This window comes from Dermacentor variabilis, chromosome 3 (genome assembly GCF_050947875.1).
Source record: "Dermacentor variabilis isolate Ectoservices chromosome 3, ASM5094787v1, whole genome shotgun sequence".
Classification (NCBI taxonomy): domain Eukaryota; kingdom Metazoa; phylum Arthropoda; class Arachnida; order Ixodida; family Ixodidae; genus Dermacentor; species Dermacentor variabilis.
Window position 1 is genome coordinate 85,370,385 of NC_134570.1, and position 60,948 is coordinate 85,431,332.

At 45.6% G+C, this 60,948-nt stretch overlaps 1 long non-coding RNA gene across 1 annotated transcript; it reads right to left on the reverse strand.

The window, feature by feature from the left end:
- Window positions 1-39,733: 39,733 nt before the first annotated feature.
- LOC142574031 (uncharacterized) lies at window positions 39,734-59,734 on the reverse strand. Its single transcript, XR_012826396.1, has 3 exons — window positions 59,621-59,734; window positions 59,179-59,308; window positions 39,734-40,340 (listed from the first exon to the last, which is right to left on the reverse strand). It is a non-coding gene; the product is annotated as an uncharacterized LOC142574031 (long non-coding RNA).
- Window positions 59,735-60,948: the final 1,214 nt, after the last annotated feature.

Consider the following 60,948-nt stretch of genomic DNA (forward strand, 5'->3'; position numbering starts at 1 on the left):
CCGCCTACATTGACACCGATCTTGAGCATGATGAAGGTATTCCGGTTCGTGGAAGCTTTCGCGTTTAGCCTTTTCACGTGCTAGCTCCCCTAGGTGACCTCTGTCACCCTACACACTCCGTCGATGCCGTGCGGCAGCAAATTATTCCGCAGTCTCATCTACTTTCCCTGAGGTTCGTTGCAGAACGAGCGTCGTCCCATAGCCAACATTTCCTTCAAGTGAGCCACCAGCCTCTTCGAATCTGGGCTGTTTAAGTAAAGGCTCACCGATGATTAATCTGGTAGTTGCCTAGATTCAAAACTTCACAACAAAGTAGTTTATTCTCAAAAGCGTCCTTGAAATAAATCCTGAACCATCGTACTTGAATATCTCCGTGCATGCAGAATCAGGAGGGATTCTACAGCAAATCTGTGTATGGCCAGGCTTCCCTGCATGTTTTGTGTACGTGTGCTAAAACCTTTGTCTGGTCCCGAACATAGTCCAGAAGGGGCCCACGCGCAATGACGAATTCCCGTTTTGATCCTGTGGACTCTGAGTGATGGGACCCGGGACCTGTACCGTGCCCTTGAACTACCCCTGTCACACCTGGCACCCAAAGAAGTTCCAGAGACAAAGATAAGGACTGATGTTACTGAAATCTTGGTATTATAGGAAGCAGGAATGGGAAGTTGAGAACGTACCAAGAGTAATGGTGAAAGAAAACATAGACAGAGAAGTACATGTGTAGAGGCTGAAGCTCCAGCAGTGGGGCTCTAACGGAGGGCGACATGGAGCTGGTGTATCTCTCGTGATGCTCCAATCAATTCGCTGATAGACAACCTCATGGACTACTTTTGTTACTAACGGCGGCAGATCTGCTGCATCACGACGTCATTGGCCGCGTGCCAAGAATCGAATGGGCCAACGATAAGTCCGTTACTGCCACGGTACTGATATCGCTGGCCAGATTGTGACGTATGGGCTCGTGATTAGTGGCTTTGGTGTGGCGTGTTTTGGTGATATCCTGCGGGCGTTTGTCGAAAGAACAACAGACATCAATCGTGACTGCTTTCTTGCCATCCGTCAGGACAATGTGAGGGCGAAGGTATGTGCCTCAGATTGGCCGGTTGTCGTGGATGACGGTAAACCTACTACGGCACGCAGTACGCAGACGCTCCACGATGCGGCGGCCTACAGTGACATAGGATATGCGCCATCTCCTTGGCATGACCACACAGCCTGCATCGCTTATCGCGTTCTGCCGTTACACATATGCAGGCTCCGTTGAATAGAAGGAGATTGAGCCTGGCCTTGTGGCAGAGCCGGTAATCCGCAAATCGGGTGAAAGAACCGGAGATTATGAAGTGTGCACTGTCGGGGTTGGTGGCCACACACTGCAGCACCTTATCCTGGTTGGGTTTGTCACCGAGGGCTGTAAACCTGGAGGCCGATTGTAAGGCTCGGAGTGTTATATGAGCAGCCTGTGATGTTTAGGCGTGAGACTGCGATCCCGGTAATTGATACGCACTCAGTCCGAGAGCAGCTCCCAGAGCACATCCAGGTGGCGTGAAGCCTTTCGTGCCTCGTGTCCATATCGAGCGTACATGCGACGCAGTTGCGATCGGATCATAGCCCAAAAGGCCGACCCATGTCGGCCGTGTCTACGTTCGCTCTTTATGTCGGCGTTTCAAGCGCTTGCGTTTATTGTTTTCTTCCGCTCTGCTGAGCTGGCAGTGCTATCAAAACGTCACATGTGTCTAGTTTCCTCCGGTTGCTCGGGGCAGCAGTCTCGTCGTCGACGCGAACGACAATGAATGTGTGTGCGTACTTTTCATCACGATGACCACCGACCAAGGCAATAAATGAGTTTGCACGTTTGCTCAAATCTCTGTGCCACTTCTGTGTCGTTTGTTAAACAGCTTCGCTGGTCATCCGCCTGGACAGAGCGGGATGGCTCTTGATTTTCTTTCCTCAAGTGCGAAGCTTTCTTTCTGATAATCTCGTAGAGGTTTCCTTTGTGGCCTCGTGGACCTTTCAGGTGGACGACAATATTCCTTTTCGTTATTAAACAATGGTGAGTATGAATGGGCGTCGCTGTGACCGCGAACGTGCGTGTTGCTTCAGTGCAGAACTGAATAGTGTACATATGACTGCGTGGTACTTCAGGATTGTGGACCTGAGCGTGAACGTGACACTGAAGCAAGTTCTGATCTTGGTCGCTGTCAGTGGCCCTTTAAGTGAGCGGGTAACTAACCTGAGCTATAAGCCCACTAATTCAAATGAAATAGGAAAATGAACAATTTCATAACAAAGAACACAGTATGATTCCATGATTCCGCTAACACGAGTGTATCCTTAATTACGTGAATCCGATAGAGCTCAAGTTAGTGTTAGTCTCTCAGCCAAACTGAGGCTGTCTGATTCTGTTGCTAGTTAGTCTATAGTAAGCGTGAACCTGGTTTTGTCGGGTCTTTATGAGTCTGAGTGCCAATGAGCACTGCTTAGAAGATATTTGTCAAATCTGAGCGCGAGTTAGCCCAGCTGAGTAGAACTCGAGTGAGTTTCAGCTTGAGTGAGACCCGGTAAATTAAATTTTTGTGTGTCTGACTCCTATTGAGCCCGGAGGAGTAGAATTTAGCTGGGTCTGAGTGCGAGTGAGCTCAAACGAAAACAAATGTTTTGTGATAGAGTATCAGTAAGTTCTGTGTGTTTTGCTGACTCATGATCAGCAGATATGAGGACGTTGTGGCATACCAGTACTGTGCAACACGTTTATCGTTAATAATTCAATGCGAGGCCGCAGTAAACCAAAGCGCTCTACTCGCCAAGGCTACCTATCGAGCCTTTTTTGTTCAGTATACGTATAGAGTCCGCCTGTATTGCGGTCATTGCAAACAGCAGTTGTCATGGCTTCAGGTTACGGCTATTGAAAGCTAAAATTTTGACGTACATGGGTGGGGTCGCCCGTTTCTGTACAGGCGAAGAAAGCGCTGCTGCTTCCATCGCTGTATGAGGTAGCTTCTACAACGTTACTGGGAGCCTGCTGAACTAGCGAAAGTGTCGGGTCTTTTGGCATAGAAAGGGGCCATCAGCCCCAGTTACGTTCGCCAAACCAGGCAAAGGAAACATAACTGAAAGCGCATAGGTGGCAATATGGTCATCTCTGAATGTTTGTTAGAGCTATGGTCTGCAATTTATTTTTTTTATCTCAGAACTGCAGCATGTAATGGTAAGTATTGCGTTTATCAAGGGTAAATATGCATCCAGATGCTTCGCGAAGACGTCATGGTATTTGAGTAGGCGTTAAACCGAGATCGTTGCTGTTGTACGAATTTCTGCAGACGAGTAAAAGAGAGAGGCTTCTGAATGGCGCACCCCTTTATTGCACAAGTCATGCACATGTTCGTTTTCCGCGACTTAGGAGGTCGTTTCTTGTGGATGGTGTGCAAACTGAGGCTGATGAGTGTGCACCTGGCTATATTTCTGGTACCGATCACATATCCGCTCCTGCTTGGCGTTTTCTTATGGATGTTATTTTAAGCTTCCTGTTCACATCTGTTAGATTTACTAATGAATGCATTTTTGACGAACGTACTAACAGTAAAATACATATTTGATTAAGTTGACTTTGTTCCAATGTATACGGCCACATATACTGCAGACGAAATTCATGAGGGGCCTAAGAGGTTGAATAGAAGGCAAAATATATAAACACCCAAGTCTCGCACTGGTATATTGCGCATCAGGCCGTTTCTGGACAATCGTGATTTTGAGACGAATGCCTAAAACGCCTAATCGGACGGTAGCCTTGAAAATGCGGCGTGCGCTACGGAAAGTTATCTGAGCTCGTCTCGCGCACATACGCCCTAGTGCCATTACTCTCACTTTCGTCGTCTTCTTCCACAGCTTGCTCTGATTTCGCCCATAAGGCCAAAAGGCAAAGATAATTGCAAAGATCTCCCCTGCGTCTGCCAGCGTGGTGCGCTGGCAGACGCAGGGGAGACGCCGGGAGAATCCTAGGAAGCGACGCCAAGAGGAGGTCAAACACCGGACTGGGAGTTGAAGACAGGCCGTCGGGTTCCGGACCCGAGCCACCAGGACTTCACCGGACCGGGGCCTCCTGCCTACCCTTTCCTGTGCGTCGCCCGTCTACCCGAGCGTGCCGCCAGCTGCTCAAGGCCGGTGAGCTTCTGCGCCCTTGGGCAGGACGAGACCAGTCGGGCTACGGGCCCGAGCTCTACACCCAGCTGCCCGGCCAGAACGCCGCCGCCGTCTGCTCGTGCCGCCAAGCCACCTGCTCTACCTCTCCAAGCCAGAGCTGGCGCGCTCAGGTCGCCCGGTCAACCAACTTACACGACGACCTTTGGTGAGAATGGCAACTCCTTTCGTCAGCTTGTCGCCGCGTCGCCGCGTCGAGACTGTTATGTGTCCCTGCCATCGTGGCAAGCCCGGACTCGCGCACTAGTCAGCTTCATACTAGCCCCAAGTGTGTGTCTTACTGCCGTGATGTCTATTTGAGTGTTTATTCTATTATTTATTTTACGCTTTTCCTTTGAATAAAAGTCTTTGTGCGTGTGTTTTTCAAACCAACGGCTTTTTCCTTAATTGGATTCTCCGAGGCTCCGCCTAAAAGAACCGTTAAAACCTTTGAGCACACGAACCTCCGTCCCAAATTTGGGCATCACAGTGGATCAACTTTATGTTCGAATTGGGCAAAGACTTTGGGTATGGGCCACCAAATTTTGCGGGTGCGCCAAGTGAATTTCGGGAGTGCGCCAGGTCGGTTTTCAAAGCAGGTGAACTCAATTGTTTAAGTGGGAAGAGTCATTTGTTTTGTGTGTGGGCCATGGCGTTTGTTTGACGCCGCAACTGTTCACCATGGCATTTTGACGCGATAGCATTGAAGCACCAGGGCAGGCAAAAATTCTGCGTCGAAGTCGGCCATGGACGGCGTTTTCGTTCAGAAAAAAAAACCCGAACTACAATGACGCAGGCTCTCCGCATAGCACAGATGCATTAATGAACTAATTGACTTTCAAAGAGAAAAATGTGCAGAAAATTGATAAAGTCCAACTTACACAACCTATAGACATGAAAGCGTGGTATTGTAATTTGAATATGCGAGAAAACATAAATATTCCCTGCCCGTTCCACTCCGTGAAGATGGTCGAACAGCGAATCTCTGTTAGTTACACCGAGTGTTAAACTACACAAGCCAAAGTTCGCCAGCAGTCAATATTGTAAATCCTTTGTTTCGCCATTCTTTCACCACATTTTCGCTTTTGTGTGCCTCACGTGGTAAGCGTGCTTTAGGAGTGCTTTTTTTACACTTCTCCCAGTGCTTTCTTTTTTCGCCTGAGCTAGGCCCTACGATAATGAGCCCGTTCACGAGCTACATCCCTTTGAGTACACACTACATACTCATCGTCTTCCCATAATTGTCGCTGGGATGGAATGTATGGAACCACTAATTCAATGCTCCGTACATTGGGCGCAAGCCCCACCAATGCAGATGCTGGCGCTACAAATGTTTCGACGATTGGTTGGTTTTGTTGGACGATTGACGTTTTTATGCTTATCGATGAGGTTAGAAACGAGAAAAAAGGGGTGTTAACCGAGGGGCCCGATTTTATTTGTCATATCATAAGAAGGCCAACAAACTCTGCCACCAGGGACAACATAGGGGAAATTACTTGGACTTAATAAATGAAATAAAGAAACGATAAATTAATGGAAATGAAAGGTGATGAAAAATCAACTTACCGCAGGTGGGGAACGGTCCCACAACCTTCGCGTTGAGCAAAACGAGAACACGGTCATAGCTGGAGCCAATGTTTTAACAAGTGGACTTTTCTACAAGGCGACGTCAAGTCAGACACACGTGTGGCTGCGACGGAGATAACGACATCAGTGATGGTATGCGTGCAGTGCGCCGAATTGCCCCTTGCGCTTGATGGCTCGAGTATGCACAGTGGCTTGGTTAGCAGCATCCGCCTGGCATAGCCGATTGCGATTCTTCAAAATTATATTGGTTCAGAATAATCTGTCCGTCAGGTAAGACAATGAATGGCCGATACCCCTTTAAGCAATGGCTCATACACCCGTTATTGTGGCCTCCCCATTGCGATGACAGAAGTTGAATTCTACGTTGGAATGACGATCGGCAACGAGCCAGCGAAGTCAAACAGCTACGGCACAGGGTCCGCATATACAGATTTGCTGCAACTTTGTTACTCGAAAAGTCATGCACAAAGCCTGTTTTCATTGATTAGGTGGCTGTGAGCCACTGATTAGGTTCTGCTTGTAGTATCCTAATTACGGGGGTATGAGCCATTGCTCTGCCTTCCATGCTGCTGCGATCTACCCACTACTGTTTCTTATCGTACCGCGTCTCGCAGAATATCCGGTGTAGGTTCCGGAAGTGAACGGGACCGGCTAACGCTTTCGTTTTGCATTCCTAAAGGCGAAGCTTAAGCGTCCTCCAAGTTTTTATGTAGTGCGATCCACAGCAGGTCCAGCGAAGGGAACTTCACTTGGTCACATGGGTTTTGCTACCATCGGATGATAACACCTGGCGCCGCACTTTCTGCTTCGTGGCGCATATAATGCTATCGAATTGATAAAACTCCCCTGCCAATTGCCATCGTCCAAGCGAGCTCTTCAGACACTTGGCGCTCTAGGCGCGTCGCATGGGAGTGAGCGTGCGTCGCGCGTGGGAGCGTCGCGTAAAAATTGGCTGGGGCTTAGCTAATGTTAAGCCTGGATATCTCGAAGCGAAAAGGTTCGGTAATGCTTATGGTTTAGCTTATGCTTGTGCTTTATGATTTAGCCTATGGTTATGCTTATGGTTTAGCTTATGGTTATGCTTTATGATTTAGCCTATGGATATGCTTACGGCTTAACTTACGGATATGCTTATGGTTTAAGTTATGGATATGCTTGCGCTTTAGCTTATGGTTATGCTTTTTGATTTAGCCTATGGTTACGCCTATGGTTTAACTTATGGATATGCTCTGGTTAGCTTATGGTTACACTATACGTGGGCCTTGTGTAGTTATGCCAATTGCTTATCAATAATATATACCATAAGTTATGCAGGATTATTAAACTTCTTTATTCATCATTCTTGGGCACATTGTCTTGCGATTTCTGTACAGCCATAAACACAGCTCTCTGTATCGGTATTATCACTCTCTTCTCCTTCCATGTTGAATGCGCACGCCTATTCTCTGGCAAGCGGTTATAGAGTCGGCCTCCGCGATAAACACGCGCTTGCGGCGAACGTCAAACGATGACGCGTAGCGCGCGGCAGTTGCCACCGGCGCCGCGCGTGACGTCACGCGCGGCAGCGGCGAAAGGTCAGACGACGGAGCCGGCGGCCGCCATCTGCGCCGACTCCGAACTAAAACCCCTTGATAATTTGAAAGTAGCGACACTCTCGTCCTCACGGCGCTTTCCTCCTCGATTCTCCTCACCCGCCGGCTGCGCACGGTACGCTATTCCTCCTGGGCTCCCGCGGAGGGGCCGCAGGATTCTATGGAGGCGTGTTATTTTGGGCCAGTTGCGCGCCCCACTGGGGTTCAAAATTTTGAGAAATGCTAATAACAGCATCGATAATGCTGAAGGTAACGTTTATGAGGAGGTTGGTTTTTTTCTTAAAGCCGTATGAACGGGGTATACCGATGGAAAGGGACCTTTGGGGCGAGTTCTATGCTCCAGACAATTTTTCTGCCACATGATCAGATGCTTTACTTCGTGCGTCTGATCTAGTATTGCTTGTGACACATCCCTTTGTGCGTGGTTTATTAAGCGAAAGCCTTAGACCTCTGTTTCAAGGTCCCGTTGTGAGCTGCAGAAAATATCACGTGACCGAAGAAAGGCGGGAAGCGAACCAAAGCATGTGCAGCCGCGCATAGGAGATGATTAATGATTATCAATTTAATGATGATTAGTGTTTGGATTAAGATGAATTCGGGTGTATTAAGGAGCGTTAAGGAGGATTAAAGTTGATGGAAGTGGATTAAGGCGCATAAAGGAGGACAAGGTTGGATTAAGGTCGATGAAGGTTGATTAGGGTGGATGAAGGTGCGTTGAGGTGCATTAAGGACGATTATAGTGGATTAGGGTGGGTTAAAGTGCATGAAGGAGGATGAGGCTGGATTAAGAAGGATTAAGGTGCATTAAGGATTGTGGTGGGCTAAAGTGAATTAAAGTGAGTGAAGGAGGATAAGGGTAGATTAAGGAGGATTAGGGTGGACTAAGGTAAATGAATGTGGATTAAGGTGAATTAAGGACGATTGTAGTGTATTAGGGTGGATTAAAGTGAATGAGGAAGCAGTAGGGTTGATTAAGGAGGATTAAAGTGCATTAAAGAGGGTTAGAGTAGATTAATGTCGATGAAGGTGGATTAGGGTGCATTAAGGAGGACTGTCGTGGATTAAAGTGAATAAAGGAGGATTAAGGTCGATGAATGTGGATTCAGTGGATTAATGTGCATTGGGAGGATTGTGGTAGTCTAATCGGTTTAATACTCAATGAAACCTAATTCACCTTAGTCCATCCTAATCCACCTTAATGCTCCTTCATCCACCATAATCCAGCTTAGTACTCCCAATCCACCTTAGTACAACCTAATCAACGTACATCGCCCCTAATGCACCTTAGCCTACCATATACGGTCTTAATTCTCTTTATCAATCCGCATCCATCTTGATCCGCCTTAATCCTCCATTCACCTTAATCCTTATTCATACACCTTAATCCAACATTATCTTGCCTAACAGTCCTAATCTACCTTAATACACCCTAATCCACCTCTATCAAGTCTAATCCAGCTCCATGGCCCCTAATCCACCTTAATCTACACTAATCCAGCCTAATGGGTATTAATCCCCCTTTATCAACCCTCATTCACCTTAATCCACATTAATGGACCTTAATCTTACTTTATCCACCTTAATCCTCCCTAATCGTAGTTCATGCACCCTATTCCACCCTAATCGGTCCTAATACCCTTTCACCAACCCTTCACCGTAATCCACCATAATCTGCCTTATTCCTCCTCCACCCACCTTAATCTTTATTCATGCAACTTAATCCTTCTTAACGCACTCTAATCCACCTTAATCTTCTTTAATACATTCGAATCACATTAATCCTGCCTAATCCACATTATGTCAATCACTAATGATTCATTAATTGGGTAATCATTCTCTTATACAGGGGTGGACATGATTTGGGTCACCTCTGGCCTTCCTTGGGCCACGTGATACTTCCAGTTTACAACGCGACCTTGAAATATAGAGATCTAAAGGCTTTCGGCTTAAAAGTAAAAAAAACAACTCAATGTTGACTAGCTAACGCTTATCACCTGCAATATACGGGTATATTTGCCACTAATTTTTTCAGGGCGCAAAGCAGAATCTATAATGCTGGGCTTCCGACTGAATAACAACAGTTAGCGACGTGCGAGGGGAACATTAAGCATACTGAGGACAACCGCAACAAAAGCGCTGGTGAGCAGGCTGGAAGAACGAAAAAAACAATGCAGCATTACGGGATGCTGTGCTACGAGCTCTAAGAAAGACGCTGTTCTTTGTCGGAATAAAGTTCTTTCTGCCAATGTCACGCAGCCACTGCTTCCTGCGCAAGCGGTCACGCTTTCCTTGTGGTATCATAAAAATGGCATAGCCATCTTGAGGCTTCTTGCTGCAGTTATATGCGCAACAGCCCGGCATAGCGCTAGCACAGAGAGCAGGAAACACGGCGTACAACGTACGCTACGCCGAGCTAAAGCGCCGAGCCAGCCGTGCTCAGGACGAAAATGGCGCGAACTAAAAAGAAAAACACAAGCAAAACCCAAGATACGCGCGTTTCCAAGGGCAACGGCAGGGAGACCAATCGGCGTGCAGAAGAAACGGGGGCGAAACTGGTTACCGCGGGGGGAACGCACAAGGGGCGAGGACGAGGCGAGGAGGTCGCGCGGCGGCGGCAGAGTTCAAAGAGTGTCGTTACTTTCAATTTATCAAGGGATTTTACTCCGAACAAGGCTCGCGCGACGCGCGGTGTTGACTAGCGTAGTGAAGCTTTTCGCTTCATAAAGTGAGCGCGCGCTCTCTCTATGGCGGCGGAGGCCGCAAATATTACGTGAAACATTCGTTCTTAAATTCGCAGCAGTCTTCATCGTACTGTCGTGCTCTGACACTTTTCTACAAGGTCAAACAAATCGTGACTTACGATCAAACAGGCTCGAATATAGGATATAGGATAGGAATAAACTTTATTCGTCCAACGGTTATTGATGTAGGTGCCCGGGGCTAGGCTGCCAGGGGTCCATCGCCCGAGCAAAACCGTTCGAGATCCTCGGCAACGGCCCACTCCCGGTCTTCGGGTGCCTTGCTCAGGAGGGCTTCAACGCTGAAGAAAAGTGCCGATTTCTCCGCAAGGTCCACTCAGTGGACCACCTTGTAAGCTCTGTAACACGTTCTTCAATCTGTGCGTCTCTTGAAATGCACTAGAGATTGCTTAGAGACGTATCCAAGAAAGGTTGGTTTTGCCGTGAATCATAATGTAAGCACGTTTTTCCCTTCCCTTCTTCGTTTTGCGAGGCTATAGCTGCTGAGCTGGCGAATATCGCGGCACACGTATTTGTGGCTATATGTGCAAAGCTTAAATATACCTGAGAAACAAATAATATTTTCATGAATCACGCATCTTATCGAGATTGCCACAAAGAAGACGAATGCAACGAAACACACAAGAAGGTAATGCTCCCCTGTCTCCTGTCACGTCTTGTTACCTTCCAATTTCTAACATAATATTATATACCATAAGTTATGCAGGATTATTATACTTCTTTATTCATCATTCTTGGGCACATTGTCTTGCGACTTCTGTACAGCCATAAACACAGCTCTCTGTATCGGTAGTATCACCCTCTTCTCCTTCCATGTTAAATGCGCACGCCTATTCTCTGGCAAGCGGTCATACCAGTCGGCTTCCGCGATAAACACACGCTTGCGGCGAACGTCAAACGATGACGCGTAGCGCGCGGCAGTTGCCACCGGCGCCGCGCGTGACGTCACGCGCGTAGCAGCGAAAGGTCAGACGACGGAGCCGGCGGCCGCCATCTGCGCCGACTCCGAACTAAAACCCCTTGATAATTTGAAAGTAGCGACACTCTCGTCCTCACGGCGCTTTCCTCCTCGATTCTCCTCACCCGCCGGCTGCGCACGGTACGCTATTCCTCCTGGGCTCCCGCGGAGGGGCCGCAGGATTCTATGGAGGCGTGTTATTTTGGGCCAGTTGCGCGCCCCACTGGGGTTCAAAATTTTGAGAAATGCTAATAACAGCATCGATAATGCTGAAGGCAACGTTTATGAGGAGGTTGGTTTTTTCTTAAAGCCGTATGAACGGGGTATACCGATGGAAAGGGGCCTTTGGGGCGAGTTCTATGCTCCAGACAATTTTTCTGCCACATGATCAGATGCTTTACTTCGTGCGTCTGATCTAGTATTGCTTGTGACACATCCCTTTGTGCGTGGTTTATTAAGCGAAAGCCTTAGACCTCTGTTTCAAGGTCCCGTTGTGAGCTGCAGAAAATATCACGTGACCGAAGAAAGGCGGGAAGCGAACCAAAGCATGTGCAGCCGCGCATAGGAGATGATTAATGATTATCAATTTAATGATGATTTGTGTTTCGATTAAGATGAATTCGGGTGTATTAAGGAGCGTTAAGGCGGATTAAAGTTGATGGAAGTGGATTAAGGCTCATAGAGGTGGACAAGGTTGGATTAAGGTCGATGAAGGTTGATTAGGGTGGATGAAGGTGCGTTGAGGCGCATTAAGGACGATTATAGTGGATTAGGGTGGGTTAAAATGCATGAAGGAGGATGAGGGTGGATTAAGAAGGATTAAGGTGCATTAAGGATTATGGTGGGCTAAAGTGAATTAAAGTGAATAAAGGAGGATAAGGGTAGATTAAGGAGGATTAGGGTGGACTAAGGCAAATGAATGTGGATTAAGGTGAATTAAGGACGATTGTAGTGTATTAGGGTGGATTAAAGTGAATGAAGGAGGATGAAATGCCTAAAACGCCTAATCGGACGGTAGCCTTGAAAATGCGGCGTGCGCTACGGAAAGTTATTTGAGCTCGTCTCGCGCACATACGCCCTAGTGCCATTACTCTCACTTTCGTCGTCTTCTTCCACAGCTTGCTCTGATTTCGCCCATAAGGCCAAAAAGGCAAAGATAATTGGGGTTGAGTTAATTTATGCACTCCAACCTACGACATTCGGTGCGAGTCGAGCCCTCGGGCTTATGTGGGAGTCAAATTCATGACCATTGGTGTTAAGTCGAAGTTAATCAGGGCACCTTAAGTGAATATATAGGTAATTAGGCCACCTGGAACCAACGACCTTTGGTGGGAGTCCCACCCTCGAGGTTTCGTAATAGTCGAACCCATGACGTTTGGTTTATTTTGGGCGAATTTAATTATAGCAGGGTTAATTAGGGTTTAGCCAATCAGGGCACTCGAACCAGCAAAATTTGGTGAGAGAAAAGAAGTAATAAGAAGTAACAAATCATTCGACAGAGAATGCCAAGTTATTTAATGAATGGCTCTTAACGACACAGGCTTTCGCTTTCATGCTCCTTGGCGTATGCTAATATTACTGTCCATTTCTTTCGTAACTCGGGGGGTCCAATTGCCTTACCTGTAGCTACAAATGTATTTTTACGTTGCTATGAAGGTGCAAAATTTGAGGACGTGCTACAGACGATCGTCAAGAGGGAGTTTCAGCGACCATGGTTTCTTAGTGGTTACTGCGTTGCGCTGCTAAGGAGCAGGTCGCGGGATGAAGTTCTCGCCGCGGCCTTCGCATCTTTATAGGAGCGAAATGCAAGAACATCCGTGCACAGTTCACTGGGTGCAGTTATAGACCCCATGTGGTCGAAATCAATCAAGCGACACATCCTACGGCGTGTCTCCTACTCAAATCGTGGTCTTCGCACTCAAAACCCCACAGTGTAACTTTTTTATGAAAGAGTTCACGTTACATCCACACGGTATCAGAGCGTCGCCTTGGAAAAGGAAGATGGATGGTGGTGTGACCATATTATACTAACTAGTCTCTGCTTGTCGTGACGCAGTCGTAAGGCGGAGTTTTGTTGCAAGCCGGATACCCAGCCTGCCTAAATGAAATGTGACAGTTATAAAACTAGGCAAACCAAAAGGAAAAATGTATTTAGTTAATGTATACAGAAAAGCCGAGAAGGCCGAACAACAACCACAGGAACGCTTCTTCGATGCTCGTCTTTATCGCGTTGCTTGCGCTTTTTCCACTGAACGGGACTAGCTTGTAGCGGTATTCCAGGGAATGTGTGTTCAGATTTTTAGAGATTAAGATAGCACTAGAACGTGAAACTATGCTTTGTATTCTCGTTTAGTAGCAGCTACTGCAAAGTTTACCTCTGAACATTTCATATTCTATGAGCGCGCATGGCTCAGCCATCTATTCCTAACAGATTCTTCCACTCCCGATTTTTACTACGGTGCTAAGGACTGCCCTTCACTTCTTTCGTGGCTGGTGATTGAAGACAGAGCGTCAACGAGCGGCGATTCATCGCGGAAGGGCGACACAACAATAGGTTCTGTAGAACATTGACTCGCCAGGAGCGTGCTGATGACACGCGCACAGCCGTGCTGGGTGGCAAGTCACAAAGAAAAAATCATAACACCGGCGTACAACACAGCGTGTTTCAGTACGCGACCTACGACGTGAAGGTCAACTGCGCCACGCGGACTCACAAACGTAAAAGGCAGGGCCGTGCGTCATCGTAATAACCCTGACGCACCAAAATGCGAAAACACTTTAGCTGGGCTGTCGTCAGTGCAATAATTTTCACTCTTGAATAAACAAAGTAAGGTATCCTGACAGATGTTATTTTATTTCTTTGTGAATGCTGTGCGGAAACTTTTGCGGCCGTTAAGGATTTCGCTTTAGAAATTAGTAAAATATATCTGGAAAACTTTCACAGAAATATTTTGATCTTGTCTATATATAGTCATCCCCATCCATTAGATTATGAATACATTCTATTGTACATCTGTATCTGTCTTAAAATATACTTGTTTGTGTGGTCCACTCTGTCCACGTTGTTCGTGACACAACACTAAGTTAAACAATGCATCTAATGGCGCGTTGAAATAAGTAAGCGGTCAAATATTATCTTAAGTTGCAACAGCTTTTTTTTCGTTACCTGCGGCGTCTTAAAAGGCACGCCAAATTTCACTGTATTTTCAATTGATTTACACAAGGTCTGTTGCTTATCGCTTGATTGAACGTGCTTTCGACTTATCTCGGCGAACCAATTTGGTAACAATACGCTAATCTTGCGTTTGACTATTTCAGCAACTGCACATTTAATGGCCGTGCTACAGTGCTACAATGAAATATTCTAAATGGCAGTCCGCACTTGCGCTTATGACATCTTTGCCAATGGCGTATCTACGACCACAGCGATACACGCTACACTGGAAAGACGCCGCCCAAATATCTTTCGGTTCCCTTTATATATTCATCTATTTTCAGGTTCAAGGAAGAAGAAGTGTAATGGAAAGTCCCGTCGCCATCGCGTGTCGTGCTGCCGGTTTGCTTATCTAGCTGAGCTGTCATTGTGGGCGCTGCGGTTCTGGTTGCCGCTTGAACAGTCCAGTAAACCTTGTCACATTTGGTGGAAGTGTATATGGTGGAACTGTAATGATTGAACAAAGACTTGATTAGAGAATAATCTGTTTGCCATTGACACACGTGGTACTCAAAGGAAACGCGATGCGGCCCATAGAAAAGGCGGGGTGCCAATAATTTGCACCGAGGTATTACTTTAAATTGTTCGAGAAACCCCTATGGCTGTATTTTCCCATGTGCCCGCTATTCCATGTAAATTTTTGTGTTTTAGACCTTACTTCTAATTGTTGTTTAGGCGTAGAAATATTCTCGTTTGCCATCTTTTGTTGAGCAATAATCTTAAAGCAGGACTTTTTTAAAAAGATAGTCCTCAGCCTCCTATTGTTTTTCATTACTTCGGAGTTCTCGCCATCCGGTTCGCTGCTTCAGCGAATAATAAATATTAAGCATTCATGTTCACTGTGGCATTGAGTATATAGGAAGCAGTTCTTAGAACTCACAACTGAAACCTGCGCGCATTGTATCTTTGCACAGCTTCTACATAGTATATTGGTTGAGAGATGCAGTACAACGTGCCTAGCGAAGTTGATGTTGGTCAGCCTTACCTTTGAGAGTTAAGTTAATCACTTCCGGTACAATCACAGAGCAACCAGTGCTTACAGCTGCAATTTTCCAATTTGAATTGGGGCGCGTCAGAAAAAATGCGTCATTAGAGAATACTCGGCTGCCAGCTATACAATTATCAATGCGTTTGGCTCACGTCATAGCCCTTATTGTGAATTGCATGCGTCGCATATTGTGTAGTGCTTCTTATACCATTTCCACCACTTAACATGTGCATGAAATTGCGTTAAGGAATCACACAAGTTGTTCTGAATATCCTTTCACAAGCACAAATGTGACAGTAGGTTTGAAAATGAATATCTTTTAAAATATAATTGGCCCGTTACCAGACGTAGGACATATTGTGGTGAGATGAAACAATAATACCATTACTTTCCATAAACGACGTCTCTTCATTATTCAAATATTACAGAAATAGTTGCGCTACACGGGTGATTATGCGCAATAGAATTAATAATCTGATCGAAAAGAAGGACTAGACGTAGTTTCCCAATGTAAGCCGTCTTTCAGTTTGTATTCTGCTCGGTCATTACCTCCTAAATTCGATTTCATCCTGTCGTTTTGCATAGAACCATACCAGAACTAGGTTACTTTTTCAAATATATCAAGTCTCAAATTTTATTCTGCGCCCTTTTAGAACTGATCCTGATAAGAAGACGTACTGTAATGAACATTACGGGGAGAAAGTCACTGAAGCTCGGCCTGAAATAATAGAAGCGTAGTTTTTTTTTTTTCAAGGCGTTCTTTTTGGCACATCATCGCTAGCACTCAAAAAAAGAAAACCACCCACTTACGAAGTTTCGGAGGAGAAACATCTTAGAACAACAAGAATGTTTGATCTCTAACGATAAGAGAAATCATTTTCGATATTTTGTTCCAACATATTTCCGTGCAGAATTACTGTTAGCAGCTTGACCTTTACGAGCCGTAGGGGGAGATATCAAAAGGCACAGAGGTCACGGTATTAAAAGAAAGGAACTGGTAAACAAATGCATGCACTTACCATTTAAAGTTCACGGGTGAAAAAAACCGGTGGAAGTGACTTACCACACCTTTTCACACTTTTTTTACTCTGGTTTTCTTGATGTTCAAGCTGAGAACAATGTAGTTCCATGTCATCTCAAAACTACGGAACACGTCGGTCGCCATGCGTCATTGTACGATGTTGATGGAATTTCAATCCTTAAAAAAATTTAAGCTCGTCGCTGAGAACATGAGCAAAACAAAATATCTTCCTTGCTTAATCGCAGCGTTTTAAAAAGGAACGCATCCGTATTGTTCGCAAGGCTGCTGCACCTTTTGGACATAAAAGGTCGGAAGATTCGCCACGGCCTTACCATTTGCTGCTCTAAAGGCGTCTACTGTGCAGAATCGTGATGGCTGCACTGAACGGTCTCGTAATTTTGCTGCTTACCATTTCTGCTATGTTCATGTGAGTAATGCTCGCTTTGCGTCTTCGTAGAGGAGCAACAGATATCTTGTACTGTTTCCATTGTTCTACTGTTGTTTGGAGCGTCGTTCTGGGTTTGTAGTTTTCCTTTAATTCCTTAGCTTCGCATGAACACATAATTAACCTTCACAAGTTCATAAGAGCAGGCGGAGAAAAATGTTTTTCTTATTTTGATATTCGGCCGATTAGAATAGAACAAATAAATAACAAATTATCTACGTATCCCATCTTTCTTCAGGTATTGGTCGTTGGTTTTGTATGTTTATTAGAAGCTGCCGCCACATAGATGTTATCAATAGTACTCGCAGAGGTTCTAGTGTAAGGTTTAGTAACAAATAAATAAATGTTACTTCAATGGAGAGACCTTTGGATAACTATAGTCGTTTTCATTTCTCACAGGAAGTTGTTTCCTGCATTGCACAATTGGATTTTTTTATATGCTGTCGAAAAACGTCATCCGTGAAATACGAAACAGCTTGAAAAAGTTTATGGAGTTGTTAGTTACTTTAGTTGATTTCTGCTGCAAATTGAAAGAATCAAATAAACAACGTACACATTCTTGTTTTCCACATTGTGAAATTGTTAAAATGCCAGTAATCTGCATCCCGAGCCATATGAGTGTTTTTACGGCTCCTGATATTTAATATGTTCACCGTCTTGGTTAAAAAAAATGCATAAAAATTGTAAAGCGAGAAATAAAAATTATGGCATGAGGCTGTTATTTTTCTTCTTAAAAGCTTATTCATGCGTCTGTTTTCTATTGCATTCATGTGCTACGTTGTGGCTACTATAAATGTTCTACGCCAAAAACTATTGTACATGCTGCTTTAATGTCTAACATAATTCAGTGAACTTATTTCAAGCTCTATGGGGCCTTGCGCCCCGTAGCTCGTAGGACCTTTAGGCAAAGTGATTCCATCTATCCATCTATCCATGAAGCTTCACTTTACGCATTTTTTTCTTTCCCTCGCTAACATTAAATATCTGTGGCACTTCGTTAGGCAACCTCAACTGTGCGTTTCCTAACATCTGGCGTGCGAACGCGCAAGTCATTGCATCGAAGGAGGAACGAGAGTATGGTGAGGCGATAATCAAAAACACTGTGATGTACTGCACACATTTTCTTTTTTACATCCTTCATACTCTAATCGAGACTTCACAAGCAAGCGTTTTCCTAAATCGGGGAAGCGCAAGTTGTTTTCAATGTAGCCATTCTCTTGCACTTGCGATACCCTTCTCATTCAGGAATGCGAGAGCCAGCACAGAGAGAAACTCAGGGGCGGCTCCTTTCTTCCAGGAAGCCGCACTCTAAGCGTGTATGTGGTTTTTCTAAGCATTTGCGCAAATCTGTACAAGTCTACGATTTACTGGGTTTTGTTTTAAAAATAAGATCCTTACTAATCATTACTGAATAAATCATCGACGACACACTTCTTTCCCGTTCAGGGGACAAGGATTTAATTTCTCAGTAACGTTAACGTCAGCGGTCTGGTGTACAAAAATTGTCGGTTACTCTCATAAACCAATCGAATACACTAGCGAAGGTACAAAGCCCAGAATATACAGGGTGTTCAGAGATACAGCGTACCACATACGAAACATATACATATGGTATATATGTGTGTTTCCTGGCAGTGAGTGCCACTTTCGGGCCCTGAGAAATGGGTTGAATACACAGCCTAATGGTGAGTGCACTTAATTCGTTCAAATGCAGTGCGCCGAAAAGAGTGGACAAGGTAAACCTGAATAGATAGCATATTTCATTCAGTTTTTTCTTCGCCATATCTTCGTTCAGTGCGAGGTATTAGTCGTATCGCCAACGCATCCTTACTAATCAGGAGTTGCAAACTGCAGAAAACCTAGGTGCGCACGGCTATACATGCAGGCTGTAGAGCTACAATACGCATAAAGAGACAGCCTACTATTTTTATGGGCTCAAACTGGTTTCATGTTCACTCCCTGGTACTGAAGGCCATGAGCAGTACATGATGTATCGGTGTTTTTATGGTGTGCGTTTGCGATCCCCGATGAACCTGAATAGCAATGTTGAAATTTAGAAGTTCTTCTAAACATTTTACGTCTTTGTATCTAAATTTGACTGTATGTCAATATTTCTTGGAATGAGTAAAAAAAACTATTATTTTTCTTGCTCGTTTTAGAAGCGAGTGTTACAGTAGTGGTGAAAACAAGCCAATCCAAAGGGAAGACCAGTGTCAGAATATGGTAAGATATGAAAATCATACCTGCTGATTTGCTCATGGTGGTTCTCTCGTCATTCGCCTACCACTTTGCCGAGAGTCTGTGAGAAACTTAAAAGATACGAAAAAGGCGAGCAAAACTGGATAAAGTGTAAAACCAGGTCCACCTCTTGACTCTTTATTCCAAATTGATTCAAAGATAAGCTACTAATGCACAAGCAACATGCATTAGAAATTAAGAATTATAAAAGTAGGTTGAATAACTGTATACTTACTATATCAATCAATGCCTGCCCTTACCATCGGCGGTCTAAAGGAAGTAAGAAGTAAGTTGTTGAAAGTTGCGCAAATAATAACGTCGTGGTTCAAGAAGACAGCTGTCTAAACTATCTAAAGTTGACTCCAATCACTATGTGATATCGTTAGAAAAAATGTAGAAGATATATAACCAGAGAAATGACACATCGCATGCACTCGAACAATCTACCGCGCGTTTTCTTAGTGGTTTCACTTGTAGTGAGACTGAAATTTGCTTTCAAGTGGCATAAGTACATCCATAAAGATGCATAGCATACCACAGACATACACAGCGTAAATGGGATGAACCTTACTATAGTAAAAGAAGTTACGTAATCCTAGGGCTCAGAGACACACGAGTAAATATTCGTTTTAGCTTTAATTTCTGCAATGATGTAATAGAGCGCACCGACTGCAAGCATTTTAGGTTACAGCTTTTCATGAAAGTTGGCCATGGGATGCGCATGTTAACCATTTAAGCTTAAAGCTATCACTAATAATAGGCGCTTCAGTAAGGATGCCACATGAAGTACCAGATAGGCTCCGGCCTTGTCTATTTTTCTGTGATACAATCACAGATTCTACATTGTATTCGCCCATGTGGCTGAACTTCTAGTAGCAACATCAAAACATTGGTGACGGTGCAAAAGAGATCTGTCGGTACCCTTCAAAGTTTGGAAAACTTCGGCTCGACTGGGGAGCTTCGGGATCTGCATAAATTGTTATAAGAAGACTAGACACGTGGCAACCCGCGACATATATATATGGTGAAATTAAAAGAGATTCTATAAAAATTGAAAAAAAAAATACATCAGCCCTTACACTCTGTGAAGGACGAGCAGCGAAGCTGTGGTGTGTTTTACCTATATCGATGCATCTATGTGTATATAGGTATTATTATTATTATTAGTGCTATTATTATTCTTATTGAAGGACGCAGACACCGAATACACTTTTTCACTGGGAAGTGATTTATTCTTATTCTTTTATGAAGTGACGAATGCCAGAACCACTGCATGGCAGACGCGAATTCCACAATATTTACTATCTTCAGTATGAACTATGTAATTAGGAAAAATCTATAAAACTCAGCGTACTGCTAGAGTCATCTTCGCGGCTAATTCTCACATAATTTCTTTCGGGTTAAAACAAATTACCGCTGTTTTCTGCAACCATACTCCCTCCGTAGACGGTCATGTATTGACAGCAGACGGGAATTCTGTAACGTTTACAATTTCACTCTGAACCAACTAATTATGACAAGTAAATTCAATTTGGCGTAGTCATACAGTCGTTGAGCGGCCAATTTCAATATATTTTTTTCAAGTTATCTGCATTAGATTGAGAGCTACAGATCATTCGCGAAAAACTGGAGAAGAACACGCAAGTGGCCTATGACGCACACACCGGAGGAGAAGGCTACAGTTTTGTGCCGACACACAGACACGATCCTGGGGGATGTAGCCCTTACGTGTAGGGGCAGCGCTACCTGCTTCGCATTCCATGTATGCGCAGGAGCGTCTTATCATCAGTTATGCGGTTCGGATGCTTGCTTTGAGCTTGTTCTTTATTTAAAATTATTCTGTTTTGGTATGTTGTATGCGTGATCCCAAAGAACGTTCGTACTATTCGCTTCACTTTCCTCTGACATTGCACGTGGCAGTATGAGCCATCGATGAAGGGCTCTGTCTACGTTACGCCACAATCAAATCCCGGAATCCTAGCCATACACAACTTGGCTGTATTAGGTTCATTACTAAAACCTAAATTCAAGGTCAAACTTTAATTTGGCACTTTGCACTGATACGCCATCATCAGTGTGTCCATGTGACGTCACAGATTCCACTGAACCTATTTCAGAATGTTAGAAATTGAACTGTTGCAGCTCATTCAAAACCCTCTAAACTGTAGGTTGGGTGCGCGGCCTTCTTGAACAAAGTATAATAGATATTTCTCTATAAAAAATTAACTAGACTGGAACAAACACATTCAAACTTCACGTGTAATGGTGCACTTGTGGGAGAATGTAAAGGCGGCGTCGCCACCAGTCTTCTTGCGTCTTGTCTGGATTATTAAGCCTTTTCTCATGTTCAAAGTGCATGTTTGTTGTTTTAGGAAAATAATGTACTATTAGCGCTCAGGTACGTTTTTAACGCTAAAGTGTGCTATCCCGAGCTCCAGCAAAAACCTGCCCAATGTACGACACGCAATCATCTTCAGGCATACTTCCTGCCAATTCCGCGACATCCATGGCGCCGCTTTGCCATTTTGTGAGAAATGGCAAAGAGAAAATGGTCATCGATGAGGAAGGGTTTAGCAGCATAGGGAGTGACCATAAACGCCTCATTTTCAAAATGGGATATGTAGTTGGGAAAAAGAGCAAGGAGAGCGAAATGGCCAGTCAAAATTTGAACGCTGAACAAATAGCAAATATAGTAACTAGAGTTGAGGAAGAGCTTGGAAAATGGCCAAGAGTGGGAATATGGTGAGCTTCTGAGTGCAATAACGACAGAGATACGGAAATAGAAACAACATGTTCGTTGGAAAGGAAAAAAGAAACCGAAAAGCTGGTGGAACAAGGAGATACGAGAAGCGATCACCGTACGACAGAAAGCATCTCGAGAGCACAGGCAGGCAAAGAAGGCGCAGTTGCCACAGGATGAAGTAACCAGTAAATGGGAAATATACCGGGAGAAAAAGTCTATGGTTTAAATACTGGTGCAAGCAAAATTAAAAGGTGAAAGTGAACATTGGTTTCCAGATATACGTGAGAAGGAAGAAGGCCGCACCTAGAATATTTCGCAATCACATAAAATTATTAGGCAGGAAATTAACAACAGTAACACAATATATCCCAGACGAAGATGAAAACAGACTGGAAGGAGAAGCGGCAATAAATTACATCCGAAAAGTAACAGCTGAATCTTTCCAAGGCAATGACGAGGTTGTACTTGAAGAAAAAAGAGCATGACAGAGACCCAAGTGGAAAAGGAGCTGGTGCTGAGAAATTTAAACTGGAAGAAAGCGGAAGAGAAAATTCCTAAGCGCACAGCCACAGGGCTAGACGAGGTTCCCGTTAGGCTGATAAAGGAACAAGAACCAAAAAGTAAGGAAGCTCTGGTGAAAGAAGGGGAAAAAACTTTAAAAGACAGACGAATACCAGACAGTTGGCGACAAAATAGAATGAATTTAATCTATAAAGGTAAGGGGGAGAAAGGCAGAATTCACTCGTATAGACCGTTGACCATTACATTCGTAATATACAGGCTAGCATTGCAGGCAATCAAACGAAAGCTTCAAGCATGGGCAGACAAAAATGGCATTTTGGGAGAGCTTCAGCATGGCTTCAGAATAGGTAGGCGCTTGGATTATAACTTGTTTGTTCTTACTCAGTGTAATGGAATATCAAAAGCAGAAATCAGACCGTTGTATGTGGCCTTTTGAGACATTACGGGAGCCTACGACAACGTAGACCGCAACATTTTGTAGGATATTCTGGAAGGGGAAGGCTTAGATATAGATTGTCTACAGCTTTTGACAGAGATTTACCTATAAAATACCGTTTGCATTGAATTGGAAGGGATGAGAAGGGAGGAGAGAATTCATATCAACAAGAGACTGAGGCAAGCGTGCCCTTTATCTCCGCTGCTGTATATGATGTACATGGTAAGGTTGGAGAGCACGCTAGAAGGAAGTAATATCGGGTTTAATCTCTCATACAAACAGGCGGGTACAGTAATAGAGCAGGAACTTCCAGGTTTATTTTATGCGGACGACATTGTGTTGCTAGCTAACAAGCAAGGTAATTTGCAACTTATGGTTAATATCTGTGGACAGGAAGGCCACAATTTAGGTTTGAAATTGAGTGTTATAAAATCAGGTGTTATGGTATTCAATGAAAACAGTGAACAGACAGTGGAGATACAGGGCGAGGAAATGCCTCTGGTAACAGAATATAATTACCTCAGTGTAGGGATAAACGAAGCACAACGGATATATGGAAACACAGGAAAAAACCATAACAGCAAAGGGGAACAGAAATGCAGCCATAATGAAGCAGAGCGCGCTATGGGGATACAATAGGTACGAGGTCCTCCGAGGTGTGTGGAAAGGTGTAATGGTTCCATTACTTACTTTTGGAAATGCGGTTGTTTGCTTTAAATCAGGGGTACAATCAGGACTCGACGGGAACCAAAGGCCAGTGGATCGCCTCGCATTGGGCGCTCACGGGAAGACTACAAATGAAGCTGTGCAGGGTGATATGGGCTGGATTAGTTTTGAAGTCAGGGAAGCTCGCAGTAAAATTGAGGATGAAGAAGGGCTGAGGAATATGGGAGAAAGTAAATGGGCTGGGAGACTGTTCAGGTATCTGTACAGGAAAAACTGATTCACAGTGGAGGAAAAGAACTAGGAAGCTTACCAGGAAGTATGTGGCCTGTAGGGTGGGCAACACAGCAACAAAGAAGGTCAAGCGGAAAGACAGAGAGGCTGCATTAATCTCATGGGTGGCGGCAATGGAAAAGAGACCTGCCATGAGTAACTACTTAAGAGGAAAAAACGAAATCAGGAAAGAAACCATTTATGATAACTCAAAGGAAAGCTCTTTACGTTTCGAAGCGAGATCGGGATGCTTTAGAACACGCACCTATAAAGCGAGATATAAGAAGGAAGAAGAAGCATGTGCTTGCTGTGATAAAGCTAGGGAAACGACGGAGCTTGTTTTATTAGAATGTCAAGACGTCTACCCAGCGGTCGATTTAGGCACCTCTGACCTCATTGAAGCCCTGGGGTTCAACGGGAGCAGTGGTAAAGCAAACATGTCCGCAATAGACATTAGTAAGAGGCGATTGGAGGATGGGTGGAAGAAAAGTAGGGAAACGACAAAAAACGGAGACGTACAAGAGCACAGTTCGCAATAGGGGATCAGAAAATTTGGGCGCTGTTGTTCATAGTGTTTTTGTTCTTGTTTTTTCATTGTTTAACCTAGGTAGGATATTAGGCAGTATAGTAGCAAGAGCTTGGCAGTGCAACCTACCACCCCGTTCCAAAGGGGACGCTCATAACATCCATCCATCCATCCATCCGTGAAGAGGTGAGAGGTTAAAATGGAACGGTCGCAGTATGGCAAGACGGTACGGAATGCATAGCAAGGGATGGCTCTAGGGAAAGTGGGGTGTGGGAAAGAGTGGTTGGAAAGGTAAACATGGAGGGAAACAGCGCGAGCGTTTCGCCAAAGTGTGGGCGCGTGGTTTTGAGCTTGCGCTTTGGATGCGAACCTGTGCATGGCCATACACCTCCGAATATGGGTATATTCAAATATGGAAATATGGGAATATGGGCGGGTGATGCCGCAGGAGCTTTAACAACGCAGTTTCGCCACATACGCACTCACGCCTGGTAGCCTGTGGAGCAGCGCAGCAGCAGTCCTCGCGTATTTACTTTATCTGCCACAGCTTCGCACTTCCAGCAAAACTGTCATTAATAAAATACTTTACACACTAAGGGTCATGATAGTGAATGTGGAACAACGTGACCACTGCTTCTAAATATACATGTTTCACGTTCGTGTTGTGAACAGTTTGCCTGAAAGAACAAGCAAGCAATTTTTTTTTCGTAAGTGGCGCGTTAATGGTTTCTATGGCGACAATTTTTCTCGTCACCACTTGTTCGATTCTCAGCAAATCTGTATGTAACTATCGTCATACGCTATACCGATAGTGTTAGCGATTTCGTTTACAATACTCTTCTAAAGTGTGGCAAGGTGTATATTTCACAAACAGGGTAATGTTTCAACGGGTGAGAGCGAGAGAGCACCGGTTGGCAGTCAGCACTAATATGGGTGGCCCCTTGGCCGACCACTGCAAGTGCTGTGGTTGTGTGTTACTCCTTGACAAAACGACTTTTCTAAGGAAATCAAGAAACCGAACTTAAAGGGAGATAATCGAAGCTGTCTTCATAAAAAGTGCATTAAATAAGCGCGTTAACACGCCGTCACTAGCGTTAAGTGACAAAGAAATGCAATTCTTAAATGATAGCCTGTGATCGCCGTTAAGGTTAGAACGTGCATCCGCCACACTTGGCTGGATGCTCGTACTATGCCTGTAATGCACGTGTGCTCATATGTACCTGTCATGATAATTCCATACAGTTCACTGGCCTACGAGCAGTGTTAATTCCTATCGCCGCTGCATATCTCTACTGTAATTACCTTTCACTTTGGTTTCTTGTATAAGTTTTCGTGGGTTCTAGTAAATAAACAGTTGGAAGTTGGCGCCTGTATGTGTCGTTTGTGCTTCGCTTCGTCCTCGTCTGCTTAGCGCCGTAACCTTTGTTTGTAAGTCATGAATGAACTAGCTCAGCAACAAGTTTAGTTAAATCAGACATGTCTGGTCGTTCTCAAATATTAAGGAACCTTCATTCGCGAGATGGTTCATCACTTATGTAATAAGAATAATGGTCGCAGTATTTTTTAGAGGCATTCCTCTCATAGTTAGCTCAATGCTTAAGGATAGAGTGCATGTTGTTAATATTGACTCAACTGAGTGTTTTCGCATTGAGCAAGAGCATGGCTGAGAAATTGCAGGAATATAGTTTAAAAACATAATGGATGAAACCTGCATACTCCTTCTCCTGTTTGCTTGTTACTAAATAAGAAAGGCTTAATTTGGGCTGCGTTCTTGCCGGTGGTGATGCGCCACTCTTGTGACTTATTTTGCAGACGTAAGTATGTCTCCTTTTATTTTATCTAGTCTTCGTTCTTCACTCCGCAGTTTTGTTGCGGAATTACAGCTCAAGTATTATTCTGTCAAAAAGGGTGCACGACGAATGCGATATTTCCCCATAAGCACGACATTTCATCGGTCCTTTTTTAGGTCGAAGCAAAATATCCCAAGCTGACGCATAATGTACATGCCATTGCGGCCCAACTTTCACCCAAATATGCGGTATATTGTTCAATATCCGTTAAACATTCGGTTCACGTAGCTTTAATAATAGTCGAAACGAAAGCTTGATTGCACTGGCCAAAAAAGCGCCAATGAAAGCAGCTAATCCTTGCTTTCATGGCTGGTGATTTGAGAACACACAAAATAACCGATACTGACAAGTATGCGGTAGCAGGATGAAATTTCGGCGCCGCTGCTACTGTTCCTAGTTCTTGAAAGAAAGTATCTTGAATTTCGATACTGTTCGGAGAGAGCAGATAAACACTAGATGCACATATGTAATGGTATCTCGGACCGGTCGCCTCCATCAACCGAACCTGGCACCAAACTGTAACATTCCTTTCAGTCCAGAAGCCTTCTCTCTTCCCTTGCACTTCACACGAGATATTCTCACTGAACTAAGAGTCGACCAAAACCTGCGCTCGTTGAACTCAGAAGCAGAGGACAAGCACGCAAGCCGAAGGTGTGACTCGCTCTCTGAAGGGAAAACAGCAGAGGTGCAATACGTGACTGCTACAAACGTCCGATTTCGCTTTGCCACAGCTCCAGGCGCTGCCGGGAAAAGCGGCTGACGCAAGCCTGGGATAAGCATTGTTAGAGACGCCAGCTTCCGGTAGCCTAGATTATGGCGGACCTGCTGTGGCGACACTGGACTGTGGTGATGTAGCGGGAAAGGCTCTCAATCACGACAACTGCGCCAACGATAGGACATTTAGAGCCTGAGAGCGTTCGAGACAGTAGAAGAGCGATGAAAAATAGCCAGCCGAATGCAAAGCACACGTCATCTTTTAGCCACTAGAAGATACAGCTGCTCGCTAAAGTGGTCTCAAGCGCTCAGAAACGACCAACTAAAGATGACATAAGAAAGGAGCGTACTCCATTTGAGATGTAAGGTACACCCCTATGGTGGCCAGAGAGACATGTTGCAGTGGCTGCATTCCTACTTAGAAATAGTTCGATATTTATCGACCACAATCGCACGAAACCGTTCTCTATATAGGTTGAGTATTGAATTAATAAATTTTCAATCCTTAGAAACAAGCAGAATGTCGCATTCGTTACTAAATAAATCTCAGGGGGCCTGGGAAGTCCGGCTTCAAGCAAGAGACGTTTAGAGTATTGGCTGAAATAAAGCACGGAACAGACTGATTACGACTCGATCCAAAACAGGCATACGTAGCGGTAAATTGTAGATAGAGAAGAATAAAGAGATGTATACAAGAATACATGAAGGAAAACCGCTGATAGCGTACCTGAGCAGCTCCAGCACGCTAGCTGACAATTTGTTCCTGACCCGTTTGAGAAGGGATGGCAATAAATCATCATCATCGTTATAATCATCATCATCATCATCATCATCATCATCATCACAATATGCAACATAGCGGGTGCGCTGAGGCCTCCGCATTCCAGCTACCGCTGTGGTTGATTATTTTTATGCTGTGTGACGTCGGTTTGCGATGTTTTCTGGAAGAAAAGTGGGTAGTTGATGCTTAGAACTTCATTTTATACGGTATACGAGGGGTTCATTGGGGAATGCTATTGAAGGGGTCGCGCTGTGCGTACAAATATCCGCCGTGACAGCGGACCCGCTTCTTATAGTGATGAAAATAACTGATGTATTCTGAACCTTTTTTTTTGGAGGCGAAGCACTCGTGTACTACTCGATTGCCGACACAGTGGAACCACATTTCCGCTGTTTTAATTCACCGTTAAAGCGTGGATAAAGTCCGGCGTTTCGAGTGTGTGAGGCAGTGACCGGCGAAGTCGCATACTTTATGCCCTCAACGCCATGATTGCCGATAATTTGTCACCTGTGCAGTTCCGCAGGTCCAAAGTGACCCGTAGCAGCGCGGCGATCACCTCGATCAGCGACTGCTGCTGCGCATGCGCTTAAGTGTGCGTCGATCGAGCGTCTTTTTTTTGTCTGCAGGCTTTCTTCAAACTGAAGAGGGAGTGAATTTGAAACCGAGCTTTGCACTTTATCACGATACCGATAGTATCATCATATGGGACGCGGCTACGCCGAAGCATTCTCGCTGTTTTTGCGTTACGAAAACTTACGTGATCGATTTCACATTCAAGATATGCGCAGGTTGACTGCTGCTTCGTTTAGCCGTGGCAATAGCAGTAGGCTGCCTAATTAATTGTTTCTGTCATAGAGCAGCAACAAGAAAAAAGAAGCCGAAACAGATGCTTGAAGACACATTTTCGCACTATGTGCAGGTTTGACTTGTGGTGCGTGGCCTCATCGTAACTGATTACTCCTCGCTTTCTTCCTATCACCGCCTATGGTTGCCGTGTCAACTACTGATGGAGAAAATTCTGTTTCTGCGAAAATTAATGTTAACTCATTTGTTACGGGAATCTCAACTAATTTTGCATGTTTCTCTAAAGTTGACAGATCCTCCACTTTTGCTGGCCAGAACTGTGTTCGCTTCTGAACTGCCCATTTCTTTCAGACGGTTACATGAGGTGTTATTGCTTCGATAATTACACCATTTTGAGATGACCGCCCAGTAACTTTGAATCTGACTGGGATTTGGGTAGCATATTGCACGTCGCAAAGAAGTTGTACTGCTATGCCGCGTCATAGATATTTTGCCCCCCTGGCGCGTACGTGTCGGACTTGAACAGAGCAATTAACCGACATTACTCAGGCCTACATGAAACTCCGATACCCTGATTTTCGCCGATGTATGTAAAGCGGTGGCTCCACGTCGCGTTCCGCATTTTATCCGATGTAAGAGACTCGTGTAATGAAAGATTGAGCGCCATGGACAGTGTAATGAACGACGCCAGAAGAACATCGGAAGCCCCAATCCCGAAGATCAGACAAATTTATTTACTACCCATAATTCCTATGGCGGCTGAACTATCGCTGCACCAGAATTCCTTGTAGTAATTGTGGGAAACTCTATGGCTAATAAGGCGGCAAATGCGCCGTTTTAGGTACGGGCTCCTTTTTGCGGTTTTTATTTGCAGCCCGTCTCCGCACTGTCGCGCGCGTGCTCGCGATAGCAAGCGCCGTTGGGGCGCTCCAAATTATGGACGGAACTTGCGGAGTGATGAACTTTCGTGACCGATCTTTATGCGTAGCTTTTGTAGCGTTCCACCTGATGCCTTGAAGACACCTTTCATCAAAGCAGTTGTTGTGTACCTATCGTACAAATGCACATATGACTGAGCGCCAAGGCTGAGTCATTTTTTTCAACAAGCTCAAAAAAAAAAAGATGCACCGCAACACTACCGTAGTGTTATATTGCGCTCCCGTGATGCTTCCATAGACGTGGAATATTCTATGCAGTTCTTATTGAGCACCGTGCGTGCATTATACAGAGCACGACACCAGTAATTGCAACATGAAGTCCAATATAGGGTAACATGCGCCCATGTCGATATTCAACTGCCACTTTGATTGAACCAATTTTAGTATTGGTATTAACCCGAGGTTTTTATTGCTCTTATTCAACTTGCGCTATTGTGTACCTGGCAACGTCATATACCATCCATATGTCCGAATTCTTTATTATATGGCGCAATTGTATTTCATTTTAAACATTTTGTGCTTGTCTGTGGATCTTAATGTATAAAGAGAAGCACGAAAAGCGCACACAATCGATAAATTTATAAATTGATTTGGGGTCACGGAAACAAGTAGGGAAACCGAAACGCAAGACCAAATGCAATTTATTAGGGCAGCCAACTGATTATTGAGTATGAGGTGGTTTTATGAGGCGCACAACAATAAGCATAGTAATAGAGCACTGCTCAAACGAAAGGGTTAAGTGTAAGCGAGAGCAGTTGTAGCTTTTTTGACGACTATGCGATAATGACACGATGACGATGAGATAAATTTGACTACAATATGAATACGGTGTGACTAATTACGTCACACACGAAAAACCGAATTCTTCTGGGAGCAAAAAAGTGCGATTCTTTTAAATGAAGTTTTCTTTGCGTGTTCGCTCGGGTTCCGAATGTATCTTGCTCACTAAACTGGGCTCATCATGAAGAGTGTGATCAGACGTCGGGAATTTGTCGGGAACGTCGGGAAACGGCCGGCGCTGATAGCAGTCAACGATGTATCTCCTCGTAAAGTTTATCATCTGCTTTGTGAGGAGAGCAGTTCCTAGAGGCAGTGCAATCAAACGTGTGCGTGGCGCGATGCTCAAAATTCTGTCGCATTGCAATCGCTTTCGTATAGCATATCAACGTGGCTTCCTTGATGTTTTCTTTTCTCGGAGTTTGTGGTTGGTGATTCGCCGAGTAGACGCAGCGGGGGATGTCTCGCACAGCTGTCGCGCTCACGGAGGGCTGGCGTGTAGAGGAAAAAATCACTACGTAAGCGGATTTGCAATAAAAACAGGTGTCACTTTGGCTTAGAGTGGTTTAAGGAAGAAGCGCTAGCGTAGTAGCATCGGTTTGCACGCCACAAAATTATATTTGTGTAGATAGGCGCTACCTGTGAGGAAAATAACTTACAGCATCCTGATTAAAAGGTGATATTTAGGATGCCTTTGCACTGGGCGTAGACGCATTAAACGTCAACCGTTGTTTCGCACCTCTCAGCAGTGTACATTAAAGCTGCTTCGCGGGACCAAAAGCGTCTCGATGTCTAGATTCTAATGGAAGTCATCGCTGGTATGGATGTAGATGAATGTGAAGCCATTACAATCATTCAGTTCATTTAACGAATAAAAATAAAGATAGCTTGATTTAGTGTCGTGCATTGCTTCAACAGAAAAATTGTGGCCATACGCACGACTGCAATGCGCGTCTACACAACTGAACATGCTATTTTTGTTATTGTAAAATTACATAACTCCAGCACATTTAGGATCAACACACTATTACATAAACTGATCATCGCGGAAAGCCTTGGAGCATTCCAACAGATGTTTGGCTCTTCATAATAACAGTGATCCAAACGTGATATGCGCGTATTCAGCGTCTTGAAAATTTAACACAACAATTTTATGTTTACAACTTATGTATACAATGCTAGCAGTGTTGTGCAGGCAAATTTTGAAGTATACGGCTATTAGATGGGTTAAATGGATATTTCTAAAAACACGTGTTGCCTTTTTGGAGGCGCTTATAAAGTGAACAAATGCTTACGAACTCTTTCCACTACCACAGCAACAAGTGAAGCAGGGTTAGCCACAAGCATTCCATATCCTTTGTGCATACTCGTTTTCTTTCTTTGTTCATGCGTAAGTTGAGATTCGTCGTAGACTTTCCTGGTGTCCTAATATTCTCAACGAGGCACATTTTTATATTAGTTAGTGAGGATAAGGGCACGCTATGGGTCTTGCATAGGCGAAGTTTAAAGATCTACGTTCATTACAGCCTTAGTAAAAATATAGCATGAAAGCACGTCAGAATTTAACGTGTCTGCCATAAAAACGAAGCATAATTTCGCCCCCTGTTTAAGCGAACCATAAATGCCATAGACATCGAATTTTGCGAAAATTAAAGGAACATTTTGGCTTATGTACATGACAGGAAAGTAAGTCTCGATTTTTAGAGGCTGCACTTTTAAAGAGTTTGTATTAAGTATAACTTTCGCTGGAACCGCAAATGAAAGTTACCGTCGTGGGGGGAGACCGGAACAAGAAGGCTTCTTAGTCGTCATCGCACACAGAGCGGCTGTGTATCTCGCCACTTCAGTGTATCTCGCCACTTATTACGGTGTCATTTGATCGCGCATAGGTGATGTCGGAAACCAGAAATTTGTCGAGCAACCACCTCATTTTTCCGCAATTTTCGGAATGGGGGTGGGGAAAGGGTGGAATCGCAGTGTTACCGCTGTCTCCGGCAGGCTATCAAGCCAAATGCAAAAATGACTCGGCACATAAATAAATAGACGACCCGTTAATGATGGGATCATGACGGTGATTCTGCATTTTGCATTGTTAAACCTGCGGCCATTACTAACGAGGGGGCTAGCATTTCTGTGCCCGTGGCAAAAACGTCGCTGGCTTTCCGACTTTAGCGCATATTTTGCGGTAGTAACCACACAATATTCTCCAGCTGTTTCATCCACCCGGCCCGTCTTCGAATGCGTTACTTCATCCTATTTTTCTGCAAAAATGCGTCCTAAAGGTTAGCAAGATATCCACCGTAAAAGCTATGTACACCGATTTAAATACGAGGCTGAAAAGTTTTAATGCTACAAACATTAAATCTGAGTACGTTCACTGAAGTGAACGAGAAATAAACTCGCATAGATAAATTCTCGCGCTGTTTTGTAGGTAGATAAAATCCATATCACCACAATAGTTTGATCGCTGCTGATTATTTGCCCCCCAATGATAAACTTCTCAAATCTCATTCGTTCATTTAGACATGCCAGCGTAGAGTCAGCCACCTCGGTGTACGAGAGACAACCGGATGCCCGCCTGGCTGTTTATGTGTCATCAGAGCACCCGATAATATCGACAACGCAAATGGGACTTGCTATCAACTAATGAGCACCACTACCCCCACGACCACCACGCCAGACGTTACCACATCGTCGGAGGTCGAAGAATAATGCCGGTGAAAGCTATGTGACGACGACCAACGAAGTATGTTTCAAACAAAACAAACATATAGAAAGGCGCTTCATTGGTTCGGAATGGAATAAAAATCTTATAAATACCATTTTTCTTATTTATGAAGTATAATCTACGCTTACTGCGCATTCTATTGTCCACATTGTTAAACGCGGTGTTTTGATACCGGGACAGGTACCTTACATTTTTCTGCTCTTTACTGGAGAGTATAGAAACTGAAGTGAGGTCTTGTAGCTAACGGACGTCACGTAGGCTACACAGACGCATAGAATGCGATCAAGTCAACAACCGGAACACGTTGGCTTTATTAGCGACACTGTGCGGCTAGGTGAGCACGAGGATTGCACAGACGCGTGTACTAAAGGAAATGAAAGAAGAGGGCGCGACAAATGCGACCTCGAATGCAACACCTCTAAATTTTTTGTGTAAACCTCGCAGCTCCGTACTGACTGACACATATACAGCGTTTTGTACACAGCAGGCAACGCTACGGAGGCTACAGATGCTTCTTTCTGTCACTACAATTACGACCAAGCTATGGTGGGTCAAATACGGAACAAAGAGACAGACACGCGTCATGTAATTAGCTGTAAAACGAACTCCCATGCATTTACATCCCTAAATATCACTACGTATTACATTAACCGCCTCCGAGGTGCGAACCAATTTAACAATAAATGAGTGAAGCGGCATTTTTCAACGGCCATGGCACATCAGTTACTCTCGCGCCATAAATATATAGCAGTACGCCACACACTGGAAGCACACGGGCACGCAAATACTAACTCCCATTTTACTTAAAATTTCTTCAACCAGTTGTAATTCTGACATAATGAGTATTTAATCCGTACATAGCATCGTAGATTAAATATAACTAAATTAGAAAACGCGCGGGGTGAGCCTTTTATGGCGGCAGCACTTTCGTATAGCTGCCGCAGAGATGCCTTCTATGTATGAAGCAGACTATAAGTCAGTGACGAGCTGTCTCGTAAAAATATTGTAAAAGGTTTATTCCGACCAATGGCGATACACACTTGAGTCACGACGACGAAAAAACACTACCATGAACATACTAAGGAGCGGTTATGGGCACACTATTAGCAAAGAACACGTAAACGTAAATGAAAACCGCGTGGTCTAATACTTATAGGCAAAATAAACAATTCTTATATCAAGCTTCACTCGCTTGCCAAAAAGCATTTCAGGGTATCGCCTTTACAAAAATTATCGCATAAGCACTCCGTAACCAGCGAACATGAAACCTGCGGCCCCGGTGTTTATCACTTGGTTAATTCCAACGGTTCAATAAACCACGGCTTGTTAGGCCGCCAGATCATTGCACGCAGTTTCTGCTTGCGCTAGACTTCACGAGCCTGTTCTTGTGCCCGAACTGCAGCATCGGCACGGCGTAGACGAGCTAGTTTCCGTTTCTGCTCGTGGTTTGGCTGGTTGAAAGACGCCTGCTCCTCAGGAGTACGCATGACACGTGTTCTAGTTATTTCGGAGCCGGATAGAAAGTGATGCGCGCGCGCTCTGCTGCAACGGAAATCAACGATGTCACTACTGGTGCATCCAATCGCGCGCCTCTCTTTTTCTTGTTCGCGCATGCGCACGGGCTTGCGCCAGATGAGTTCTCGGCGTACAGGCGACAGACGCTCTGACGGACGAATCGGGTAGCCATACACAGCTACACTGTAATAAAATAAATATGTTCTTTTCGATGCATTTAAATGTTATCAACAGTTACTTATACTTTGCTTCATTCCTTGTATGTCTTTCCTAATCATTTTCTTTATTCCTAATTACTTTTTATCTTTAACCGCTCTCCCCATAACAATGTTTTCCTTGTTATGTATCACCTTTGTTTTTATCTGTTTCCCTTTAATAAAGCTTTTTTTAATATTTGTTAGCGCACAGGTTTGTAGTCTTTTTATCTTACGCAATTCTACCTTGTCTTGCGCTAAGCGATAAAATGACATTGCATGAAAAAATGAAAAACAGGCTTCATTGTAAGCTTCTTCCTATATTTGCAATCAAACTGCTCAACCAAATGTTCTTTATTGAGCTCGCCCATTTCTCGTGACATGTTTGCGAGGGACAAAGCAGATATGCAGCTCATCACTACTATGCGGGAGTATGTGGTTCACAGCTGGCAATGGTGCTAAACAGTATAAAAACGACCGAACTGGCAACAATGTTATTCGCAAGTACGTTTATTTAAAGAAGGCAGGTACACCTTTTAGGGCATACGTACCAACGTGCTCACATGCACATGCGGCGAAAAGAGACCAGATAACAACAGAAACAAAATTGTCTACATATAGGCTTATTCTAACATTCGTTTACTCAAAGAACTGATATTCATTGCTGTTCAGGCTTATAGACGTGTCACTGACGTTCTGTTTTGTCCGATTTTTTCTTTATATTCTTTCGCATTATTTTATTTCCATGTAAATAAATTAGACGCTCCCGACCTTCATATCACCAGCGCAAGTGTGAAGTAAAAACGCGAGCTTTCGGAACGCAGCTGCATTATTGTTGCGTCCATGAAATTAAACATATCGTTTATCGCGGCTGTTGCGAATATATGCTATGCGATATTTAAAGAAAACAAAAAATACCAAAATTATTACGTAGCAAGCGCGTTAGCAATATAGATAGAACCCAGTGAATTTTCACAACAAATAAACAAGCCGTAGTAGGTACCTACTATGCAGCTTTCGTAGTTAAACTGTATTTCGCAGCATTCTTATAACGTATTCCACAAAAGTGACTTTGGTCCTTTGAAGCCACAAACACAAAAAAACAAACGCCATATGCACAAAATTCCAGCCAACTGCTCGTGCAAGCGTCTATTAAGCACCGCTAAACCGTCTCCCCCCCGAAACTCCTTCAACTCATGTGCTGGGAAAGCCAGTAGACGTAATGCAACCCCACCCTTGCTTTGTTGCATTTATTAGGCTACGTACCAGGGCACCGCGCAAAAGTAACTTCGGAAATGAAACTCACGGCAGCGGTCTGGCCGTCTCAAGCGAAGCAATTTTCATCACACTAAATCTTCGATTTTCATCACATGCAAGGGCAATTGCAGTTGCACGCGTCGAACACCCCATCCTCATCACGACTGCGACCAACCGATTAGTCGCACGTCGCACTGATCGCCGCGATCGGTGCCCTGTTTACATGCGAACATGAAAATAATTAAGGAAAAATGTAAGGGAGGTGAACCGTTGAAATTGTGCCGAGAGTTACAACACGGTTTGTTAATTATCGCAAAAGTTGGGGGAAATGCCTGTCCTTTATCAAATTTTGAGAAGTGTAACTAAGTGACCAGAGCCGTGGACTGCGCGAGCGGTACGCACAATCAGTGCAGCATCAGTACCGATACTTGGAACAAGGCGAATAAAAGTCGAAGCTCGGATTCGGTTCTGTGATTTCTATGTTTGCTGACACGCTACGTGGCTGATTGAGCGACTTCTTTTCTTTTTTTCATTTCACTTTGGCTACGTTGCTGATTGCACATACTTCTGCGTGCGTGCTTTTCGGTTATTTACACGCGCTGCGAGTTGCAAATACTGCGAGATGTACCTCACCAGAAAAGATAGCCTTCGGAGGTCTTCCCAATTTTCGAGTTTGATGTACAAGCTTCCCGCGGTATAAAAAAAAAACTCAACAGGTGTAACGAGCTATGGTACTACGGACAGATCAATTTATTAGATGCGCAAATAAGGATTAATTGCCGTGTTGTGAGAAAGTGGCATGACAGCATAGTATCGAACGTTTCAATGGAGCCCTATGCGCGCGACCATTTAGTCAAAGTTTGTTCGCGTCGTCTTTCACGCGTATTTTTCCCGGTGAATTAGGCTTCTTAGTTGAAGGTTATATTACTTCTGCTGCCAGACGCGAATGTTCGTGAAGTTCACGAAACGAACATTCAAACTATAAAGCCTAACGAATTTTTATGCATTAACATATTTTACATGGACATTTTACTTGGAGTAAACAGCATCGTTGATTTTTCTTTGAAGGCTTAATGCGCAATAAGCATCATTCAAACGGTTTCATTTGTTTTTCTGGTGTAGCATTTTTTGTTCGGGACGGAAACTTCTAAACCTAAAATGCGTTGCAGGGTTTGTATCCTTACTACTCCTGTATCAACGCTCACTTTAATATGCAATTGTACATTGCAATTACTTCGGTGCACTCCATTCACTTTGCTAACGCTCGTCGCAGCATAATCACAGTATTGTATGAAGCTCCTTTGCTGCAAACATCTCAGCATTTTCTTGCTCTTCAAGCTTTACATCCTGCAAAACGAATGCAATAACGTGGATATCAAACAAACACCTCATTTTGCCAAACAATAGACAATTAATTCGGCAAAAGCAAATCAAAATTCTGCAGTGAAATCAGCCAATTGCATATCTTCCGGCGAATGATCGTATCCCTCCATGTGCAGAGGGTTCCTGCACGTGCACAGTTAATCAAGTGCGCACATGTATCACGACGCATAACCATGCCATAAGAGAAAGGCAAGGTTTATAATTAGTCTGCAATTACACGTATTACTGCATACACTCATAAAATCATATGCCGCCATCACTGCCTTTACAACTTAAGCATGCAACTTGCATGGTATGTACAGGCTGCATAACATTTCTGAATCTAGATCTTCTCTTTGTTAGAGTGTGAGATGAAGCAGCGCACTTATTTATATCATGGCGTGCTTTATTGGCCATGTAGTTGCAGACTCCCCTAAATTCTACTCAGTCAAGCTTTCTCCGTCCCATATTCACAAAAATTCTGCTCAGCCAGGCTCACACGAACTCAGCCTCATGGGTAGGTGCAAATTTGTGAGCTTACTCTTGATGCAGCTCACCGACGTACGTATGAATACAGTGCATGACATTAAATTTGTGACCTGTGCGGGGCATAAGCCAGCATTGCATTGGAGTCCACGTTTCATTGGATAAAAATAAGGATAACTGTATTTACCGTTAGTACTAGCACACTGTGAAATTGACCTAATTAATACACCTTCTGTGAATGACTAGCTTGAAAATTTGTGATGCTTGCTTTAAATTCCCGTGATGGAATCACAGCATCTGCACCAGTTGCATAGTCTTTCGTTATCTGGGGTTTTCAGCCCCTGTTTAAGATAATGTGATGCAGAAGTTAGAAGCGCATGCATGTCAACGAGCATGGTCGATAGTTCTGAGAGAATACTATTTTACGCTTGCCAATACTAATGGTATACCTTAGCACTATATTTCTTTATTAAACAAACAAATGCCCTCTTAAGTTGTGCCCCACTTTCGCACTACGTATTACAGCATATTTAGTTAAGCTTCTTGGCACAGATTAAATGTATACTAAGAGCGCGAGACACTGGACGCGAAAGTATACGATGCCCAGGTCTGTTAGAATGCTGTAATTCTACGCAAACAAGTGACTCCAGCTCCTAGAGTATGTGCGAGCTCGGTTTTTGCGCCTTTTTAAATATTCAGAGAGGACTCCTGTACGCAGTCACTGCACATGCGCTACGTGGAAGGAACAGATTGGCGTAACAATGAATTTCAGTACACAAATTCCACCCCACGTTCAGTGATGACGCACAGATCATTTTTGGCTTCCTTCAAGGGGACACGTAAGCTTTCAGGTTCGTGCTTGCTGCTGAGTTTAGTGGAAGTATGTCGCTAAGAGCAGGCGCCACTTTTGCGCTATTACGAATACTATACACGCACCATTTGTTTAGAAGCTGACGCTAAGCACGGGCAGCGGGAGGGTCTCACTGCGCTGACACGGCTACTTCACTGAGGCGTAATTCGCGATACTGCATTGCGATATCGGTAGCTGCAGGAGGTTGTCAATAGGTCATGTTGTAGTTTTTATAGCACAAGCAAAATGACACGGACATAAAGGGCCCATGAGAAAACATACAGCGCTTAACGACCAGCTGGGAATTGCTGGGAACGACCCCTATGCTTCCTCGTACTGAACACCAGGAACCGCTGTTACGCACTCAAAAGAAAATTGAGGCTTCTGAGCGTTCTTCAACGATAAAACGCGCGTATTACTTGCTCCTGCTGAACACAACAATATCATCACGCAAATATTTTGGTAATTTAAAAATTCTGTGGCGCGTACTACAATAACTGGCAGCAGGCAAGCCTAGGTGACGCACCAACCGCATCCTTGAAATTGCAGTCGTGTGAAATGAACCCTCCGGAAATCGCTTTGCGAAGCATGCCACTGCACTGCTTTTTTTTTCCAGTCACAGCGTGTGATGCAATCTGTAAACTCCGCATCCATTGCCGCCAGCAACGCAGTACATACAAGTGTCATGGCGCCGGTACTACTAAAAAAGTAAACAAAACAAAATGCGTAGCAGGAAGTGCACGGATGGTCATGCGATTGTATGCATGGAGACGGCAGAGTGCAATGAAGTGACTCCGCTCCACCAACAAGGAGGAGCCGACATCTTCGCCTACCCTTGCTCGTTGGCTCGGATGGCATGATCAAAGCGTACCGCGGCTTTAGTTTTATTGAGGGAGCTTCGTCAGTACGCATTCTGTAAGGTCTCCTAGGATTATCTTAGTAACTTATTTCAGCATCCAAGATAACATTAAAATGCCATTCCGCTCAGGTACCCACAGAAAACCTCTCTTCCTTCGCAAAAGCGCTGCAATACTTTGCCCCTTCACCCATGTATTTCTTGGTGAAGAAGCATACAGAAATATTTCTTGATAAATTGTTTTCGAAATGCACAGAGAGAATATATAGTGGTCAGCAGCCATATCCCATCGTCTTTTTCAGCACAGAGCCGGAGCTCTCACTTTACTAACTTACAGCGCAACGTTGTAGTAATTTTATGAGCTATCAGATGAATGTGCATCTCCATCTATCCGTGATATATTCATTACATCTGAATTCGTGAATTTCTTTGGCGTTGTTATATATAGGAAATAGAAGGTGATTTTTAACATACCTTTGAACTGGCGCAAGTGGTCATGGTCTCTGGAATGATGTGAGGATCTTGGGGCATCGCACCCCTACAAAATTCACACTATCACTGCCTCTTCTCGGTTTCTCTCAATTGAAGAGTGCGTCATCACGGTATGCTGCTTCACGCTGTTCTTATGGTTAGGCAGACTTTTTCCTTTTATTCTTCTGTAACGAATGCGCTCTTAATCAACACGGGACGCTGCATGAATAACATATATATGAAGGAAAACAATATGCGGTCCATCAAAGGTTATTGACATATTACGTGAACCTTCCCGTTGTTGGCGGCTTCCCAACGTCTTCTTTATTAAAAGCAGTTTCACTTGAGGCGTCACTTTTCATTATTTGATGGGCTAAGTTATATATATTTTGAGCCATCTATTTAGTAGCATACAACACGCGAGTTGACATCGCCGGTGTTGCACGGGCCACTGCGGCGCATCCTTTTTATCACGCAAACAGGTGAGATGTGCCTTCAACCTGGCGGGAGCAATGCCAAAACTAACGAAAAAAATCAGAGACGCCACCAGTCCTCCATGCCTTCCTCCTCTTCAAACGATCGTTCAACCACCGCAGCTTCAAAACCTCTGAGGCTCCTGAAAAAAAGCTTCACTTCAAAAAGGCAAAGCAGAAAACAAACTCGGAAGCTAAAGTTTTTCTGCACAATTCTTATTATATATTTCTATGTAGTTGACAATGCCACCAAGAAACAACAGTAGTAAATTCAAAGATAAGTTCCCGAGTGTTAGCGGGCTCGTGAGAATTGTAACCACGTACGACGATGTGCGACATGTGCGTGAGTGTAACGCACGCAAAAGGGAAAGGGCGTGAATAGCAAGCTGGCACTCACAAGGCTCCCGAAAAAAGATATGTACTGCAAACTTGGGCGGCGAAATTTATCTGTATGTCCAAATTGTTGTTCACAAGTTTCAAGCGGACGGTTAAGCATGTCCAGGATATTTAAGGTAAATCGCGTTTAAAAACACCAAGAGGTAAATAAGACCACCTGAGAAAATGGCTCTTATAACGTAGTTATGTAGGGAAATAACATCACATGAGCAACAAAACAGCGGAGCCTCGCTGTAGTTAAGCCGCATATAGTGATTATATATTTCTAGCCAAGTTTATCTAACTACATATTGTTATGATGGGGCGCGTTTATTTAAAGACGAATTTATGAAAAGGCGCCGCGGCGGCACCGAACCACTGCAAAGACAAGCGCACTTCGTTCTCCTCTTCCTCCGTTCTGTCTTTAGCTTTAGCGTAGCACTCCTCCCTTCACAGACGTAGTCTGCTGGGCGAGTAACTGCTACGTCCACTAGGAGTCATGGGGATGACAGCGTTTCAGGCGGGCAACGTGAACAAACAGGACGAGCAATTGAATAAGTCACATCACTTATGCGGTTGGTGAGGACGAAAGGCCAGGTGTAACGAGCCAGAAACTTCTGGCACAGGCCGCGCTTGCGAATTTTGTCCAAATCGACACTATGTCCCCTTTGTCGTAGGACACATTCTCATGACGTGAATTGTAGCTGATCTAAGAGCGGTGCTGGGTGCGAACGTATGGAGCTAAGCTATGCGACATGCTTCCTTAGCGCGGCTGAGAGTCCGGGCAATAGAAGAGTCCGCATGAGGGGTAAAAGATAGAATGGAGTCAATGAAGCTGCGGGGTCGCCTGATATAAAGAAGACAGAAAGGACTGTAGCCGGTAGTTTTATCCTTTGCAGTGTTGTAGGCGTACGTGAGGAAAGGTAGGATATCAACTCAATTTTTGTGCCTGGAATCGATGTGCATCGAAAGCATGTTGGTCAAAGTTTTGTTAGTGCTTTCGGCGAGACCATTTGTCTGCGGGTGATATGGGGTCGCGTGGCGGAACTGGCAAGCACAGAGACGCAACAGCTCTTCGAATACATTGGCCACGAACTGGCGACCACAATCGCTCACAGTAACACGAGCGGGTGCATGACGCAGCATAACGGAGGACAGGAGGAAGCTCGAAACATTAAGAGCCACGGCAGTTCGCACCACTACGGTTTCATTATAACGCGTCCGATGGTCGACGCATACTATAATCCAACGGTGGTCGTTTGTTGAGCGCGGGGAATATAGGCTGAGACGGTCCACTCCAACCATTTCGAAAGGAGATTATGGTGGCGCCGCAGGGTGAAGGAGTCCGACCGGAGCAGCATTAGGACGCTTGAATTGCTTGCACTTGTTACGACTGGCCACATACTTTTTATATCACGTCGCGTCCAGTAGAATCGGCCCTGAATCCGGCGGTATGTTGTAGTGAAAGCTAGGTACCCAGCGGTCGAGTCGTCGTGCGTAGCACGGAGCACGTGGGTTCTCAAATTCTTAGGGACCACTAGGATAAGGCGGGCACCATCAGCCGCATAATTCTTCTTGTAGAGTAGGCCATCTTCGATAACAAAGCCATTTTACCTGTAGGTTGAGCAGCTGAGGTGAAGAGGGCATCCAGGCTGCGGTCGTCACGCTGCTCTTCCCGGAAAGTGGCCAGGTCGTGAAAAAGAATGTCGATGGCGGCCAGAAAGTCATCAAAATTGTCGGCGTCACATGCACTTGTTGGTAGAGGGAGCCTCGAAAGGCAGTCGGCGTCCGCATGATGTCGGCCACTCTTGTAACGTATTGCAAAGTCAAATTCCTGTAAACAAAGTGCCCATGGAGCAGGGCGGGCAGATGGGTCGCGGAGACTAACAAACCAACGTAGTGAATGGTGATCAGTAACTATCGTGAAGAAGATCAGTGGGTCGTAATAGGGTTTCAGGCGGTTGACATGTACTGTCTCTCGGCCACGACGACGCAAGTCTGGTGACACTGTGAGCGGCTCGACAATGTAGCTGACCGGTGAAGTGGCCTCAGTGATACGATACACAACGTTGTCAAATCGGGTGTATTGAAGTGCGATTTAAGTGACCATTTGCCAATCTACTGCATTTTACCTCACAAAAGGCCTAATTAAATAAGCAACCAGTTTTTATCCGCCATTACTCTGAAAAAAATATCAGCAAATTCAAATATCTTCTCTCAAATCAAAGGTGGGACTCCATTTTAATGGAAACAGATGCAAATAAAGCGTACGAGGCTTTTCTTTCCTGCTTTATGGCTGCATACGAGAAGTGTTTTCCCCTCGAGCCATGGGTAAAACGAAAAAAGATAAGGAAGCCTTGGATCACTCATGAACTGCATATGAGAATCAAACAAAAAAACAGGCTGTTTGAAAAATTCCTGAATACCAAGCATGAAAATGACTTTACACTGTTTAAAAAAGTTCGAAACAAATTAAATGCAGATATTAGAAAATCAAGATTTGAATACTACATAACAAAGTTTGCAGACATTACGGGTAACTCACGGCTAATGTGGCAAACCGTGAGGGAGGTACTCTCGAAAAATTTCCAGCACAAAAAGGTCCCATATCAAAACGATGCTATGACTGACAACGAAGTCGCAAATTTATTTAATGACCATTTCATTGCAGTCGGATCATGCGATGGGAATTCAGTTGATTCACCGTGCGAGCAGTTCATTGCATCAAACGCTGCAAACACATTGTTTTTAGCACCCACTGACGAACGTGAAGTGCTAGATATTATTCTGACACTAAAAAATGGCTGTGCTCCAGGAGCAGATGAAATTAAACCGAAACCTCTAAAGGCTGTAGGTGAAATAATCAGTTGTCCGCTCTCTAACATTTGCAACATTATTTTATCTACAGGCGTTTTTCCGCAGAAAATGAAACTGGCCAAAGTGACTGTTGTGCACAAGGGTGGCCCAGCGAACGAACTAACAAATTATAGGCCTATATCAGTACTACCAGTATTTGCAAAGGTAGCCGAACAGGTTATAAACAAAAGATTCGTCCGTTTTCTCACCGCGCAAAATATTATAGCCGATGAGCAATTTGGCTTTAGGAAAGATAGATCAGCCGAAACCGCACTCCTTGGGATAAAGGAAAAAATTCTAAACAATATTGAAGAAAAGGCACACACCCTGGGAATTTTCCTCGACTTCAGAAAGGCATTCGACTGTGTTCAGCACGATGTTCTAATAAGAAAGCTTCCACTTTACGGATTCCGTGGCGTGTCGTTGACCTTAATTGAGAGCTATTTAACGTCAAGAGAGCAATTTACTGTCATAAATGCTGCAGCCTCACACGTAAAAACAATAAAATATGGTGTGCCTCAGGGATCTATTCTCGGACCTGTACTCTTTATTTTATACCTGAATGATATTGTGAATATACCAGGCAGCGAAAACCTAGTGTTGTACGCTGATGACACTAATGTCTTTTTCTCAGGTATTGACCCCTACGCGCTCGAAAGAAAGGCTAACTATTGGTTGACCGGCTTGAGTACATGGTTAAAACTAAACAAGATGCAATTAAATGCTAGTAAGACCAAATACATTCTCTTCAGAGCAAAAGGTGTAAAAGCTCCTGACAACCTAAACTTAAACTTTGAAAACACTCAGTTGAAACAGTGCTCGCAAATTCGTTTTCTAGGTGTTCTGTTTCAAGAAAATCTCTCTTGGAATTCGCATGTTGATCAGCTTCGAAGTGATCTTTGTCGGGCGGTTGGCATTTTAAACAAATTGAGATATCTCCCGGCGTCCATAAAGCGGCAAATATACTATTCATTAATACATTCCCGTTTAAGCTACTGTTCCCTTGTATGGTTAACGACGACACAAACAAATCGAGATTCCCTCTTTGCAATTCAAAAGCGGGCGTTACGAGCTATTGGGAAAATACAGTTATTGCGCAGCTGCTGGCCCTTGTTTAGGTCTTATGGAATACTAGAAATAAGTAAACTGCACACATACAAATTATGTCTGGAAATATTACGCCAGTACAAACTAGACAAAATAACCTTCGAAACCACCTATCACACTAAACTTAGCACATACGAACTTAGGAAACAATGTATGGAAACACCTCGTGTACGCACTAATTACGGTTTTCAGAGGTTAGGATGGCAAATTCCTGACTTAATTAATCAATACCCTATTATTCTGGATACTGTACGCAACACTCCCTCTATACGTAAATACAAAATGTTAATTAAAGCAATGCTCATAAATGAACCTTAAAGGTGAAAACTGAACGTATACCTATCACTAGTGTGTTTTGTAAATACTGCTATGGTTGAATTGTGTTTTGAAGTATGCTGTTTGTTTTTCCGCCGAAAGCCTGTGTTTTGTAAGGATGTCTTATGTATTGTGTAAAAAATATTGAATGTGTGTTCTATTATGTAATGCTCTTTCTTGATTTTTGTAGCCTGTGGTGCCGCCTGTCATCCGGGTGGCGTGGCCTCGTCAGGCAAAGTATGCCTTTTGCCACGTCACCCTGGACAACCTTTTCGTTGTCTTAAATAAATTCTGAATGAATGAATGAATAACACGCCAGGAGTTTAGAAGAAAGGCCAGGAACGTGGCTGGTATCCATAGCCACACAAGCGAACCAGGAGCAAAGTTGTGCTGTGGTTGAGGAGCATGGTCATGTCTCGTCTTTTGACGTGCTTGTGTCTCACTAGTCAGGCCACGTGCCAGCTGACGGCAATCTTCAGCATATTTGGCGACTTCGGAAAGTGGAGTATACTCTGTAGCGTCGGGTTGGTACGGCAGTATGGTGTCCAATGGGAATGAAGGCTCACGGCCGTACAGAAGGAAAAAGGGGGAGAAGCCGGTGATCGCTTGCGTCGCGGCGTTGCATGCGAACGTAACAAAAGGGAGTACGGTGTCACAGTTGGAGTGATCGGATGAAATGTACATCCGCAACATGTCGCCAAGAGCGCGATTGAACCGCTCGGTCATACCGTTGGATAGGGAATGGTAGCGGTCAATTTGCGGTGAACTATCCTGCACTAAGCGAGGAAGGCTTGGACGCCCTCCGACAGGAAGACACAGCCTCTATTACTCAGTAGTTCTCGGGGTGCACCGTGGCGAAAAACAAAATTGCGAAGGATGAAGAAACCAACTACACGGGCGGTCGCGGCTGGCAGAGCTGCAGTCTAAGCGTAGCGATTAAGGTGGTCTACGCCGACAATAATCCACCGATTTCCACACCCGCGCCATGGAAGCAGGCCGTACAGGTCGATGCCGACGCGGTCGAACAGACGAGATGGGCACGGTAGCGGCTGCAACGGTCCTGTTAAACGCTGGGTAGGTGTCTTGCCTTGTTGGTATGTAGAACAAGACTGAATGTACTTTTGCACAAAGTTGTGCATGCCTCGCCAATAATAGCGCTGACGTAACCATGTGTAAGTTTTGAGGACGCCGGCATGAGCGCTTCGGGGATCAGTGTGAAAAGACGCGCAGATGTCAGAGCGCAGATGACGAGGTGTAACAAGGAGCCATTTCCGGCCGTCGGGCATGTAGTTGCGGCGATATAGAATGCTGTTCCGCATGGAAAAGTGGGTTGCTTGGCGACGCAGTGCTTGTGTCGGAGGGGCGTCAGACGGAACGGCAAGGTAGTCAAGTAACATTACAAGTGTTGGGTCCTTGCGCTGCTCTGTGAGCATGTCAATGATGGCCAACAGTAACAGTGTGGACGAGGAAGGTGACAAAGACGCCATATCAGGCGTCAGTGCGGAAGGAGAGAGCGCATCGGCGTCGGAGTGCTTGCGACAGGAGCGGGACATGACGCGGATGTCGTACTCTTGCAAGCGAAGCGCCCAAGGTCCCTAGCGTCCCGAAGGGTCTTTCAAGGAAGAAAGCCAACAAAGGGCATGGTGGTCAGTAACTATGGCGAAAGAACGGCGGTGAAGGTATAGGCGAAACTTGCTTAGTGCCCAGATGATCGCTAGCCACTCCTTTTCTGTGATGAAGTAATTTAATTCTGCTTTCTTTAGAGTAAGGCTCGCATAAGCGACGACGTATTCATCATAGCCAGCTTTCCGTTGCGCTTAGACCACGCCAAGGCAAACGCCGCTGGCGTCAGTATGAACTTCCGTGGGAGCATCAGGATTGTAGTTGCGAAGAATCGGTGGTGAGGTCAACAAGCGGCGCAAATGCTGAAATGCTGCATCACATTCAGTTGACCACGCTGCTATGCCGTTACTGGCGGAAAGTAAACTTGTGAAGGCGCCATGATGTATGCGAAACTGCGTACGAAGCGACGAAAGTAGGAACATAAGCCAGTAAAACTTCTCAGGGTTTTGATAGACGTCGGCTTTGGGAAGTCTGCAACGGCGCGGAGCTTGTCTGAGTCCGGGAGGACGCCGTTTTTTGAGATAACGTGGCCCAAGATGGTTGGCTTGCTCGCAGTAAAACGGCAATTTTTGAGGTTAAGCTGTGGGCCGGCAGATGCGAGATAGGACAGAATCTTATACAGGCCAGCGAGGTGCGTCGGGAAAACGGTTGAGAAGACGACGATGTCGTCGAGGTAACATAAACAGGTCTTCTATTTGTGGCCGCGAAGGATAGTGTCGATCATACGCTCAATAGTATCAGGCGCGGTACACAGCCCGAAGGGCATGACGTTAAACTCGCAGAGACCATCGGGTGTAACGAATGCGGTTTTCGGACGGTCAGGTTCAGCCATAGGATCTTGCCACTACCCAGAGCGCAGATCCAATGAACAGAAATATTCTGCGCCTTGTAAGCAGTCGAGAGCGTCATCGATCCGAGGCCGTGGACAAACGTCTTTTCTCGTTATCCTTTTTAGGCGTCTGTAGTGGACACAAAAGCGAATGGAGCCATCTTTTATGCGAAGCATATTACTAGAGCTCAACCCAGCTCCTCAGGCGCGGCAGTGTCGCCTTCAATACCACGTGACACCGTGACGTCACGATAGAGGCGAAACGGGGCTCCAACTCGCGCCGTCGCTCGCGGCGTCGCGGCGGTATATAAGTAGCTGCGCTTGTTTCTAGGTGGCTCTGGCTCAACTCTTGCAAGATGGGCTGGGTGGGAATCGAACCAGGGTCTCCGGAGTGTGAGACGGAGACGCTACCACTGAGCCACGAGTACGATGCTTCAAAGCGGTACAAAAGCGCCTCTAGTGAATGCGGTGTTGCCTTAGAAACGAGCTGTTTCTAAGGCTCTGGTACTGGTTGTAATTGATCGGGTACTGGTTTTAATTGATGACCAAAATCACAGTTGACCCAGATGTTATAGTAAGCACGGCAAACGGAAGAATCAATGCCTTTGCGCTAAAGAAACAAATCGGACGGCGTGAACATTACAGTGGCGTCAGATGCGGCATCAGACGACAGGACAACAGCCATCAACCACTCAGGCGGTATTGTTGTGTCGGCATCAACAATGAGTTTGTCGGCAAAGTGATGAGAGCTGGTCAGCAGTGATTCACATAGTGGTAAAAGCTACACTTCTGCATGCGAACAGTCAATGACAGCGTGATGATGTGACAGGAAATCCAAACCAAGGATGAGGTCATGAGAGCTCGATGGTAGCACGAAACACTTGATTATGTAGAGAACGCCGTTGATGACGATACGGGCCGTGCATAGAGCTGAAGGGTGAATTCGCTGCGCGCTGGCTGTGGCGAGCACCAGGTCAAAGGGAGCTGTAGTCACTTTTCGTAATTTGCGACAAAGGTTCTCGTGAATGACGGAAACGGCTGCTCCGGTATCGACTAGTGCCACGGCGGGTACTCCCTCTATAAAAACAGTAATAACGTTTTGCGGCGAACAATGAGGTCTTGAAAACGTCGATGTATTTGCAGTTCTTGCCTCGGGAACTGCACCCCTCAGTTTCCCTCTCCAGTGGGAGCTCGACGACGCAGGGGTGAAATCGAACGGCGACGATGGGAAGGGGATCGCCGAGTTTCTGACCGGCGATCAGTATCAAGACGTCGCGGTGAGAATGGAGGCGTGGCGGCGTATTGTGGCCCGTAGCTGGGCGTCCCAAAGGTGGTACGCGTAGTTCGGGGGCGTCGGCGACAAAAGCGCGCCACATGGCGCGCTTCGCCGCAGGCGAAGCAGATAGGCCGGTTGTCTTTAGTGCGCCACGTCTCGCTGGGACGAAAAAATTATGGTGACAGTCGGGCAACTGGAAATGAAGCCGGATGCACGTGCGATGAAAAGGAAGCTGTCGGCGCAGGTGGCCGTGCAACTACGGCTGCATAACTGAGCGGGAGCGACGTAGGATGAGTGGCAAAGTTGGTATGGAAAAACGCCACACTAGTAGGAGGGGGTAGGGGGGTCGTAGGGGCTGCAGGAAGCGCTTCGGATATCGGAGTCCGGATGGCGTGCTGAAGCATTGGAGGAAAAGCTGCCGTAGGTGCGTCGCTGTGAGGCAGCAGCGCGAGCTGCCAGGCCACCTCTTCAAGAATAAAATCTTTGATATGCTGTTGGAGGGTGGAGTTGGTCATGTCAGGAGAAAGCGCGATGCTCGAGACGGGATTGGCGTTCTGAATGTTCTGGCGGGTGATGGAACGTTGGCGGGGCAACTCGTCAAAGCTCTGGCAGAGGTTAGTGAGGACGGATACTCTAGTTGGGCTTTTGGCCAGCAACATCTGGAATGCGCCATCCTCGATGTCCTTGAGGATTTGTTTGATCTTGTCATCCTTTGATCATGCTGGGATTTACCCGCTTCCACAAATCGAGAACATCCTCGATGTAGCCGGGGAATGTCTCTCCAGGCTGCTGTGCGAGCGGGCCAAGGCGTTGATTAGGGCGTAGCTTACGCACAGCTGGGACATCAAACGTTTCGGCAAAAAGAGTTTTAAACGCGGACCAGCTTTTAAAGTCGGATTCGTGGTTGAAGAACCAAAGTTGGGGTACGTCGGCGCGGTAGAAAGGCACGTGGGTCAGCTTAGACTGGTCATCCCATTTGTGATGGGCACTTACACGTTTGTACGATGACAGCCAGTCTTCAACGTCGTGTTCGGCGGTCCCACTTAAGATGGGTGGGTCGCGTTGACGAGGGACGCCGGCGCAGATGACAGTGGCAGCCGGCAGTGCAGGCAACGAAGTGGCGGGTTCAGGCATAGTGCAGGGCGATCTTGTAGGCAGGGTTCGAGTACGCAGCTCCAGGACGAGGCGAAGGATCTCAGCCATCTCCACCAATTGCGACGAGGTCTATTGTCGTTTACAACGTTGTGGAACGCTAGGTAAAGGCACTGCAAGGGCTGTCCATAGCATGAGGCTCACTCGCGATCGAGGCACGGTCCTTTGTCTTCCTCGTCAGTCAGCACATACACAGGAATATAGTAGTGAAGAGGAATGCCCGGCGCCGCAGCCACATCGCGAGTCGCCCTGGAGGCGCGAGCTCGCGATTGCCTGAACTGCTCTGATTGAGACACGCTGCCTGCTGCTTTCTTGTGCTGTATTCCTATTAGATTCTGGTGGAGGTGCTACCGTTTTCCCCAACCTGGAATTACGCACCCGAACTCTGCCATCCGTCATGCCTGACGACCCCAGCCCGACATCCCCACCGGTTACTCCAGCCATCGTATGTCGCGGTGCCCAGCGTCAGCGGGATCCTGATATCTTCAGTGGCACCGATGAGAAAGACGTTGAAGATTGGCTATAATCTTATGAACCCGCCAGCAACGCCAACAAATGGGACGAACCCCTAAAGCTCGGCAACGCGATCTTCTATTATCGGGCCTCGCCAAGCTGTGCTTCCAAAACCACGAAGCCGATCTCCGCACGTGCGATAGCTTCAAAACCGGCATCGCAGAAGGTTTCGGCCGCCCTGGCGTGCGCAAGCTTCGCGCTGAACAACGCCTACGAAGCCGATCCCAGCAAACTGGTGAAATGTTCACCAGCTACATAGAGGACTACGTCCACCTTTGCCGGCGCGTCCACCCGACGATGGCGGAGGCGGACAGGGTACGTCACACCATGAAGCGCATTTTCGACGATACCTTTCATATGCTGCTGTCTAAAACCCCAGGCACTGTTTCTCAGGTCATTGAGCTTTGCCAGAGTTTCGACGAGCTCTGCAGACAGCGCCTTCTCACGCGGCACGCCCCTGCGTCTGACGAAACCCTCGCGAGCATGACCACTGCTCCTGAGATGGACTCTCTGCTTGGCCAGATAAGAGAGTTCGTCCATGCTGAGGTCGCTCGTCAGCTTTTGCTGCTGTCCTCAGCCACGCCACCACCTTCGCCTTTGCCGGCCAACTTTCGGCAGGTCATGCAGGAGCAAGTGTGCGCAGCTCTCCCTTCGGCCTGCGAGACTCCGCCTGTGCCGACTCCACTTTATTTTCCCGGAGTGACTTCACCTCTCAGCTATGCAGAGGCTCTCGCGCGGCCACCACCTGCGACCTTTGCGCCATCCCCATCGGTCGTGCCACTGCGTCCAGCTCCTCACTTCGTTTAGGCGCGGTACAGCAGTGGACAATGGCGCACTCCTGACAACCGGGCAGTATGTTTTGCGTGTGGTGTACCTGGCCACGTTGCACTCGCACAAAGGGCCGTGCGTTCTAGTGGATTAATTATCTATACATTATTTACTGTGCCTTAATTCGACTTCACAACAATGTCATGCGCTCGACTCCCGCATAAGCTCGAGGGTTCGACTCGCACCGAAGGTGGTGTGTAGGAGTGCATGACTTACCTCTACCTTAATTTGCATTTTTGGCAGTAAAGGCGGAATCGGAGCAAGCTGCAGAAGACGACAACGAACGTGAGAGCAATGGCACGAGCGTGTCTCGGTGCTAGGCTAGAGCAGATTACTTTCTGTAGTTCACGCCACGTTTTTGAAGCCATCGCCTGATGAGGCATTTAAGACTTTTGCCTTAAATATCATGATCGTCCAGAAAACGTCTGATATGCAATATACCAGTGCGAACCTTTAAAGATAGATTTGGGTCCTTGTATCTTTTGCATTCTATTCAACCGCTTAAGGACGTCTTGAGCTTGGTCTGCAGTTTATGTGGCCCTGTATATTGGAACAAAATGAATTTCACTATATAAGGATTTGTACGGTTTACGTCGCACTTCAAAAAGGTATTCATTCACAAATCTAAGAAATAGGAACAGTACGTTTAAAATAACGTCCTTAAGAAAAGCCCAACAGGAGCGCATATGCAATTGGCACGAAAAATATAGCAAGCTGCGCATTCTTCAACCTCACTTCGCAAACCGACCTCAAGGAAGGATCACCTAAGTCGCAGAAAAAGAAGGACCAGTTTAAGACTTGTACAATCAAGAGGTGCGTCATTCCCAAGCCTACCTCTTTACTCGTTTGAACAAATTCGTCCAACTTCATCGTTCCCAATTTGAGGCCCACACAAATACTGCGATGCCTCCATGAAGCATCTGCACACGTATTTAATCTTGATAAATGCAATACTTTACCCACTGTAGCTCTTAGCTGCTTTTGTTTACAGATAACATTGCGTCTAGTGTCGTTGCTACTGTCCGACCGTAAACACATTTAAATGGCGTGAAATGTGTCGTCTCTTGTACTGAAGTAATATACGCAAAGATAGCATACGGTAGAATACTATCCCACGTCCGATGCTCGGTGTCCACATACATTGAGCTCATGTCTGCGAGCCTCCTATTGAGTCGTTCAGTCAGGCCGTTTGTTTGCGGATGGTAGGCTGTGGTTTTTCTGTGAGCAGTATGTGTTAGTTTCATAACAGACGGCATCAAACGGGCCATAAAAGCTGTTCCTCTGTCTGTTATGAGTACCTTAGGTGCGCCACGCCGTAACACTATGTGTGTGACAAAAAACTGAGCCACTTCAAGGGCAGTTACTTTTATAAGAGAAGATGTCTCAGCATATCGGGTCAGATAATCGGTTGCTACCCCAATCCACCGCTTTCCTGAAGCTGCAACGGGAAATGGTCCAAGTTAATCTATTCCTCTTTCTTCAAATGGTGCTGCTGGTGGCTGCATCCGATGCAGAAAACGTGCTGGTTTGAGTTGCGGTGTTTTGCCTCTTTGACAATCTCGGCACGATTTGACATAGTGCTGCACTGAATTAATCAGCTTCGGCCAGTAATAGTTCTGGCGGATTCTCGCCGGAGTGCTACCAATACCTGAGTAGCCAGCTGCAGGTTCATCATGGCAAGCTTCTAAGATCTCAGCTCGCAGCGATGATTGCACGAGAAGTATAAACACCTCACGACTGTGCTCGAAGTTTTGTTTGTAGAGGACGTTGTTCCAGAGAACTTACGAACACAATCCGTGGACAAAATCTCGAGGCAATTTCACTTGTTGACCCTCCAGGTAATCGATGAGCAGTAGTAATTCCGGATCAGCACGCTGATGATGAGCCATTTCGGTCGTGTTCATGGCCCCAAGAAATGGGAAATCTTGCTCGTATTCAGGTGACGTAGCTTCGATTGGTGCGCGTGATAAGCAGTCAGCATCATTGTGCATGAGACCGGACTTCTAAACGACCGTGATGTCATACTTCTGTTGACGCAAGCTCCATCTAGAGAGTCTTCCAGAAGGGTCCTTCAGGTTCGCCAGCCAGCACAATGAATGATGGTCGCTGATGACTCTAAATGGTCTGCCATGTATGTATGGCCGGAACTTACTGATGGCCCATATAACCTCCAGGCATTTCGTTTCTACAGGTGAGTGCTTTGTCTCGGCTTTCGATAAAGTACGGCTTGCGTACGCAATAACCTTTTCTTCTCCATTCTCCCATTGAATATGTATGGGCAAGCATAGGAGAACTCTGCAAACGCCGTCGTAGCTCTCAGAAGCAGTCTTCTTGTTCTTTCTACCACACAAAAGCGAGATATTCTTTTGTCAGTCGCGTGAGTGGTTCGGCGATTTTAGAAAAACTTTCTACGAAACGCCTGTAGTAGGCACACTGTCCCAGGAAACGTCTAATAGCTTTTTTTGTCGCTTGACTTCGGAAAAATTTTTACTGCAGTCATCTTCTCAGGATCGGGGCGGACGCCTTCAGCACTGACAATGTGTCCGAGAAAGCGGAGCTCACGAAAGCCGAGGTGGCATTTTTAGAGTTTTGTGGTCAATCCCGCCGTGCGAATAGCATCCAGAACTGCTCTCAGCCACTGCAGGTGCTGCTCGAACGTAGTGGAGAAGACCACCACATCATCAAGGTCGACGAAGCACTACTGCCACTTCAGTCCGGAGAGTACAGTGTCCATCATCCGCTGGAAGGTGGCGGGCGCAGAACACAGACTTAATGGAAGCACCCTAAACTCGTAAAAACCAGCCAGTGCCGCAAATTCCGTTTTCGTTTTGCGATCTCGCTCGTCCACTTCTATTCACCAATATCCGCTTTTGACATCCAAAGAAGAGAAGTAAGCATCGCGTAGGGTGTCCAAGCTGTCGTCAATGCGTGCGAGTGGATAAATATCCCGCTTCGTCACGAGGTTAAGTTTCCTGTAATCAAAAGAAAATCGTAGGGTGTTATCCTTATTATTGACCGGAGGACTACCGGAGATGCGCAAGGGCTATTGGGTGGCTGTATTACATCGTCCTTGAGCATTTCCTGTACTTGACTTCTTATCGCTTCTCTTTCTTTTGGAGCCACCCGGTGCGGCTGTTGGTCGCATTGGTCTTGCAGGCTCTTCGACCACAATGCGGTGTTTTGCGACGGGATTTCGACGGACTTTCGATGAAGTCGAAACGTATTCAGCAAACTCTGTGACCAAGCTCACAATCTTCTCTTTGTGGTGATGACAGCTCTCGGTCAATGTAGATAGAGGTAAAGACACTGTCTAAAGAGACAGAAGCTGGTGATGCTGCATCAAGGGTTGACACATCCGCAAGTTGTGCATAGTCATGAAGAGACGCTATGGCTGTTCCCTTAGCGACGTGTTGTGCCTCATTGCCAAAGTTAGTCAAGAGGACATCCGTACATCCGTTACGCAGGTGAACTAGGCCTCTTGCCACGCATATTTGCTTTTCCAGTAGCAGCCCGATATTTCCGTCTTCACGTCCTTCATATTCACGAAATACGTCGCGCCTTACAACGACAGTCACACTGCACCGTGCCGGCACCATCACGTGTTTATCCACAATACGGAGAGAGCAAATATGCGGCTGTTCTGTATCAGAAATGGTGACCGCATTTTCTGTAGAAAACAACACGCGTGATTCTTGCAAGTCGATAATTGCGCCATTCGTTTGCAAAAAGTCCATGCCCAGTATCAAGTGACGGAACACTAAGGGAGAACAATAAAGCTGCTGACGTAAGTAAAGCCTCTAATTCCGATTCTTGCTGTGCACATTCCTACGCGGTCGAATAAGTGTCCCCCCGCTGTACGTATTGGAGATTGGGTGCAATGGGTCAATACCTGTTTCAATTTTCTGGCGAGTACACTGCTAATAACTGAACAGTCCGCACCAGTGTCTATCAACGCAGTCACTTCGAAGTCGTCGATGATGATACGCAACTGAGAGGTAACCGCGTCATCCCTGCACTTGTTCGTCGTTTCGTCACTGCCATCGTCTTGTCGGATTTGCGATAGAGGGCCTTCAGTGTTCCAGGCTTCAGCGACCTTGCCTCCACAGGTCGTTGGCTCTAGTTTTCCCGTCGCGGACCTTGTGAGCGACACCTAGGTGAAATGGAAGAGGGACGCGGACTGGGCAACCTATAACGCATAGGCGCTGCCGATCGAGGTTCATGTTGCGGGGGGTTCCGAATAGTTTGGCGGGTGATATAAAAATGCTTCAATTTCATAAGGCCGCTCACTGTTTAGTAGGCACGGCGCATTCACAGAGAAGCCACGCAGTCCTACTCGGCGATACTGGCATTCCCGGTATAAGTGACCAGCCTCTCCACAGTGGTATAGCAGAGGGGAAGCCGGTCTGCAATGCGCCATAGATCGCTTTTACATGGTCCTCCTCCTGACATGGGCTGCACATTGCTAGTATGTACCTGGGGTATTGTGGCTGTTCGTCCAAAGTTGGTGGGTCCTAGGTCCTGACGTAAAACTTGGCCGTACGATATCTGTGGCTGACGCGCTGATTGTGCATGGGGCCGTACTTGAGGCTCTGGCTCACAAATTACTTGCCTGATTTATTGGCGTATGCGATCGGCAAGTGAGGACACCATAGGAAGGCTTTGGGCCAGTTGCAGTTTCTGCAGCTCTTCCCTTAAAGCGGACCTCACGATTTCGCGTAGGATGTCCATATTGTTGGGGAGGGCTCCCGACCCAACATCAAATGATGCGACGCTGACATCTCTGTTGTATTGCCTTGCACGCTGCTGCAGCGCCTTCTCTATCGTCATCGCCTCTGATCGAAATTCGGCTACAGTGCGGGGCGAATTGCGAACCAGGCCGGCAAAAAGCTCCTGTTTCACAGCGCGCATTACGTGCTGCAATTTCTTGTCCTCAACCATGTTTGGGTCGGCTCGGCGTAAGAGATGGGCCATGTCTTCAATGTACATGGTCACACTTTTCCGCTGGTTCCTCGCCTGAAGAGCGGCTGCTGCCCTCTCTCTGCGGTCCGTGCTCGTGTACGTAGTAGGCAGCTCTCGTCGGAAGTCGTTCCACGATGATAACGACGCTTCGTGGTTTTTAAACCACGTGCCTGCAGATTCCGCCAGCGCTAAGTACACATAACACAGTTTCCTTGTTTCATCCCAACCGTTACATCTGGCGACACGCTCGAAGTTTTCGAGCCAGTCCTCGGCATCCTCGAATGTGTCTCCGTGAAACGATTCTGGCGTCCGTGGTCGGTCAACGACGACGTGATGACAGGTTACTTGTGTAGCCATCGCAGTGGTACCTAGGCTGACAGCCACCGCGGCCCTTGGTGAGAGGACCAAACTCGGGGGCCTCACCTCGTATGCGGCGGCTCGTGCGTTGGTGTACCGGCGTTAATTCCATTGGCTCCAAACTTCGACGATCCGTGCTACCTTACATGGCATGTGTGGGGCTTCGAATCATACTCCTCACCTCCACCAGATATGCAACCAACAGTTGCAACAGCCGTTTATATGAAAAATTAATTTATTCTGGGCGAACCTGTGCCGGTGAACAAAAGCCGACTGTATTCTCAACAAAAACTTCACTCTTGCTTCGCTTCTTCAAACGGTGTTGTCCTCTTTGTCACCTCTTGTCGCGTGCCAATTGTCCGATTCTCGCGCACGAGCCGCCGGTCTGTCAGCACCAACTCAGCGTTGCCTTGCGGTGCTTTGCTTGACGCTTGTGGTGTGGCGGCTCTTTGAAATGCAGTTGAGATGTGGCGGTTGTCTTTTAGCTCTCGCAATGCTGGCTGCAATAATAAAACGTAAACACACATGTAATGCATTTGCATATTTGTTTCCAAAGCGCGCACACCGCCTAAATAAATTGATATTATAGTGAACAGGTACTTGGGTTACCTTGATATTATATCATTTAAGCAGTCCAAACTTGTCACTCGTGTACCCATTTTTTGACAGTCTTACAGAACGGGTGTGTTCCACAATGAGAGGGGGTATCGATTCCTTGACTGTACTCACCTGAATGCTGCAATGCGACGTACACACTCATGAAAATAAACAGGGCCTTTCACCGATTGCCCCATCATCAACAGAAGCAATCTTTTATGTACGCTGCAGAATGAAGGCTGCCTCAAGCGATTTCTAATTACTCCTGCCTTGCGGTTGGGGATTCCAAGCCAGCCAATACCCGATTTCTTCTCCCCAACTAATTTTTTATCGTCCTCGAGTGCACCTCTCTTCGCTTGGGACCCGTTCTGTAACTCTAATGGTCCACCGGTCATGTGCATTACTCAATACGTGGCATGCCCAGTTCTTCTGTTCTACCATTTTTGCTCTCTGATCCAGACAGCTCTTTTGGTGCCTTTTAATGTTCTCCCTGACATTTACGATTCCATCGCTCCTTGTGCAAACCTTAACGTGCTCTAGTTGTTCATTGCTAACTTCAAAGTAATATTCGTATCTTAGTGCGGATAGAATGTAATGACTGCACACTTTTCATGGACAGCGGCAAGCTATCATTCGTGATTTGGAAAAGCCCGCCATAAGCGCTCCAATAAATTTGTATTCTGGCGTAGAGATATTTATTGTGATCATGGTCCCTGTTAGTAAATGTACTAGATAAGTATAGTCCTACCTTGTTTGTAGAGGTTGACTGGCGGTAATAAATTCCTTGTCTCTGGTCGCCACTATTGTGTTTTACATTCATCTTACACTTCCTCGGTTATGGTGCTCAAATATTTGTTGCGATTTGTCTCCATAGTTGTTGACTTACGCGTAAGTCTTTTTTAAAAACAACACCTTTAAATTCCGCGCCCTTTATGATTTTCCTAATTCTTATTAACTTGCACATTTTACCTGCGACAATATTCACCCACTATGTATGTGCCCTACGTGAGTGGGAGAACGTTGCGTATTAGACTTTTTCCCTTACATGGATTAGTTTTGACCACAGCGACGTTGCAACTATAAATATATTCACTATATTACGTCTTCTTGTAGCTCTGCCAAAATATGCGAATAATATTTTGTCCACTAAATAATTTGCATTTCCCAGTACACATGCTACTAAACCTACGCTGACTGCCGTCAACACCATCAGATGTTGACGGCAAGAAAATTACTCTGACGCCTGTGCCTTGGTTTCCTTGGGTCGCTGACAGACGTACGAGTAGTACTTTAGCATTTCATGACCTGTTTGGTTTGAGAGCATTTAGAAAGTCACTCTATAAGCGCCCGTTTTAAATAGTACCTAGGGATACTTCCACTTTAACGCGATAGCGTTAAGGAGCCCGCGTCGCAGAAAATTTGGCATTGGCAGCCCGCGTCTGGCGTCGGCCATCGTTTCGACAAAATGAATGTCGAACCATACATACCCATGCCTCCATGTGACGGAAGGAATTTACTGAACTAATTGAATTTCTCAAGCTAAAACACGTGGAGAAATCGTAAACCACGACTTCTACACAACCGACAGACATGATAGCTCTGGGATTGTAATTTGCCTATACAAGGAAACATCGACAGCATTACTTCTTGGTGTTCACTTTGGTCTATGAAATTGAATGTTAACAATTCAGAATAATGACGATTTGCCGAAGAACTGGTGACTGTACTATCCCCGTTTATTCCATTAGTAAATATCAGTTGCAACCTGTCAATACCAATAAATACCCTGGTGTCCACATAGATAAAAATTTATCATGAAATACTCATATTAACTACGTCACTAGCAATGCGAATCGCACTCTTGCTTTTTTGTGAAGTAACCTGGCTTTGGCTCCTGTTTCCTTAAAACTTCTTTTTTATAGAACGTTAGCTAGATACAAACTCGAGTACGTTTCTTTTAATCTAAGATCCTCACTCCTCTACCCTTGCTAACACACTAGAACCCATCCAATATCGTTCAGCTCGGTTTATTGTTGCTAATTATTCCCGCACTACCAGTATTACATCAATAAAGACTTCTCCGGACCTTCCTAACTTCTCTCTTAGATGGAAGCAGAGCCGCCTCTGTCTCTTTCATAAAATCTTCTTTACAAATCCGAAACTGAAGCGAACATTTCTCTCGCCACCTTCTTACCTTTCATCCCGCGTCGGCCATAACTTCAAAGTTGAAGTGCCGTTCTGCACGAACAACATGTACTTCCCTTCCTACGTGCCGAAGACATCATCAGAATGGAATCACCTCCCTGCCTTCATCGCCAGGAGCCCTGAGCATGCAACATTCAAGACAGCCATTTTGAACATGTATAACCACTCCTCTCTGTAACGCCGCAATGGCATTGAGAATAATTAAATAAATAAATGAATGAATAAATTAAAATAAATAAATAAATAAACAAATAAATAAATAAATAAACAAGTTATGCTGTTACGCGAAAACTCAAACAAACCCCTTTTCCAGCGTTTCAACAATTCACAGACCGGCCGCGGCGTCTGCAATTACGCGCACTGGGGCGCTGGTGTCGCGGGCCATGGAGCGGCGCGGCCGCTTCGCTGCAACCCCTCCAGCTGTCGCTCACCTCCGCCACGTAGTAAAGTCCCTTGATAACTTTAAGTTACCGCCACACGTTGAACTCTGCCGCCGTCGCGCTGTCTCTTCGCCTCCTCTTCACCTCCTCCTCGCTGCTTGCGCGTCTCGACCCGTGGGAAACGGTCTTGCGCCCGGTTTATATGCACGACTATTGGTCTCCCTGCCATTGCCCTTGGAAGCGCGCGCATCTTGTGTTTTGCATGTTTTTGTTTTTCGTACGTGCCATTTTCTCCCGAGCTTGGCTGGCTCGGCGCTTTTGCTCGGCATAGCGAATATTGTACGTGCGTTTTCTGCTCTCTGTGCTAGCGCTATGCCTTGCTGTTGCTAGGGCAACAGCCCGCCATAGGCTTCTTGCATCAGGCTCATATGCAGTTTTTATGATACTACAAGGCAAGCGCCATGGCTTGCGCAGGAATCAGTGGCTGCAATTAATTGGCAGAACTTTGTTCCGACAATGTACAGCGTTGTTTGCAAGGCGAGGTGTCTTTCTTATTGCTCGTATCAATGCATCCCCTGATGCTGCATGTTTTTTTACTCTTCCAGCTTGCTCACAGCGTTTTTGCTGCGGCAATTTGTACGTTGTATAAAAGTAGAATTGTCCTCAATACACTTAATATTATGCGGGGACTGCATCACCTCGCCCGTCGCCCACTGTTGTTATTCAGTCGGAAACGCAGCACTGTAGATCCTACTTTCCGCTATGAACATTTATGGGCGAAAATACAGCCTCTCCATCGCACTTTCCGCCATTGTTAAGATCCGCTGCCTGTCCGACTGAAAATTCCAATAACGGCTTGCAGAGGACCAATTATTTTCGCAACAGTGCAACATTGCACTCTAAGAACATGTCGACTACATTTTGATATAATTTTCACAGCGCCTGAAGCTATCCAAAGGTGACATAAAGGTGGTCATCCCATTCGCGACTTCCTCTTGTGACTACGGAAGACGAAGCCTAGCGCACAACTGGAACTCGTCAATTTGTAGTGCTCGATCGAACTAAAAGGCATTCACCAGCAACAGCCGCATATTCGGTTTGATGAGACTCCGGATGAGAACACATATGGAAGCAAATTTACCAAGGCTGTGATACTTGCGTCTTCCTTCGGAAGTACCTGCGTCTGTGAGGATATGTTGCTTTCTAGGTGAACAAGAGCTGTAGTATGTCTTTATTGGCGAATGTGTCCTTTCGAGAGGAGCTTAGAACAACAGCAAGCGCGATGACATCGAACAAAGGCTACCTTTCTCGAATCAAAACATGCAACTTTTGTCACAGAAGTACGTCCCTTGAGGCTCCCGGAAGAATGGGCATCGGCC